Source organism: Gobio gobio, assembly GCF_949357685.1.
Source record: "Gobio gobio genome assembly, chromosome: 2".
NCBI classification, from domain to species: Eukaryota; Metazoa; Chordata; class Actinopteri; order Cypriniformes; family Gobionidae; genus Gobio; species Gobio gobio.
The window spans coordinates 23027787-23099875 of record NC_137098.1 but is presented as its reverse complement, the minus strand read 5'-3'; the positions used below and the strand labels follow the sequence as shown (position 1 = coordinate 23099875).

Here is a 72089-nt window from a genome sequence, read left to right as displayed (position 1 = left end):
AAATACTCCCATTCACACATCAATCCGATACTGGCCAGCAGTTTTTCTGATTGATTTGTGCAAGGTGTGCGTTTTGGTTTGCTACGCCAAAATTCCACCTCAAGGGGATGAGATCGCTTAGTTGAATAACACTAGCCTAGAAATCTAGACGCACCCTAGCGGCAGAACATTTATTTGCCGCGAGTGTAGTCTAGCAACTCTCGGTAGACCTCAGAGCTGGAAAAACCAAACTCTGGTCAGGCCAATCACAGCGTGTATAGAGTCGGTGGGCGGGCGTAACATAAAGACGGAGCGGAGTTGCGGAGGTTCTTGGTGCTACAGGTTAACAAAGAAGCTGACGATCAGAGTCTTTCAAATTGGTTTTGGCCGCTACTCTGGAAGACTTGAAGTTAAGCTTTTCTTTGAGGAAAGAACAAAGAATGGCACTGAAGTCATTCGTAAGAAAGGAAGATGTATTCAGAGTTTAATCTATCAACTGACGTTAGCTCCGCTTCGGTTGGTTGTGGCGCTATCCAATTGCGTGCAGAGGGAATTTGACAGACAACTGTTTATCCCACCCCTCGGATTGAGCCCTGTCAATGGTGAGTTTCCAGACCAAACATCTTGATGTGGGTCTGGCTTGTCAAGCTAGAATAACACTAGAATACGCAATGATTCAAATCTAGCAATTGATAAGGCCTTTTACAAAATGAATATGAGGAGCTTCGCTCAAATCGTTATATCATCACGCTGAAAGAAGATTTCTTCGTTCTGACAGGTGGGTTTTCATAATATCATCACGCTGAAAGAAGATTTCTTCGTTCTGACAGGTGGGTTTGATAATGTTAAAATGTTCTGCAAAAGAAGTTTCTTTCTTTTTACAGAGACAGTTTTTACATTATGAACTGCAGTTTTTATTTTTAGCAATCAACAGTGACTAAAATGTTTGACAAAATAGCAGCTGTTAACATACTATTAACTGAAATCAGCTTTGGGCTTTCCAGTTACAGATACGTGAGTTCGCGTTTGAGACTCTCTGAAGCGCGCATACAAAATATCAAAATCAATACCAATAATATACACATAAAATTGACAAAGTTGCTCACAAAACAAAGTTTAAAATGTGCGCGAAATTTCTCTACCAATATGTAGCGTTTTAGGGTTACATATATTATTAAATTAAATTAGCTCAATAAAATGAATGGGGAATTATGGGTAGGCTATTAATATTTAGGGATTTATGATTAATCATAACAGGTTATAATCGAATCATAAATCTCAAAATCACCCAAAAGGGGAATACCTAACCTAGGTATTTATGCAATATATATATATATGTGGTTAACAACAATTTATTGCAATTAACTACGGATATATATCTGTATTAAATAATCACAGAATAACCTCTAGAGTTGATTCAGAATTCCTCTGATCCGTTCTGTTTAACGAACGAGCAGTACAATCCTTATCAACTTTCACTAGGTCTTCTACCCAATTTTCGGAAAGTTTATCCCTCTGGCCACAAAGGACAAACTTTCTGAGTTATGGTATTAATTAAAGCATTCAATGATACTTATAAGAGCTCGTAGCTTAGATCTGACATTAAAGGGACTCGTGTTTTGTGAGCAACAACAATGACAATCAAAACGTGGATACAATGGTTTTAATAATGATTGATACTACGATTACATACGACTAAATAAAGGATACATGTATATACAGAACAATGGAAAGTAAAGAAGGAGGATAAGGAGAAAGGAAAGGAAAGGAAGAAGGGTATGATCGTGTCCGATCCGACACTTTCCCAAACGTAACCACTAGAGCCAGCAAGAACCATCATCACCTTAAACAGGGGTACAATCTTAAAATGCATCTAAATTTCGATAGAATTGATACTTGCATGGTTTCTTTGTGTTGTGTAAAGCAAGATGCGTGCGTTGGCGTTTCTCAGAGCGTTCATGCGCTGAAGCTCTAGCTCCGTTTGGTCCTTCCGGAGCTTGGTCGGTCCGCGGGAGATTTAAAGGTGTTTAGAAGCGAGTGTCTTGGAAGGGAAAGTTCATCTCGTCCAAGCTAAGAAGGTTCCTCATGCGCAGTGATGCGCACACTCTGATAGAGCGCGCCGCTGGCCGTGTCGCGGAGTGTGCCGCTGGCCGCGTCGCTGAGCACGTCGATCTTCAAAGGAAACAACCAGCTTGGCTGGGCCGCTGATGTGATGGGAGGAAAAGAAAATTTGTCTCGTCGGAATCCTTGCAAGTTGACTGAGCAAAGATGTGCTTGTGTTTCTGTCCTTTAAAGTCCATTAACCTACGCCCATCTTCCCTGAGATGACCAGTCGTTGATGTGAATTTCAGGCGGGAGAGAATTTCTTTGTTCAGACTTTATTACTCGATGGAATGTTCTTGCTGGAAGCCAGAATTAGTAAAGTTTCACTCCAAAAGGACTAAACATACTAACGGTACATCTCATAATCATATAATTTGCACCATTGACTAAGACAAAGAAAGAGGAACCTTTAGACATCAAACATGCCTTAGTTTAAATGCATAAAAGCAGTGTATCTTCTTTACAGAGCCATTTTGAGCATTTCAGATGGCTCTTACATCACACAAACATAAGAAATATAGGGAGCATGCATATACTTAAGAAATTATTATATATGTAATTTCTGGGATAGTTTAATTAAAGGCTAAATAAAGAGGAATGCTTGCGTATGTGTGTGTGTTAAGGTCATCCCCCGGCCATTCTCGACTGAAGGGTGAGTTAGGGGTCCTGGCTGATTAGGATCTGATTGAAGCTCTCACAGGGCCATCATCGTATCTTCTGGTCACACTCTAGCTGATAATTAACCAGTCAGTGGTGCAATCTAACTCAGACTTGTTGGAGCCATTGGAGTAGGGATTTAATTTATATGCAGAGCTGTGGAAGAGAAAAGCATCTCTGATGTTCCTCAAAACGACTCATCACTTTGATCCCATTAGAGAGAAACTACAGACGCTACATGACACATCATTTATATATATAATATATATGTACACACATATATATATATATATATATATATATATATATATAATATATATATCGTCGCTGCCCGATGAAACTCACGTATGTCCAAAACGCTTACTTTTCAGGAAGTGAAAAAAACACTGTATTTCAAAAGCAGTTGAATGTAGCGTTGTCATACTTGGTACGGCATCTTTACATGTAACCATATTCTTGCCAGTGTAATGATATAATCCACATTTGACCAAAATTGAGTTTAAATGGACATACGTGCATATTTTACAGTAACGGTGCTCGATACGCGTTCTTCCGATCATTAATTTGAATGGCAAAGTCGCGTTTCAGCAGAGGAATACGTGAGGAATACAGAGGAATACGTGCTGGATATTCTCAGCCTCTGGCATGCGGTGATAGCAGTATGAGTGAGGCATGTTCTAGTGACAATCATGACAGTAGCATTACAGGCTATAATTTGATCAGTTTGACTGAGAAAAAAAAGGCTGAATCTTATCAAAGAGACCTAGTTTATTTACATACTAGCAAGCAAACTAATCTGTGAAGAACTAGATTAGAACTAAACTGTGGAGAGCTTCAATGTCGTACTTTCGGCTATCCAGTGCTGAGCTTCGATGAAACAACTTCACGAGACCAGCGAGACCGGCGAGATGCTTCCACAGGGCGGGAGATACGTGGCGTGATTGACAGCTTTGACACCAAATGGATATACGTGAAAATCAGATGACATGATTTCACAACTTTTCATTGGCCATTTAGATATGTGACGCATACTGTATACGGAAATGAACCTGGACATTCAATCCATCGAAAAATCTAAAAATCGGCAAAATGGACATACGTGGTTTTCATCGGACAGCGACGATATATATATAAATATATATATATATATATATATATATATATATATATATATATATATATGTAAGTCTTATACTACTGGGCTCATGGAGGCCGGTAACTATAAGGAATATGTTCATCCTCAATAAACCCGTTTTCATCCTCAATAAACCCGTCTCCAGCATGTTGCCCCCGGTCCCTCGAATATTCTGATCTATTATGACCTCCGAGCTGTAAAGCTGCCAGAATAATAATAATCATACGCTGTTTGTTAATTGGCCAGAGGAGAACTGGCACCCCGACTGGTTTCTCCCAAGGTTTATTTTTCTCCATTAGGTCACCTAATGGGGTTTTGGTTTCCTTGCCACTGTTGCCTCTGGCTTGGCGTGCTCAGTTGGGGACATTATTATTTAGATTTATTTCGATGTTTAGTTGAAAAATTTTAACTAAATTAACCATTTAAACTAAATTACTGATCGAATTATTGATCTAACGCCCACACTGTCACTGTATGATACTTGAAATGTTTCCAGAATGGCTATACAGCTGATTAAAATTATGCTGCATTATTTTCCTGTTTAACACTGTAAAGCTGCTTTGAAACAATCTACATTGTTAAAAGCGCTATATAAATAAAGTTGACTTGACTTGACTTGACTAAGCATTGAAGCATATGAAGGCCCCAAATGCCAACTTATGACGGGGACAGGCTTACAAGGCAATCTAATATTCGTTAGGCCGTCTTAGTATTTTTATACAGCGAGGACTTGTGCCTGCAGTGCAGGGACATCCAGACTGTAGAATCTGGTTAAAGTAGATGGTGAGGACCAACCTGCCGATCTACAAATGTCACCCATAGAAACTCCACTAGACCACGCCCAGGAGGAGGCCATGCCTCTGGTGGAGTGGGCTTTGACACCTATGGGTAATTGGAGGCCCATAGTGTCATATGCTAACGCTATCGCGTCAACTAGCCATCTGGCTAGGCTTTGTTTGGTGACCGGAAGTCCCTTAGTTCGGTCACAAAAACTTACAAAGAGCTGCTTCGACTGTCTAAAGTGGGAGGACCGCTCAATATATCCTCTAAGCGCCCTAACAGGGCAGAGCAGGTGTAACTGTCTCTCATCCTCCGAAGTGAGAGCAGAGAGAGTGATTACCTGTGCTTTGAACAGTGTTGAAAGCACTTTAGGTACAAAACCATGCCCTGGTTTGAGGATGACTTTAGAATCTCCTGGGCCAATTCTAAACATGATGCGTTCACAGCAGGGGCGGGTCTAGACAATTTTTTCGTGGGGGGGCCAGGCTGGTGCACAGACTCAGAGAGGGGTGGCACATTTAAATACATGTAAACAGTGAACTAGTATAAATAGAGGTAATAATACTGTATATTATTGATAACAAAACTTATTATAATGAGTGAAAAGGAATTCAAAATGAGCAACTTCAAATGTGATATGAAATAACAAATAACTCAACAGTAGTAGAAGCACATGGGCTGTGTTAAATGCAATGCAAGATTTTTTCCATCATAGTTGTATTTAGTTTTAAACAAGATGGACCTACATAATTGACAACAGTAGAAAGGCTTTTAAACTCAACAAGAAGCTGTAGCAGTGTTTATTCATATTTATATTACATTATAAATATATTATTTTTGTTTCCCACAGTATTTTGTGAGACTGTGCTGGGTAGACATTGGTCTCTCTAGGCTAGGGGGTGCTCCTCAAAAGAAAATTTTGTTCATTTTAAATTTAAATGCATAAATCTGGTGCATTTTGAGAGCAAAATTAAGTGACTAGATCCATGAAGATTTTTTTTTTTTTGTAAACAATTTTGTACTTTAGTAGTAATTTATTTATTGGTTGCATAGATATGAATGGTGATGGTAAAGGGCACATAAATTATAGTTCATAAATGGTAAAACATGTAGGAGTATGCATTCAAACCATCAAAAATATGTAGCAAAAGAGGTTACCTTCGTTGAATTAACTTATTTCTACAATAATTAGTGGGGGCTTGTAATACATATTTACTATGTGAATATTTAGGCTACTAGGGGTCTAACTGTTCAAATTACTCATGGTTCAGTCTGTATGTGCTATATTCAGGGAAAAAAGAACTACTGTCAAATAAAAATAAAGAAAATAAAAACAAATAATCTAACTATGCAAAACCACAAATAAATACAATCAGAGCAAAGATACTTATAAAATAAATCAGGTTTTTCTGCTAGGTCTAACATTAGTTCTCAGGTACCTAAATTGAATATCAGTAATAAAATGTAAAATAGCATTGCATATTTGACTGTAAAAATTAAAGATTGTTATTAAAGTTACAAAAGCTAGAGCAGTGAGTGATTTCCTTGTCTTTTGTTGTTTGATTAACATTAAAAACACAGACAGCAAGAATATTAGTTTGCTAGAATACTCAAGACGATCATGTTGACAATTTTTGTGTGAACTTGTCCGTTTAAGCGCAAGACTCGAAAGAGAACTCAATATTTGCGCGCTATCTGAGACACAGGTTTGCGCGCTTCGGATGAGCGCACACACGCAATCTTCTCACAGCGCACGCAACTTCTCATTCGCGTCTTCTGGATTCTGAATTGGCTTAGTTTTAGTTCATTTTTGTGCGCAAATGATTTTTTATAAGCTTTAAAGCAGAGTAACCAACCACCGCACTTCGCCGTCCGTTTGCGCCCACTATTTACTCCGATAACAACACGTCACGGTAGAGTGGTTCCTCCCCAGTGCGGAGGCGCTCCACAACCATAACAACAACAGGGGGATGAGTACAGTGGCCACTTGCATGCATACAATTAAATATAAATAAATCAATGCACTGTATAATATTAGTTCTCTTACGAGAGGTTCTCTCGTATTGCATAAGTTCCTTACGCATCGTATTGCGTAAGTTCCTTACGCATCGGGAAAGTTTTCTTTCTTCGAGATTACTGAAAAACCCAAAATTATCCTTAATTTTGTAATATTGTCAACGCAGTGCGGCAGCCTGGCAGACCATAGCAGGCTATTCCAGCGTGCTATTGGCTGCTCTGCTGGCAACTGCAGCAGCCTATCGGTGAGCCCGCGTGACGTGGCGACCAATGAGGGCGCTTCGCGCCCACCTGGCTTCCTTTGCCTACAGGTGGGGCGTGGCCACGTGTATATAAGCGGGGCTCACGGGCTGCATATTCGATTTTCTGTTCTTCAGCGAAGCTCTTCGCATCGCTGGATCTGGGACCCGCCGCCGTTGACCGCGCAGCACAGCAAGCTTAGGACAGCGCCTGAAGAAGCCGGTTGCATTTTCGCCACCTTCAGCCTTCCGTGCCTGCTCTGCTATCCGGCAGCATTATATCCTTTTATTGCTCAAGTGTTGTCGCCGCTGCGTCACACTTTCCCAAAAAGAGCCGAGCGTTTGTTTCAAAATGTCTCGTTCCCTCTGCGGCTCGTGTCACGTGCCGCTCAGTTCCGGAGACCGCCACGTGATTTGCGCTCTCTGCCTGGGCCGCGATCACGCCGCTGCCGCACTCCTTGCCGGCGGATGCCCGGAGTGCGAGGACTTGACGATGTCGACCCTGCGGACTCGACTCGATCAGTTCGAGGATGACATCCATTCTGTCCCTGTTAAGCCGCGCAAGAAGAAGCGCCGCTCGCAGCGGACACCGGAGTTCACGGAGAAGAGCTCGCCGGAACCTTTCCCGCCAGCTTCTCTCTCGCCTTCCCCGCCCCCACCCCAGGCCGCCATGTCTGTTGCCGCCTCCGGGGATGAGGCGGATGTGGCTGAGGAACGCGCCGACAGCTGCTCCATCATGGCATCCGACAGCGAGGATTGGTCCTCCGCGGCCTCTTCAGTCCGGACCTCCGGACGCTCTCGAGCGGGTGAGGACGCGGAACTCTTGCGCCTTCTCACCCGGGCTGTCGAGCAGCTAGGCCTCGAATGGTCTCCGCCGAAGGTGGCAGCACCGAATCGGCTCGATGGATGTTTCCTCAACAGTCGCCGCCGCGCGCCCACCTCCAGGACTGCACCTTTCCTGCCTGAACTTCACGAGGAGCTCGCAAAGTCCTGGAACGCGCCACTTTCCGCGAGGGTTTCGTCTCAAGCATCTTCGACGCTCTCACAAGTTGACGGCGCTGCTGAGAAAGGCTACAGTGCTATCCCTCCGGTGGAAGAGGCGGTCGCAGCGCACCTTTGCCCGCCCTCCGGTTGGCGCTCAAAGGCTGCTCTCCCGTCCAAGGCCTGCAGAATGACGTCATCGCTGATCGGCCGCGCTTTCGCTGCCTCCGGTCAAGCTGCGTCTGCTCTGCATTCTATGGCCGTGCTGCAAATCCTCCAGGCTAATCTCCTCCGCGATTTGGACGAGAAAAGCACAGACACTGAGCTGGTTACGGATTTGAGAAGCGCGACGGATCTTGCCCTCCGCGCTACCAAGACCGCAGCACAAGCCCTCGGACGCTCTATGGCCTCCCTCACGGTAGCTGAGCGGCACCTCTGGCTCACGCTCGCGGATATGCGAGAAACGGAGCGCGCGGCTTTTCTCAATGCCCCGCTCTCCTCGTCCGGCCTATTCGGCCCAGCAGTCAAGGGGATCGTCGATCGCTTTTCTGAGGTACAGAAGACGTCTCAAGCCATGAACCTCTTTCTGCCTCGACGCCCCGGCGCTAGCAATAGCTCCGCCGCTCGCCGTCCTCGTGACCAGCCAGCGCCGAGCTCCGCGCATCGCCCAGCGCGGCCCCCTTCGTCTCAGCGAAGACCGAGCGGCCGCGCCAGATCGCGCTCTTCCAGCAGAGGCAAGCCGCCTCCCCCCAGGGGACCCCGGCCTAGGATCGCGCTGAAGCCCGAGCCTCCAAAGTCCTCCTAGCCAGAGGGGGGAAACGACGGTTAAGTCCCGCCGCGGCCGGACCACCGCCAAAACTATTTTCCCTGTCAGCCCCCACCACTGTGGCTGCTGCAGATGGTTCTCACGCAGCCAACGAGCCGGCAAAACTGCCCTCTCGCCTGTCTACAAACGCCGTTTTTACGGCGAACCAGAGAATTCACAAAAGTTGCAATTTTTCTGGCTGCACGGCTCACGCCGAGTGTGTTTCAAATGCAGTAAACGTGCCCACTTGTCTGTGTTCACCTCTGCACCCAAGCACCACAAATCCTGTGTCTCTCACTCACATAAAGCGGCCACCGGCCGCTCGAGTGCCAAAGTTAGGTCACGTGTCCGCTTATTTGCGCCCACGCCTAATCACAACACGCGCTGTCACACAGCCACCCCTAACCGGTCATGTTCCACGCATAAGAGTTGTGCCCGCTCTAACGCGCTCACACATTTTCGCGAACATTCTGCCCCCGGCGCCACGCGCCGCGCTACACACCATTTGTTCTCCGCCCAAGGTGGCAGAAACGACGAGTGTAGGGCCGCACACAAGTCACTCCCCGCTCGAAGCGGCAGAGATACAGTGTATAGGGCGGCCAGCCATCGCGAGCGATCGGCTGGCCCACAGCACAGAGAGCGCGCGCATTGCGCCCGCCCCTCCTATACAGGCCGTCAAACCCGCGAAGCGCGGCGTTTCGAGCCCGGAGGCCGTTCTATCCCGTGTGGCACACGCGAGAGCGTGGGAAGCCATTCCAGGTGTATCAGAATGGGTGCTGAGAACAGTGAAGCACGGCTACACTCTGCAGCTCGCCGCCCTCCGCGCTTCTGTGCGCGTACAGAGACGAGAGTGAGCGAGGAAGTAGCACATCTACTTCAAGCTGAGATAGCCACACTGCTGTGCAAAGGGGCTATAGAACCGGTTCCCCATTCTATGAGCGAGTCAGGCTTTTACAGCCGGTATTTTCTCGTTCCGAAAAGGGATGGGTCGCTCAGACCGATTCTGGATCTGAGGCGTCTGAACAAAGCTCTTATGAAAAGATCGTTCAAGATGCTCACGACCAAGCAGATCCTCGCGCATATTCGCCCGAGAGACTGGCTAATTTCCCTAGACTTGAAAGACGCATACTTTCAAATCAAGATAACGCCGCGTCACAGGCCATTCTTACGATTCGCCTTCGACGGTCAGGCTTATCAATACACCGTCCTGCCATTCGGCCTGTCACTAGCACCCCGTATATTTACGAAGTGCATGGACGCGGCCCTCGCTCCCCTGAGAAGACAGGGTATGCGAGTTTTGAATTATCTGGACGATTGGCTCATCCTGGCACAGTCAGAGGCCGAGCTCCTCGCCCACAGGGCAGTGCTGCTCAGCCATTTGGACAGCCTGGGGCTCACGGTCAATTGGACCAAGAGCTCATTGGTGCCCACGCAATCAACCTCATTTCTGGGCTTGAATCTGGACACCCTGGCAATGTCAGCCCGCCTGTCACCCCTACGCGCGCGTCGAGTTCGACGCATGGCCGCGTACTTTCAGCCGGGCAAAATCGCACCTCTCAAAGTTTTTCAGAGGATGCTGGGACGCATGGCCTCAGCTGCAGCAGTGCTCCAGCTGGGCCTAATGCGCATGCGCCCGCTTCAACGCTGGTTAAACGCTCGAGTGCCTCACAGGGCCTGGGCGTCCGGGGGCTTCCGGATCAGAGTGACTCAGAGCTGTGTTTCAGCTCTGGAACCCTGGTTAGTAGCCGACTGGTACCGGCAGGGAGTGACGATGGGAGCCATCTCACACCGCAAGGTTATCTCGACGGACGCCTCCACCTCGGGTTGGGGCGCCGTTTTCGAGGGCAAATCGGCTTTCGGCCTCTGGTCGAGCCGGGAAAAACTCCTACACATAAACTGTTTGGAGATGATAGCGGTAGAAAACGCACTCAAGCAGTTTCTCTCTCTTATACGAGGCCACCATGTATTGGTCCGGTCGGACAATACCACGGTGGTATCCTACGTGAACCGGCAGAGCGGTGTCAGATCCAGTTGTCTGGGCAATCTGACAGAGCGCCTGCTCACGTGGGCACACAGCTCGCTGCGCTCGCTAAGGGCCGCGCACGTACCGGGCCTACTCAACGTGGGCCCGGACAAGCTGTCCAGGGGCCTCATTCTCACAGGCGAATGGTCCTTGCACAACCAGACAGTCCGGCTGGTATGGCGCCTATTCGGCAGAGCGGAGCTCGACCTCTTTGCAACGAGAGAAAACGCCCGCTGCCCGAAGTTTCTATCCAAAAGCGAGGATGCGCTGTCCCAGCCTTGGCCCAGCCTCCCGCTGTATGCTTTCCCGCCGATTTCCCTATTGCCCCAGGTTGTAGCGAAAATCAGGGAGACGCGCCGCCCGGTGCTCCTTGTAGCGCCGCGCTGGGAGAACCAGATTTGGTACCCAGAGCTGGTGAAGCTGTCGCACTCACCCCCGTGGCCAGTTCCGCTGAGAGAAGACCTCCTCTCTCAAGCCGGAGGGTCAGTTTGGCATCCCCATCCAGAGCGATGGTCTCTGCATGTATGGGTGACCAACGGATATCCGTTGACCTGCCCGAAGGGGTTATGAACACGATCTCACACTCTAGAGCCCCCTCGACGAGGCGGTTATATAGTTCTAAGTGGTCGGTGTTTACTGAGTGGTGTGTTTCCAAGGGTTTGGATCCACAGCAATGTGGGGTCCAGCGGGTGCTCTCCTTCCTCCAGGAGCTTTTGGAACTGGGCAGGGCCCCTTCCACGCTCAAAGTGTATGTAGCGGCTATAGCAGCGTTCGCTCAGACGACGCTGGGCAGCACGCTAGGAAGGAACGAGCTCATCATCCGTTTCCTCAGAGGAGCCAGACGGATGAATCCCCCGCGGCCCCCATCGGTTCCTATATGGGATCTGGCCTTGGTCCTAGAGGCCTTGAAGGCTTATCCCTTCGAACCGCTTGAAAACGTGGAACCGAGGTTCCTTTCGCTCAAAACCGCGTTCCTGATAGCTCTGGCTTCAGTGAAACGCGTGGGGGATCTACACGCGCTCTCAGTGAGCCCGACGTGTATGGAGTTCGGTCCTAATGACTCCAAGGTCATTCTCAGGCCGAGGCATGGTTATGTCCCCAAAGCAATCGGCACTCCCTTCAGGGCGCAGATTATCTCCCTCTCGGCTCTGCCAGCATCCGACGAGGGGGACGGTGGCAATGTCCTCTGCCCTGTCAGGGCATTGAGGGTTTATGTCACACGCTCCGCCAAACACCTGCAGTACCCGCTAGGTGTCAGAGCACACTCCACTAGAGGCATGGCCTCTTCGTGGGCTTGGGCCAGAGGGATTTCCATCCACGATATCTGTATGGCGGCAGGCTGGGCCTCCCCGTCTACGTTCGTGAGATTTTACAATCTGGAAGTTCCTGCCTTACAGGCCAAAGTGTTATCAGTTCAGTGATTCTGCGCAGACATAGCTCACATACTGGTAGTAAGTTCGGTACTAGGCTTATGTGAATTTGTAGGAGACCGGCGGTGCCGTTCCCTCATTTACGAGACAAGCTGTTGTGAGTTTGAAGGTGACCGGCGGTGCCGTTACCTCACTCATATAACAAGATATTGTGAATTTGAAGGCGACCGGCGTTGCCGTTCCCTCATTCATGAGACAAGGTGTGGTGAATTTGAAGGAGTCCGGCAGGTGCCGTTCCCTCATTCATGGGACAGGGTGTTGTAACCACCCGTCGTAACCACCCGTCAGTTCAAATGAATTATCCGTATATGCGGTGGCCCGTTTCCTTACCGGCCACCCTGCCCGAGCAGTGTTTTTTCCCCGGTTCCCTGGGAAACATGTGCGGTATGCGAGGCACGCACAGCGTTGACAATATGTTCCCGATGCGTAAGGAACTTACGCAATACGAGAGAACCTCTCGTAAGAGAACGATACTCGGTTACTTAACGTAACCTCGGTTCTCTCTAGAGAGGGAACGAGTATTGCGTTCCTTGCCGTGCGCCCCGCGGGCTTTTACGCTTCAGAACTACGAAAACCGAATATGCAGCCCGTGAGCCCCGCTTATATACACGTGGCCACGCCCCACCTGTAGGCAAATGAAGCCAGGTGGTCACCACGTCACGCGGGCTCACCGATAGGCTGCTGCAGTTGCCAGCAGAGCAGCCAATAGCACGCTGGAATAGCCTGCTATGGTCTGCCAGGCTGCCGCACTGCGTTGACAATATTACAAAATTAAGGATAATTTTGGGTTTTTCAGTAATCTCGAAGAAAGAAAACTTTCCCGATGCGTAAGGAACTTACGCAATACGATGCGTAAGGAACTTATGCAATACTCGTTCCCTCTCTAGAGAGAACCGAGGTTACGTTAAGTAACCGAGTATCGTTTTAGTTAAGAAAACCGTTAGAACTACTAGTAAAGAATTAATACTGATAAGTCCAACAACATATTACCTTCCGACTCTGATGGGTGGGGGGCACTTGGGGTGGCCAATTACATTTTAGGGGTGGCCCCAGGCCCACCCCAGGCCCCCCCTCTGGCCCCGCCCCTGGTTCACAGATAACGCTTGAATGTCACGACACGCTTAACAGATGCCAGTGATAATAGCAGGGCAGTTTTCAGCGAAGGCGGCTTTAATTCAGCCGTCTGCAACGGCTCGAAGGGAGGTCTTTTTAGTGCTCTTAGGACCAATGAAGGTCCCAGGATGGCACCGTAGGAGGGCGAGGGGGGTAAGGCCTCCTGGCTCCTTTTAAGAATTTTATGACCATGTCGTGTCTGCCCACTGACTGGCCAGCTATCGGTGCATGGGATGCGGCGATAGCTGCCGTGTAGACTTTGAGTGTGAATGGAGTGTGTCCTGCATCCAACATCTCTTGTAGAAAATGAGAATCTGTGATATCTCGCATGACACTGGGTTATAGTTCCTGACTGAACACCAGTCAGAGAACACCCCATTTAAGGGCATTCTCTATGACCATTTAAGGGCATAGAGACATCTACAGAGGTGTAAAAAGTACTCAAAAATGTTACTCAAGTGAAAGTACAAGTACTGAATGAAATTTTAACTCAATTAAAAGTAAAAGTATCTGGCCAGAATCATACTTGAGTAAAAGTAAAAAAGTACCACATTAAAATTGTACTTGAGTATTAAAAAAGTAAAAGTAGCGTAAAAGTTGCAGCAAGAATGAAAACTAGAGATTCTTCTTTAAGCTTTTAATCTCTAAAAACATGAAGTGAATGAACCACATACAAGGTTTTATCCTGCTTTAGAACTGTTTGAATTTAATGGTATTTAATTATCAAACTATAAGACTACTACCTAATACCAGTATGCAACATGCTACTCAAAGTTGTAAAACCCCGGATTTAACTTAAACGGATAGTTCTCCCAAAAATGGAAATTTGATGTTTATCTGCTTATCTCCAGGGCATCCAAGATGTAGGTGTCTTTGTTTATTCAATAGAACACAAATGAAGATTTTTACAGTTGCAGTCTGTCAGTCGTATAATGCATGTCAATGGAAACAAAATCTATGAGAGTTAAAAAAAACATGCACAGACAAATTCATATTAAACCCCGCAGCTCGTGACGACACATTGATATCCTAAGACACGAAACGATCGGTTTGTGCGAGAAACCCGAACAGTATTTGTAAACATTTTTTACCTCGAATACGTTCTATGTCCGACACCCGTTCAGCATGCCATCACTTCCGGTAAGTAAGGTCAATGTACACAATCTGGCGTTGAGATACGTGCGAGAGATCACTTCCGGCATTCTGTCTGATCATTTGCCAGCAGCCATGTCACCCTTTTGCCCAAGACTTGTTTCCCACTGAAGCTAAGCAGGGCTGAGCAAGGTCAGTAGTACCCGGATGGGAGACCTCCTGGGAAAACCAGGTGTCTGCTGGTAGATGTGTTAGTGAGGCCAGTAGGGGGTGCTCACCATGTGGTCTGTATGGGTCCTAACACCCCAGTAGGGGACACTACACTGTCAAAGAGCACCGTCCTTCAGATGAGACGTTAAACCGAGGTCCTGACTCTCTGTGGTCTTAAAAAAAATCCTAGGATGTCCTTTGGAAAAAGAGTAGGGGTGTAACCCCGGCATCCTGGCCAAATTGGCCTCTGTCCATTATGGCCTCCTAATCATCCCCATATACCGATTGGCTTCATCACTCCGTCTCCTCTCCACCAATCGGCTGGTGTGTGGCGCTGGTGTGTGGCGCTCCACCAATCGCCTGGCGCAATATGGCTGCTGTAGCATCATCAGGTGGTGCTGCACATTAGTGTTGGTTAAGGAGATTTCCCCCTTCTATATGTAAAGCGATTTGAGTACCCAAAAAAACGCTATATAAATGTAACAAATTATTATTATTATTATGTACATTGACCATACTTACCGGAAGTGATGGTGCGCTGAACGGGTGTCGGACATCCTGTGGATCGTTTTTGAGGTAAAAATATTATATAAATACTGTTCGGTTTCTCGCACAAACTGATCGTTTCATGTCTTAGGACATCAATGTGTTGTCACGAGCTGCGGAGTTTAATATGGATTTGTCTTGTTTTTTTTACTCTCATAGATGATGTTAGTAGTCATGTACCATTCACAAGCATTATACGACTGGAGTTAAAAATCTTCATTTGTGTTCTACTAAAGAAACAGACACCTACATGTAAGCAGATAAACATCACATTTTCATTTTTTGGTGAACTATCCCTTTAAACAGAAGCTGATTTTCAAAATTGTGAGTGTCAAGCGTCTTTTGGGGCTGAAAAGCTATCTTGCAGTGCTGAAAAGCCTCTCACTCTAATTTCCAGGGCTGCGTTTCCCAAAACCATCGTAAGCTAAAGTTTATCGTAGGTCGATCAACTTAGGCTTACGATGGTCTTGGGAAACGCAGCCCAGGTCAAGGTGCTGCATTGTGGTAATTGATGCGACATGACGTCACTTCCAAAGGACCAATTAACATGTCTGACCAATTTCATGGAATGTGAAAATGAATCTCATTGGCAGAATAAATACATTTAAATTAAACTGGGCATCAGCGCAATTCAATTGGTTTGGTAATAGCAAGGGAAAATAGAATGAAGTGATCTCCAAATCCAAAAAAGAAGTACTTTTTGACTGTAAATAAAACTGTAAAAGTAAAAAGTACTTTTTTTCTTAAAAAATGTAATTAGGTAAAAGTAAAAGTATTGATTTTTAATTGTACTCAAGTAAAGTAAAAACCCCCAAAAATAATACTTAAGTACAGTAATCAAGTAAAATTACTCAAGTACTTTACACCTCTGGACGTCTAGTAGATGGAGCTCTAGCTTCACTGATGGTGCTCAAGACACTCACTGGGAGGTTCTCGAGCCCCCCTTGAGTTGCCAAACATGTAACGCCCACAATTTTGGGGTGGGGGTGCCAGATTATCCCGTTCACCTGATTATCTTTCCTCAGGGGAACTGGCCATGGGGCTGCTGATAGTAACTGAATCAACTCGGGAAACCTGATGTGGGTTCGCCAGAGTGGAGCCACTAGCAGGACTGTGTGGGCCATTCGTGGGCCAGCGCATCCTTGCTCTTTGAAAAATAGATTGGGCAATGACAGTTGTCTTCGGAGGCGAAGAGGTCAACCTCTGCCCTCCCAAAAACACTCCATATCATTTGAACCATTTAGGAATGGAGGGCCCATTCCCCCAGGGACACGAGGCCCCTGGAGAGCCTGTCTGCTCCCTGGTTCAGTCTGCCTGGCACATGCACTGCTTTCAGTGAATGTAATTTGCCTTTTGCCCATAGGAGGAGATGTCTGACCTGTTGGTTGAGCCATCTCGACCTGAGCCCGCCTTGGCGGTTTATGTAGGAGACCACAGTCGTGTTGTCCGTGCGGACTAGAACATGGTGACCTGAGAGACGTGGTAAAAAAATCTCGAGGGCTAGCACTACTGCCAGCATTTCTAGGCAGTTTATGTGCAACCGTGACTCCGTGCTCGACCATGAACCGAAGGCCGGTTCGCCCTCGTACAGAGCGTCCCAACCCGAGTTTGAGGCGTCGTGGTGACCACCATCCGTCTGGAAAACTGTTCCCAAGTGACCACGGGGCCAGGGCTTTGACACAGCCGCGGCCCACTTTGATTCAAAGCTGGCCTGAATGCCACGCTTGGGAAGGAACCTGTGCTTTCAGCCAGTACTGCAGGGGGCACATGTGCATCATACCCAGCGGAAGTACTGGAGAAGCTTTTGCCATTAGGCCTAGCATTCTCTGAATTTTTTTAGGGGTCTGTTGGTTCCCATTTTGAATGAACGTGCAAGCTGCTGTGTAGTCAGAGCGTGTTCGTCCAATAGCCACGCCCTCATTTGGGCTGAGTCTAAAATCGTTCCCAGGAAGGAGGTTCTCTGCCTGGGAAGCAATGAGCTCTTGGCTGTATTTATTCTGAGACCCAGGCATTCTAGATGGCTGAGTAGCACAGATTTGTGAGATTTTATTTCTTCCTCTTACTGGGCCAGTATGAGCCAGTCGTCGAGGTAGTTCAGAATGCGCATTCCCGCTTGTCTCAAGGGGGAGAGAGCTGCATCCATGCACTTCGTGAAAGTGCGGGGGAACAGGCCAAATGGCAGGACTGTGTACTGATAAGCCTTCCCGTCGAACGCGAATCTCAAAAACGGTCTGTGACGTGGGATGATTTGGATATGAAAGTAAGCATCTTTCAGATCCACTGAGAAAAACCAGTCCATCGGGCGGATTTGCGCAATGATCTATTTTAATGTCAGCATTCTGAAAGGCCGTTTGATAGAGCCTTGTTCAGGTGTCTGAGATCTAAGATGGGCCTGAGGCCGCCATCTTTTTTGGGAACAAGGAAGTAGCGACTGTAAAAACCCTGACTCGCTCTGAGCTGGAGGCACCGCCTCTATCGCTTTTATTTTATTTTTATTATCAATAGGCTCTCTACTTCGAATTTGAGGACGTGCGTCACGTTGCTCTCCATCGAAGTGTACGTTATGCCCGCGAAACGGGCTGTTTGTGAGCGAATTGGAGCAAGTATCCTTGTTGAATTGTTTTTATAAACCACTGTGACACACCGGGGATGGCTTTCCAAGCCTCTGCCCGATCGCACAGTGGTTTTATAGTGTCAGAAGGCGGCGCTTGTAGTGGCCACTTGTAGTGGGCGCGCTCTCTACATATAGAATGCTCTTGGCGCGAGCTAAAGAGCGATAATCTGTGAGAACAGTGCTTATGTGCAAGGTGCTCATATTTTAGTAAAGTCGTTGTTAAAAACAGCATTGGTGTGCAGGCGAGCGTGTTTGACAACAGGCTAGCAATATTTACATCTCCAGTCGCCTGAACCGAGGGGATTGAGAGAATGTAAAGGAAGTTTGTGGTGGTAATCCAGCCACAGCAGGACTTTTGAGTGGTTCTATAGCGCTGAATTAACAGTGCTTAAATATAGGGGTATGTTGGGGACACACTGCCTTCAGTCATAACAGAGGAAAGAACTCTTAATTGTTTATTAGGATCGCCGTTAATACAACGGTTTGTGTACAGGCGTGCATGTTTTATAACAGGCTCGTTTACTGTAATAGTGAACCTCTCCAGTCGCCTGAATAGGGGACTGAGAGAAGTGGTGGAGGGCTTGGCCGCCATTCACTAAATTGAGACTCACTGAGAAACCTGTGAGAGCGGCAACCCTGTGTGCGAAAGTCCACCGCACCAGCAGAGAGTGCGGCTATGACGTAAGTCGCGCTCTCGACAGTGGTTTTGGTGTGTAGGGCGTGCGTGCTTCATAACAGGCTTGTTTACTACACTGTCGCCTGAATAGGACTGAGAGAAGTGATAGAGAGTGAAAAAGGCGCAGGGCTTGGTTGCCATTCACGACGCCATTATGCGCTAGACAGCCAGGCAGCAATGACGTAAGTCGCGCTCTTGACAGTGAGCGCGCGCTGCCGCTGTAGAAAGCGCGAGCTGCAGTGACAACAGTCTGTAACGTAAGCCGCGCTCTCAACATCTCCAGCAGTCTGAGAGCGAGTAATGCGGGAAGCTCCGGCATTAGTTCGCTCGTCCACTCTGGCATTCTCTGTCCGCGGCGCCCGAATGAGAGAAGAGGAAGAGCGAGACGTTGGTAATCGTGCTGATTCGTCTTCCTCATTGCCGCCGAATGAGACCAGGCCCTCGGCGTCGAGCGGAGGGAGCAGGTCCGATCGAGAGAACGTCACAGGGGAAACGTCTCTCTGAGGCGAAGACGAGGCACGCGGGCACTGGGCCGACGTGAACTCGCTAGCCTTGGTATACTCGGCCCTCTGGCTCCGCCGTTTTTTCCTGCCGAGGCTCGGACGGAAAGGGGAACGGGAGAGCGCGAGGGGCGGGGTCGGGCTCTGAAAAGAAATGGGCATACCCTCGCAGTGAGAGCAGCCGGACCCGGCGAGAGCAGCGTCCGCGTGGGCCTTGCCCAGACAGATCACGCACCCGTCGTGGTTATCCTCCTAGTGCAGGTAAGTACTGCACATGCCACACAGCGATATGTTTTTCTCAAAAGAGGGCAGGGGAATGGCGTGACAGCTCGCGGGATCGCTGGCGATTGAGCGCGCTGAAATACAACAGGCCGCTGACTCTCGCAGGATGTCCAGGCTGGCTAGCTCGCTATTCCGCTGCAGGCTCGTCAATTCACGGTGAAAGATGGTGTAGTTCGAGTATATCAGCAACGACCGTAGATCGTCACTGAATGAGATTATTCTGAGTTACAGCGTATTTTATATGCCCCTTTCACGGGTTTCTGTGCTCAGCTTCATGGGCTTTGTGCCCATTGGTTCGCTCAGATTAAGCTGTTCTGCCATTGGTTCATGCAGTTCCTACTGGCCAGCCAATAGCGTGCGAGATGTCTCAACACTGTAAAATCACGCAGTGCTACTTCCCAGTCAAAACAATTACTTCAGTATATTCGAGAATAGGAGAATTCCCATATAGCGTCTTCAACGCAGTACGAACTGACCGTTCGAAAGGGAACTGAAGAATTTGCAGGACCTGAAGGATTTTTCTGAGGAACATATTGAACAGCTCAGGACAAACAAGGGACTCAAAAACAACCATCACAAAACAAAAACAAAAAACAGCCGTTGATCATCCAGGGAATGACACAGTATTAAGAAACAGTGGTTTATAAACTTTGGGGTCATTTTAAAAATTCAGCTATTTGTTTTCGTCTTGGGGACTATATGTAAACATTTTTTATGTAAAACATCTTATTCAGGACATTACTAAATAAAAAATAACATGCATTTTGTATGATCTCTCTTATTTTGTTAAAATTATTCACATTTTCACAGATTCTGCAAGCCGTTCACTTACTTTTTCTTGCAAATAAGGTGGTGTCATTAGCCCTCTACTGTTTATAATCATGATTAATTGTGTATTTGCATCAGTCAGTGGGATATTGAAAGTCATTATTTGCAGATGATGGCTCTCTATGGTGCAAACAGCTCTAGATCAAGTTTAGAAATTGTCTTAGAGTGGGGATAAAATTCTCAGTTGAAAAGAAAATAAGAGAAGGCTTGTATTTGAAGTTAATAATAATTTAAATCAAGTTCCAGTAGTGGAATTTGCAGAATTATGGTTTAATAACAGACCAACATGGAAACTAGCCTAAATGTTGTTATGGGAAATGTAAAATATACCTATATATAAACATTATGAGGTGTGTGGTTAAAGGATACATTTGCTAAATATTAGGCATTAAACAAAATTATGCACTTATTGCTCTGACTCAAAATCAGCCTTAAAGAAATCATTAGTATATATGTTGCATCTCTCCTTTGTCTGACACACCCAGTATATCAACATGCCACTTTACAAAAAAAAAACAAAAAAAAACATGCCACTTTACAAGCTTCTTTTGTAGGCTGAACTAATCTAGACAAACAGTAATATCTAATACGCTGAGAACATCTAGTGGATTTAAACAGCACTGCAGTCTCGGCCCTGTATTTGGAAGAATGTTACCAATTTGCCTAGTCCTCACCCTGCTGCTAAACAATATTCCGACATACTTTCTAATTATATCTGGCCTATAATGAGAACAAAACGTGATACAGAATGAGAACCTGTCGGTTGTCCTGTGCGTGGCCTTTGTACTTTGTAACTTTGCAGATTGGTTGCATGTACAAATAGGGTAAGATAAAGGAAAGATCAAATAAAAAGGCACCCCTTTAAAAAAAAAAAAAAAAAAAAAAAAAAAAAAAAAAAAAAAAAAAAAAATATATATATATATATATATATATATATATATATATATATATATATATATATATATATATATATATATATATATATATATATATAAAGGGATATATATATATCCCTTCTTGTTTTCGTTTATTTTTGTTTCAATTTATAGTTTGACAAACAAACAAAATTTTGTCAAATGTAACTAGCGGTTAGCCGCTGAACTAACTTACACGGAACAGATATTATTGACTCTCTTCCTGTACACGTCGCTCTACGGCCATTGACGTATGCATTAGCCGGGCAGCCACAGGAACACTGCATTGAATTAAACCATGGAGACTCTCGTCAGCCTACCGTTTGCTGTACTGGAATGCCCGAATATCAAACTTAAAAAACCATCATGGTTACATATGCCCTCTGCAATGACAGTATATGCCGTCGTGATTGTTTCATATTTTCTCATCACCGGGGGTAAGTTAAGAGTCTTAAAGCCATCTCAGGCTAAATTAGCATTTAGCTAAGTTACTAACCCTTATCCTGTTTTCTGTGCACACATAGCAGCACAACCGTTTATTTACAAGTTATATTTTGCAGTAGAGACTTTGTGTATTACAGTTTATTTGAATATGCATGCTTCCGTGCTTTGTAAAATAATCTTACGAGTTAGTTTGATTTCTCTGACAATGCTGTTGGCATTCATAAATCTCAAATTATACTGTACACGTCTGCTCCTTACTAACGTTACATCACATGAACAAGAATACAACGGAAGTTTATTGTTATTTTGCTTATGTAGCTTTTAAGTGCGACTCTGTCTCAGACTAAATTACTGAACAAAAGTGTGATCATATTGCTGTCATACTATTCTGATCCCTTCAGGCATCATATACGATGTGATCGTTGAACCTCCGAGTGTCGGATCAATGACAGATGAACACGGACATCAGCGGCCAGTGGCCTTTTTGGCGTACAGGTGATGGTTTTCATTTGATACAGCCTGTCATCATACAATCAGTTTATAAAAAACGGTTGCACTTAAGATGTAGGTTACTGGAGCCGCGTCACTTTTGCCAGAGACCGCTGGGAAGATGGATGTGTTTTTAAACTGTCATTTATGTTGTAGCAATGTGAAATTATTTTTGAATTTGGTGCCTTCTAGACTGAGAAAAGACAGAAAATGTATTTTTGTCTCATGTGGATGAAAAACAACAACTCCCGGAATGCACTTGCTTCGCTGCCCTACGAGGCCACTCCCTACACCGCCCCCAGGGGGCACGGGTAACCCATGAGTCCCCCTTAACCTCAAAAGCAAAATTTGAAGGGGGTCTCAAATTTTGTCAAAAAAATAAATAATAATAATTATTGTCATTAATGGTCACTAAAATGTTTTAAGCTCACCATGTATACAGAATTCAAAACATTTATTAGGGATATTACAAATATTAGGGATGCACCGATTGTTTGGCAACCGAAGTGAAAAGACAGAATAAAATTTACCGAACAATGAGGTTTTTGATGACGTGATCAAATAAAGCAACCAGAGCGTGTGAGAGAGGCGTGCGCCTCGTCCGCTTAGCACTCTGCGTTGACGTAATTTTTGCTGCACGCACCCGATCACGCTCGTGCGGACGTGTCGAGTATAAACAAGGCTTTAGGATGGCTTTAAAGTGTCAGAGAAAGACGCTGAAATGGCCGTTTGCAGACACTGTCTAAGCACCCTCAAATGCAAGCAAGAGTTGATACTGTAATAATATATTGGCAAATGCTCCAGTTCATATTTGTGTCTGTAGAACGTCAAATGTATCCGTTTACAACGTGACATAGTTGTACACAATGGCCAATACGGTTTAAGTTAGTCAGACTCCACTCACTGCTCAAACCGCCAGAGTTTTTATTCAGTGCTGAGTTATACAGGCTTGCAAAACCTCTGTTGAACAAACAAACAAAATTTGATTATGATACCTTTATGCATAATAAGCCTAAGATAAGATGGCCAAATAAAAATATTTTTATTTTACTTTTTTTTTTGTTTTGTTATATTGTGCTTTGTTTGTATAATGTCTGCTGGAATGCTAAAAATGTTCAGTGTTAAATAAATATTTTTAAATTGTAGTTTTGTAAAAAAAATACAAATAAATCGGTATTGCGCAACAATAGGGAGATGGAGACCCCCCCGAATATTGACGGGTATTTCGCACACTGTACATGTGTCTTCCTCTTATTTCATTATCCCATAACCTCTGCCACCTCTTTTTCACTTCAGTCCCGATCACTTCAGTCCCTTAATTTCCGCTTTACTCATCTGAACTCTGATGTTGATCTCATGATCTTTCAACGACTCCCAGCAGGAGTCAGATTCAGCACGAGAGGGAAGTAACGCCGGTTTCACACCGCACGCGTTAGCAGGGCGTAAGCAGCGCAGGAGCGGAGCGTATGGAGTGCGGGAGCCGCGCACACCCTTTGTGCTTTCACACTGGCAGCGTTTGTCGTGCGCAGCTGAACTGCGGCTTGTATATTGCAAATGCAGACGAATATCGTCCATTGTCACCTTTCCCGGTGTTCTCCCCCGACCCCTGTCTGTCTCGTGCTTTGATTTATGAAGGGCAGCATGCTTCCTCCACGTCTAAAAAAAAAAATATATATATATATATATATATATATATAAATAATATATTATAATATTTATTTTATATATATGTAGTTTAAAGGTTATGTAAAGTTAAGATAAGCCTCTAGTTTTAATCATTTAAACGGACCTTTCAAGTTTGGGCATAAACTTCTGGCAATGTTGTGTTTTCGTGTATTTTATAAATTTTTTCACAGCGCTGGATGTGATATGGTGATTGTGAAACACACGGTGGAATGGTGGAATGTGTTATTTTGCATGTTAATCAGGTCAATTTTAATCAAAACAATATACTGTGGCTTTAAATCAGCGTGAGCAGCGCGGCAAAAATAGACTAGGCGCCGAAACGATCGCGGCACTGCTGCTTCTGCTCTGCTCCTGCTACGCGCTGCCACGCCGCCTCTGCGTGCGGTGTGAATGCTCTAATCTGTTAACATGGGCGCCGAAAAAAATACGCCCTGCCTACGCCCTGCTAACGCGTGCAGTGTGAAACCGGCGTAAGAACTGAGCAGAGCTGAGGTAAGCGCGGCTGTCATTCTCAGCACGTGTCCAGTCTGGCGCGTTTTCTGATCGCATAAGCTAAACTTTCATAGGAATTCATTGAAAAGTTGAAACACTCACTTTGCTCTGCTGTGCTCCGTTATGAATACCGAGGCCGAGCCGAGCGCATTTACATTCTGTGCGTGAGATCTCTCCCCTGTGGGCGGGTTGAAAACATGCGAAACAGCTCCTTCTACTGTCTGTAGTTTTTAGCCTCAGGCCAAAAAATCCTCCGATGACGCAAATATCGTCATTTTGCGTCATCGGAGGATTTTTTTCCAGAAATAAAATGCATAATTCTTGCTTGCTTGCATTTTGGGTTCATTAGCCTATTATTCGTAATGAAAAACACAGCAAGAAAACAGTACAATGACACACGCCCTTAAATATGCGCTTTTACATTTCGCTTTGAAACCAGATCTTTCGCGATCATCTTCTGTCAGCTGTTTGCCCGTTCGGCTCGTGCTGTATTGAGCAGACACTTGGGTTGGGTACCGAAATCCGGTTCCAATATGGCACCGGTACTTATATAACCGGTATGTACCGGACCGAATCAGAACGCAGATTTCGGTTCCCCATTTCGGTGCCAAAATTTAAACATGCTTTCGCGCTTTGGCTGGCACCGAGCCAGAGACAGACGCTCAGCACTGGTCACATCACAACTCATGACAACTATTCAATGTTTTCAACCACATCAAGTTTATTTCAGGTTTCAGACATTTAAATGCTCATAAGTACTAGCAAAAAACACACACTGATGTCTATGGAAGCGGCAATGACAATCCTTTCAGACGGTTATAATTTGACTAACGTTACATGTTTTATTCACATCAGATACATGCACATTATATAGTAACTATATCGTTTACTCTATTCTTCTTCCAGTTCACTGGTCACTTACTTTCATGTATTTCGTGAGACGAGAATGAACTCAAGTGTTGTAAATCCGACAGATCCGATTCTGAGACGCAAACTAACATGGCGCCGCCCATTGCGCTTTATAGATCAACTAACACACATTCACTCACACATTTGAGCACCAGATAGTTCGTGACACAGTTAAGAAGTTTGTGAATATTTTGAATAAAAAGAAAAAACGAAATAAACCTGATACAGCTGAGCTGTCAGCACTATTGCGGCTGCTGTGTGTCATGTGAGAAACATGACGCGTCGTCATGGAAACATTAAGACCGTTCAAAAATATTTAGACAGAGAATATGATCATATTTCAAGATAAAGCTGAAGCTCGAAGCTGGTTAGTAGCATACCAAGAATACAGACTAGGCCTACTGCTGTTATTACTGTAACTGTTATTTAGAGTTATACGCTTGTTGTAGTTGGGTTAGGTGGCTTAGGTTTTACTGTGAATTTGTAAATAAGTCAATTATAATTTGTAAATAAGTAAATTGTGTTTTGTATTTATTTATATTCATACATTTAAGTATACATTAAACTTTTAATAAATGGTTCAATTTAAATAAAAAAAAATAAAATAAAAAGCCATTTAATGTCATCCACCTCGTTTTGTGGCCTTTAACCTCTTAACAAGCGCCCCATTTTTTAGGAATTCTTTGAAAACGATATACCCAAATGAAAATGTCTGCAGCTCTTAAACCCTATGGTCTATATTCATAAACCTGGTCTTATTTTAAACTAGACACTTGAAATACTGCTACCCAAGAGTCATAATAACTCAAAGTAATATGGGAACAGAGTAATATACATGTAAATATACATGTAAGTGACTCACGTTTTTTGTTTTCACTTAGGGAAAAAAATATTATAATTTAATGTTAAGAGCCTGAAAATAACTTAAATATAAAACTGAATGTCTAATCATGTCATGATTCAAATATGAGGATGATTCTCTCAGTAATGTAGCTTCTGTGAGCTTTTATGTCAAGAAAAGTCTAGGCGTCATTTCAAAAAGGCCATTTATTTCAGAACATTTGCTATTGTAAAGAGTAGCTTTTCATTCAAATAAATCTGCTATAAACTGCAATATACTACTAATTATAATGGATAAACAGTTACTGAAAAACTAAAGCAACTATTTACAGAGATTACAAAGTGTAAAAAACCCATTTAGCTGATGGGAAGCGTCAGTGAGAGACTGCGCGCTCCACTGCAGTTGCGCCATGGAGAACGCGCAGCCAGCGCACAAACAGTATTCACCAAAGCCTACTTACGCAAACTGCGCAAGATAATGCCTTTTGATTGGTTACTAAGTCCATCAATCAAACCTTTGTTGGAAAGGCATTGGCTGGGCACCGAGTGCCTTTATCCAACGAAAACCATGGGCGCAATGATTGACAGCTCACCAAGCCTGTAAGGCACTTCCTCTATATGATGCATCCCAGAAGAGTCTCTGATTGAAGGAGAGAGACGAGGGTTGAACCATTGCACGTGGGAGAAGCTATTCTAGCAGGGGGAGTTTGCCAGACACGGAATAGAATCGATATTTCATTGAAAATGGACATGATTGATCACGCTAACTCAAAACTCTCTTGCAAACAACGGAGGATTTTTAGTTTTTTCCCTATTTTTTTGTTGTTTTGGATTAAAAAGTGGGATGCATTTTGAAGAATGGACTCTTACACAGAGATGTATGCGGGTGTTTATTGGATTCGTCCGATCTGATCTGAACGACAGGAGATGAAAGATGAGTAACGCTGATATTATGCTAATGTTTACATGGACGGTCCTTTAGCATTTCATTTAACCCTTTCCTCTCTGGTGTATTTATTGCAAAAACAAGTTCAGAACATGAATCTTGAGTGTTTTAGCTTTCAAATGATGCATAGTTTGTGATAGTTGATTGAATATTTTGTATAAAACAAAAGTAAATAAAAGTACACACCCCCCCACTTCCGTCAACCCCCCCGCCCACGAACTGGTGCGGGTTAAGAAGTTAAAAAAAAAAAGTATCGGTTCAGGCACCGTTTAGGCACCGGAACCGTTTTAAAAGTATCGGTTTGGCACCGTAATCGAAAAAAACCCAAACGATACCCAACCCTAGCAGACACATTCAGTTTTTAATAGTTGTGTCTGTTCTCTAACTGAACCAAATGATTTTATTACTATAAAAATGAAATAGACGGTAGCCCGGGCCGGTGATGTTAACAGTGTTTTGCCTAATCTGTATTAAAGAGAAAAGAGTCACTTCACCCCAAACTTGTGTGGTAGTTTTTTTCAGTTCTATGGATAACGTTAGTTGAGGTGCACGGTGGATCAAACCACTGTTTCTAAACTTAAAATGAATTTTTTTTTTTCCCGTTTGCGTTTGTATTGTTTTACTACTTACACATTTATTTTAAGTATATATCCTTATATTATTTACAATACTCATCATGGTTTACAGGGGGGAGAGCCCTCAGATTGGGGGGGTCCTGTCCCCCCGCGATTTATGCCCCTGCGTCGAACGTAATGATGCCGCCTTTGAAAGTGAAAATGAAACTCGTGAACAGAAAATGTGGCAGTATGCTAAAGAAGGCGATTCAAGTCGAGCCACATGTTCAATTTGCAATGCCGATTTGTCTCGTGATGACAAGGACCCTAAACAACAGCCGCTGTTAAAAAAAATTGTGTATGAAACATCCGAGAGAATACGAGCTGTGCATGAAGGAATCTACAGACAGCAGCCAAAATGTATTTTATTTTACCGTGCAAACAGCCACATATAGACCAGATAAAATATAAATAAAAAGAATAAAATACATAGACCTACACTAAATATTTTTCACTTAAATAATTATCAAATTAAGATGACAAAACGAAAATGCACTGAATCCGTAAGCTTTGAAGAACCGGAAGTTTTTTTTTTTTTTTTTGGTCAAATAAAAATAGAAGGCCTAGGCTACCTCTTTCCACACCTTGTATGTTTTTTGTTTGTTTTTTAAGCAACATGTCTAAGTAATGTGGGTTAGTCTGGAGCGCAGCCTGTTGACAGTTAAACCCGCGGCAGAAAACAACCTCAATCCTTCTGTCTCTGCAGCATGCGAGCCTCGGCTGACAGTGCGCATGCGCGCACGCGCCTCCTGCGCTCTCAGTTGTGTTGTTCTTTGAAACGACAGAGGACGACTCGGGGTAATTTTTCTATAAACCATCAGGAAACAGCGGTGAGAAGAACATACGCGACAATGTTTACTTTAGTTTACTTTACTTAATCTTGACCAAAACCTCTCTATTAAAAGCCTTAAACAAGGCTTCAGATGGCACTGGTGTCCCGGGAATACAGAGATAACGCCTCGCTAGAGTGGCCAGCCTCGGGAAGCGCCATTCATTTGCGTTCCACCAGTCAGGAGCTTGTACTACTGCTGTATTTTCCTGTCGAAATGGTCCCACACAGTAAGCTTTTCCATTGCTTCCTTTTGCGAGATATTTCTGGTTTGTGGTTGCACATGTCGACGCGCTCTGTGAGTGTACAAATACCGCTATACAGCATATTTTTCTAAACCATGCATCAAAAAACAAACAAAAAAGCGTTAAAAACATTTAAACGCTTTAACTGATAGTATTAATCGGTCAAAGTTCTTACTTTCGATTAACGGTTAAATGGACCATAAAAAATGGTCTTCTTTTTCTATGGGTGTACGTGCATTAGTTTAACCAAATTTGTGTTTTCATTTTACCAAAATAATTTAAAAGCTTTCAACAGAAGTGAATGAGGAATTCATACTCAAAAGTAGCCTGGTCCTACCAGACTCTCGTACATTTAATTTGTACAGAGAGTCTGCCCACTCTCCATTGACAAGCGTTAACTTCCTTGAAGGCGGGTACTCTGTTGAAGTTTAAAACTATTGGATCTGCCCATAGCCACTCGCTAACGTTTGGTCGTGACGTATGTCATCTCAAACTAGCGCACGACATTAACGTCATCGTTCTCAGCCACTCCCTCTGTTCGTTGATTGGACCGGTTAAAATTTGATTGGAGAAAACCAGAGAATATACCGCAATCTCAGACGGAGTACTGAAGGAAAATGAAATTTGAGCGGAAGTACTGAGGAGGGCGGAGCTAGGCTAACTCAAAAGTAATTCAGTTCTTTTATTTACAAAAAACCCCCCACAAAATTTTAAAAGATTAACCAACACAATTAACAAAAAATTTAAATAAACAATTATATTAAAATACATACAGTAAAAACATTAGAGTGGTGCAAGTATCACATATTTTTGTAAGCCAACCCTGAAGTTAGCATCACCCTGCTTCCCTCAGCAAAAACCCTATATGAATTTTCCATTTGCTTTTATATTATTGTGACTAACAAAAGCTTAACATGTTTTGTTCATCTTGATAATGTGCACAAATGAACGTAACTTTTATGAATTTTGAAGTATAAATTAGTGCTGTCAAATTTATGGGATCAGTTTCCCGCCAAATTTAATGCAGTCACGCATAAAAAAATAATAAGCCTGAATCAAAATTTTAAAAGCACATGTGAAAATATAACGCACAAAACTGAAAAATCAATGCAAAATTAACCAGAATCACAAACAACGCAGTCACGGAAATAAAAATAATAAGCGCAAATTAAATATTTAAACAAGTTTAAAATTATATTGCTCAAAACTGAATCATGAATTCAAAATTATCCAAATTGCTCACAAAATCATGTTTTCTGCTCTAAATTTAAGTTTTTTGCATGTCAGTGCTCTTTTCTCCTTTGCTCTTGTTTCCACATTCTGTGCTTGCGGTTTCAAATGTTGCAGTTCAAGTTTCATGTAAATTAGGGGCGGGTCTTAGCATCACCATTGGTCCACTAGTTCTAGATTGACAGCTCATCCTCAAGCCAATCAATTGAAGAGAGAAGTTTACTCCAATGCGACTCATGCAGCAGTTCAGCCAGCCGCTGTTGAGCTACGAGTATAACGTGTTCTATATCTGCAAGGAAATACATTATTGTATTGTTATAAATATAATCTTAGGACTCTCTTCTTTTGTATGATAGAGGTTTTAGGGGGGTTTCCTCACAATTAAAGCAGTAAAATGAACATGATCACGACTGGGTGCTTACTGCTTGGCTGTGAGCGAAACGCGTTCACTATAGGCCCAGAGATGCACGGATGGGATTTTATTTTATCCGCAACCGCATCACAAAATCTGTCGGCCCCAACGTTTTTTGACCAATGTTCAAAGCCACACCCGCCCGCCATCCGCTGATTGTAGCTAAAGCCTTGTTGGGCGATGCAAGGCGATGCTGACGCCAGCAATCGTAATGCAAGGGACTGGCCTACATTAAACCTTTAACTAAAATAGTTATTGAGCTGTTTACACTGTCATATACAATAAAAGAACCTGCACAGCGACAGGAAATGAAAATTAACGCAAAAAACCTGCCTACCATAACATGACATTTCTCTGTAGGTAGCCTACTGTAGCCTACTTTACTTGTTTTAGTTTCATATGTTTAAATATTATAATGTTATTTTTTTCATTTCATTTAGACTACGTTGATTATGAAATATTATTATAAGAAAACATGGGGGACAGAAATGATTTCGTTTTGTATAAATTGTATCTTCATTTTAATCAACGTTTTGTCAACCAATTTCGAGGATTTAATAAATAATAAGCAAATATAGCAGACAATGGCATGGAGGCGCCAGCGCAGCACAAACGGCTTAAATGAACAACTAGGAAAAAAAACTTTAACTGGGGGCAGCCCTAGCTATTTATTTCATATATATATATAATATTCGAACCAGCATGACACAAGGCGTGAGCTTTAGAAATGAACGGAATCTTCAGAAAGGCGCTCTCACTCTGGAAGAAATATTACTGCTCTAGGCATTCTGTATATGCACACCGCAACGGTCACAATATGACCTCATGTATGTTTTAAAAACATAATTCAACATATAAATATTAAGCCTTTTTTTAATGGCCACTTAAAGTGCAGGGGAGCAGAACCTAATGCGGGGTTAGTTGTAACGCGCATGTTTTAACCCTTTCCACACATGCCAGAACGACGAAACTTAGTGTATTTACTAGTTGCCATATCAACATTATTTAGAGAAAAAATAGCGCCAAAATTAAAAAATCTCTGGAAGATATTACTGAACATGTTTTTAACCATAGCAAAAGTACATTTCTTACTTAAGTTTAGTTTTCATCTCTGTTTTTTGTGTTTATTTAAAATAAGACAAATCCGATATTATTTTAATCTTATATCTGTTATTTAACAGTTGAGATCATTCTTTAATGCTGATCTAACAGCAGAAGACACGAGCCGCGGTTTACATCCCAGTTGTGCAGGTGGGGTGTGTGTTAACACTGCGATACAATGAGCCCCTATTAGAAATATGTCATTAGCTATATTATGAATTCTTTTGAGAAACCATGAGAAAAGGGTGAATAATATCTGAGAGTTAATGTTCAGAAATTATTCATTATTATTATGTTTTGAATTATGCTGTATAGCTGTATTTAGCGATGTGTTTGTAGTCAAACTCAAAAATTCTTATATTTTTAATGATTAAAAAATTACATTATTTTATTTTAAAAAGTTAATAATTGTATTTTGTTGACAAAATATTTTAGTTTGTCTTGTATATTTGTTTGATTAAATCAGGTAACATTTGAAGCTGTTATTTGATCATGTTACAATGTACCCCACCTATGGGGCATGTTGTCACATTTCACTTCCATTCTTTCGGGGTAAATCAAGAAAAAAGTAAACACTGTATTAATGAAACAAAACCACATAATTGTACTAGACATGTGTGCAATTAATGTGGGAAACAATAAATACTCTGAACCCCAAGTGGATTTACACAAACTGAGAAAGTCAAAAAGCGTTAGGTTGTGCCCCGCTCTCCCCAACAAATAAATTACTAAATGCTAAAAATAAATACATGTAAATTAATTCAAATTTGCAGCACCTCCACTTCCTGTGCTGCTAGCCTATATTGGCTATGAATAGCCTATATTGTACCCCAGAATATCAGCAGGGAACCGATCGGCGCACAGGGACAAAATTAAATAAACACCATAAATAAAACGCACATCGGCAAACCTGACGTTACTTGAATAGGCTACTGTACAATTTTATCATTGTAATAATAAACCGAATTTGGCACATAATTTCAACATGCTGCTATTTATCCTACTACCAATTAATGCCTATTCCAAAAAGAATAAAATAACAAGTCATTCACATTATAGGCTAATTAACTCTACGCACTGTCATGTCAGGGTGACGACTATAGGACGAGCCTGAAGAAATTAAACCGTTATTTTGACTGCATGGGAAGAGAGCGCGTCTTGGCTACTTGGCTATGCATGTTCACATTTTTAATTGTCCATAACAACTCCAAAACTTGCCTGCTTGCCTTGGACGTCTAATTAATGGGCAAAGTTTTCCGACTATTTTTTCGTTTTCTGCTGTGGATGTTATTGAATTTGTATAAGTTTAGCTCTTGCGTTCTCTCTTTTAATTGCCTATTCCCTGGGTGACTACAATGACTGTTTTAAGATATAACTAATATCGAAACAAAACCCATGCAGTATGTACGAGTTGTTTAGGCCTCCATACTGACAGCTGGGCTCCCTTGCAGGTTTGCTTAGTGGCCTACCAGGCGCTGCAACAATATTTAACAATGTAGGCCTATATGTTTTTTTTATTATTCATTTGAATGGTTGAACCAACCGCCCGAATTTAAAATATTAAAATATTATTTTTCGTCACGTCATCCGCCCGATCCGCGGAGTCCGCGGCTGTAACCACCCAACGCGCATCTCTAAGGCCCACTGTTTGTGCAAGGAAATATATTTGTATACAATCATGAATATATTATTAAATATATCAATTTACACAATCAACATTTTAGAGGGGTTAATCATGACCCCAAATAGTTGGTTAGTGCCACTCTCATTCCAAAGAAATATTTTTCACAGCCAGTGGTGGAATGTAACCACATATGAATAAGAAACATTATCGCATCTATAAAACACGTCAAAACTCGATGAAACACAACGAGAACACATATGTTCAAATATTATAATGTTTTTTTATTTATTTAATCTACCTTGATTATGAAAGTGAACAGGATAAGATGCGCAATGTGTCAGAAGACATGGGGGACAGAACTGATTTCTGAGATATTTTTTGACAAAACAAGTTTTGTTTTGTTGAAAGCCTTTCTTTTCAGTGAATTTCGTTTTAAATAAATTGTATCTTAATTTTAACCAATGTTTTATCAACCATTTGCCTGGATTTAATAAACAATAAGCAAATATAGCAGAGTAAGCCGACAATGACAGGCGCCAGCGCTGTGTGAACGGCTTAAATGAACGAATAGGCTACTAGAATTTATTTATTTTTTTTAGTTGGGGGCAGTCCTAGCTACTTATTTCAGATAGCCTATATTCGAACCAGCGCATGTCACAAAGGGCTTTCTGGGTTGAGGGTGCTGTGAGCGGAATGAGCTTCAGAAATTAAATAAATCTTCAGAAAGTCGCTCTGGAGGAAAATGACCGCTCTTTCTACGCAAACTGGGCCACAGATGGTGAGCACAATTACATTAACCCAAAACTAAATTAATTAAACTTTTTTAAATTATTAGAATAAACATTAATATAATAAATTGTCATGCAAGAAAGCTACTTTTCAAATCAGGTACTCTTTTACTTAAGTAGGGTTGTCATTGTGGTACTTCTACTTTTACTAAAGTCAATATGTCTCTGGTTATTTGTAGCCTATTACTTCCACCACTGGTGATAGCGAACACATTATACTCGTAGCTCAACAGGCTGCAGTAAGTGTAAGTCAAGCGTCAGTAAGTGATAATGTTAATTTTACTGCTTTAATTTTTCCTAGTTGTTCATTTAAGCCGTTTGTGCTGCGCTGGCGCCTCCATGCCATTGTCTGCTATATTTGCTTATTATTTATTAAATCCTCGAAATTGGTTGACAAAACGTTGATTAAAATGAAGATACAATTTATACAAAACGAAATCATTTCTGTCCCCCATGTTTTCTTATAATAATATTTCATAATCAACGTAGTCTAAATGAAATGAAAAAAATAACATTATAATATTTAAACATATGAAACTAAAACAAGTAAAGTAGGCTACAGTAGGCTACCTACAGAGAAATGTCATGTTATGGTAGGCAGGTTTTTTGCGTTAATTTTCATTTCCTGTCGCTGTGCAGGTTCTTTTATTGTATATGACAGTGTAAACAGCTCAATAACTATTTTAGTTAAAGGTTTAATGTAGGCCAGTCCCTTGCATTACGATTGCTGGCGTCAGCATCGCCTTGCATCGCCCAACAAGGCTTTAGCTACAATCAGCGGATGGCGGGCGGGTGCGGCTTTGAACATTGGTCAAAAAACGTTGGGGCCAACAGATTTTGTGATGCGTTTGCGGATAAAATAAAATCCCATCCGTGCATCTCTGGGCCTATAGTGAACGCGTTTCGCTCACAGCCAAGCAGTAAGCACCCAGTCGTGATCATGTTCATTTTACTGCTTTAATTGTGAGGAAACCCCCCTAAAACCTCTATCATACAAAAGAAGAGAGTCCTAAGATTATATTTATAACAATACAATAATGTATTTCCTTGCAGATATAGAACACGTTATACTCGTAGCTCAACAGCGGCTGGCTGAACTGCTGCATGAGTCGCATTGGAGTAAACTTCTCTCTTCAATTGATTGGCTTGAGGATGAGCTGTCAATCTAGAACTAGTGGACCAATGGTGATGCTAAGACCCGCCCCTAATTTACATGAAACTTGAACTGCAACATTTGAAACCGCAAGCACAGAACAAGAGCAAAGGAGAAAAGAGCACTGACATGCAAAAAAATAAAATAAGAGCAGAAAACATGATTTTGTGAGCGATTTGGATAATTTTGAATTCATGATTCAGTTTTGAGCAATATAATTTTAAACTTGTTTAAATATTTGATTTGCGCTTATTAGGGCCCAAGCCCTGAAAGGGCGCAGAGCCCTATTGTTCTTCCTCAGATTATTCTTTGTTTTTTTTTTTTTTTTTTTTGTTTTTTTTTTTCGACTTCTCGGGTACTTTTGGGGCACTTAACATGCTCGAAAACTCTTGAAACTTCGCACAGGCATCGGAATGCGCGGCCATCAGAGCCGGGCTGAAGCTGGTACCCGGGCGTGGCAGGGGGGCTCGACAGCGCCCCCTTAAGTGGGGTCTGAAAACTTGGTCCATATATCAAACACACTTGCACGTACATGTATGAAACTCGGTACACATATAGACCTCATCGGGCCAAACAACTTTCGTGCTCATAGTTATGCGTCAGCCCAACAGGAAGTGAGCTATAATCGGTTGTTCGGAAAACCCATGCTCTGGAATTTAATATACTCCTCCGAGGCCATTGTTTCGATCATCGCCAAACTCGGTCAGCATGAGGAGAACATATCCAGGATGCTAAATTGCGAGCGGATTTTTGATATCTCAAACGGTTTGGCCGTGGCGAAGCAACGAATTTATGGCGAGAAAAGGGAAACAGGAAGTGTGTAATAACTTGTGCAAACATTGACTGATTTGGATGAAACTTCAGCTGTGTGTTCGTTGTAAGAGGCCGATCACATGGATATGACTTTTGTGAGTCAAAGTTATAGCGCCACCAACTGGCAGCAGGAAGTGTGTCACTTTCAAAAATGCTTTGAATCACCATCTTATTTTCACACGATTGACTTCAAACTTCATCAGTATAATGTGAAAACATGACAGATAGAGACATATGAATGAATTCCTGATATTTCAAATAATGCTGCCATGGCAACATGTCAAAGTTTAATAATGTTTTTGACTGTTTGTGTGCCCTCCCCTCTATCACCAAAAGGGGGCAGTGTTGTATTATTTTTGAAACTCCCTTTCTCTCTCTCTCTCTCTCTCTCTGTGCTTGCTTATGTGATTTATGAGGACACAAATGTGTATGATGACATGGCTATTGGTATTACAACGTAGTGGTTAATGTGGACATGAACTATGACACTATATCACTACAGAACTCATTTTCTAAATCACATTTGAGTTACAATTCTTATCATCTGACAGCCGTGATTTCATGTACTCATTCAGACAGAACTCTTTTTTTAAAACAGAGGAGTGTGAGTGTGTTTTCTATACATGTGCTTTACAGAAGGTCATGTGCTGTGTTTGCAAAGATCACTTTTGACACATTTGTCTTTAAATTCATTATTTACTGACATAGTTCAAATTTATTTTTTAAAAAAATTCACATTATTTTCTACAAGTGTCTGTTTATAAGTGTCTTTTTTTCACAGAAAGTTTTTGTTTGAACGTGAATATTTGTATAATTCAGGGTCTGAGTTTTTACGTTCTCCTCGTAGGTGATTTATTCAATCTCCACCAAACTCGGTCAACGTGAAACGGAAGCTTAACGCATTAAAAATATTTAACGCAAATAACACAGCGTCCGTTTTTATATCCATTTTTGCTTAGCGTTACATGATCACGCTCCTATTCATGTAAATGCTTCCAAGCGCGACAAGACACAAGAGAGCGCGCTGTATGCCAGTGTCCTGTCTGTGTGTGTGTTAGTGTCCTGTCTGTGTGTGTGTGTGTGTGTGTCCTGTCTGTGTGTGTGTGTGTGTGTGTCCTGTCTGTGTGTGTGTGTATGTGTATGTGTGTGTGTCAGTGTCCTATCTGTGTGGATGCGTCTCATGTCAGCTATTCAAGGGACACTGACACACACACACACACACACACACACACACACACACACACACACACACACACACTCGATGCATAGATAGACTCGCGTCAGTTTCCTGCTCACATCGAGTTCTCTTTTGCCTAGGGTTGCCAACTCTCACGCATTTGGCGTGACACTCACGCTTTCAGGCTCTGTCTCACGCTCTCACGCTGCCCAACTTAATCTCACGCCAAATTGCCAAACCTGCTTTTGATATTAAACAATGTCTAAGCTTTTACATTTTTTAAAGTTTTAATGCGAAATTCAAACAATAAATAGCGTTTTGGCGCTAATATGGCATAACAGTTAAAGCCAGAGTGTTGAAAAACCATACGGAGTTGCGACATGCTCTATCATCTCCCGGCGGCGCGCGCAGTCGTGCTTCACAGAAATCTCAATACTTCTAGCGCTGTGTCAATACATTTGAATGGCTTGATACACAACAGCTCCACTTTACAGGGGTTTGCAGCAAGTTTTGGTAAACAGTACAGCATAGTGTGCATTGATTATTACATCAACCATACAGGATCGTTTTATAATGGAGAGTAATGCAACAATGTTAACATTAATGTTAATGTTTTTTATTGTACTTAGCCTTCAGGTATTCCATACTAATTGGTCATACTCATACTAATTGATGGTCAAATGTGACCATACACCTTAACTATTTTTCAATTAAATAAATGTTCTATATTTTAGTTCAATAATATTTATTGAATATTTTGAGGAGATCTTTTGGTACTAAATACTAGTTGTGCAATATTTATTGTCAATAATGACCACTTAAAATATTTTTCTTCTAATATTTGTATTATTTATATTACAATTAGTATAGTAATAAGGTTAAATTAGAGAATTATTTTTCAAAGAGGCAAATTAGAGTCATTTTGTGGAGTCAGCCTGTCATTAATGTTCATCAAAGAACAACGGGAACAGAGAAAATTGTAGCTTTAATGATGATTCATCTATATTTCATTTATTATTTATACAGTTAAGGAAGGTTTGATAACTATTACATTTCTGTATAACAGGGAAGGCCATGGGTAAATATAACATTTATTATTTTCATTTATTATTTATTTATTCCATTTATTATCATTTATTATTACTATACTCTCCTTGAAGTTTACTTCCCGCTACTTTTTCCCTCTTCCTCCCAACCGCGGCTGCAACTGTCTTCTTCTTCTTCGATAGTAGCCTAAGCCAGTGTTTCCCAACCTTTTATCAGTAATTTTATCATACGTTACGCTAGGGGTGTAACGGTACAGATTGCTCACGGTTCGGTTTGTATCACGGTTTAAGGTTCACCGTTTCGGTACGGTTCAGTATTTGCTATGTTCAGGGAAAAAAGGACTACTGTCAAATAAAACAAAAGAAAATAATAAGAACAAATCATTTAAATACAAGCAGCAGCACAAATAAATACTATTGAGCAAAGATACTAATAAAATAAACTATGCTTTTCAGGTTTTTCAGGTACGTCTAACATTAGTTTTCAGGTAGGCCTACAGAAATTGATCAAATGTAAAATAACATTGCATATATGACTGTATAAATTAAAGATTAATCCTATTAAACTTACAAAAGTTATTCAATCAAGAGCAGTGAGTGATGCCCTTGTCTTTTGTTTGACATTAAACAGACAGCAGTAAAGGCTACTGCCCCTTTAAGACCTCGGATATGCGTCGTCTTTATCGACTGTATAAAGCTTACTTAAGCCATATACAGACTATGTCTGCTAGAATACTCATCAATATGTTGACATACTTTTTGCGTGAGTTTGTCCATTCAAGAGCAAGACTTGAAAGAGAACTCAATATTTGCGCGCTGAGAGACGTGTGCGCGCTCTCGGATGAGTGCACGGAAAATTTTCTCACAGTGCGCGCGACTTCTCATTCGCGTCTTCTGGCACTAAACCAGATAGTTGCGTGTTCTGAGTTAACACAATCAGAACGTAAAAATACGGGATATTTTACGGGAAAATACTAAAACGGGAAGACAGCGGGAAAAGAGCTAAAATACGTGAGAAACCCGGAAAAAACGGGAGGGTTGACAGCTATGGTGTGTGTGTGTGTGTGTGTGCGATATGTAGGCTTAGGGGTAGTGTAGGGGGATAGAATGTACAGTTTGTACAGTATACAAACCATTAAGTCTATGGAATGCCATCTGCCTGTCTTTCCCCTTCCCCCTCTCTATCTGTGTGTGTGTGTGTGTGTGTGTGTGTGGGGGGGGGTCTCTCTCTCACCCTGTGAGTTTGTGTGTGTGCCTTTCTCTCAGTCCTTCCCCTCCCCCTCACTCTCACTCTATCATTGTGTGTGTGTGTGTGTGTGTGTGTGTGTGTGTGTGTGTGTGACTTTCTCTCTTGATCATAATTTAACCCTTTCATATAGGCTATCACAAATAACTATCACTTGAAATAAAAACATCATGTGATGTGTTTGCCAAGATCACGTATGATGCACATGTCTTTAAATTAATTATTTACTGATATAATATAAATGTATTAAAACATAAATTTCACATGATTTTATAAAAGTGGCTATTTATAATAAACTTCCATAAAATGTAGACACGCATCTTACTCTTACCTGACACTGATATTAAAATCATCTTTGCAGTTTCTGTGATTTGGCTCCATTTATACATTTTTTATTAAAAAATTTTTATTGGACCACCCATATTGAAATTAAAGCATGTTTTATGGTGCATAAGATTGGTGCACAAATGGTAGCTAAGGTAGCTCAAAAACACATGAAGAGAAGTGTTAGAATAAAACAACATCAGCATTCGAATGGTATTCTGAACTCATTCCAATTTGACCTTTGACATAATCTGACATGAAATTCATATAAATTTAATTGATCTCATAGATGTGGCTGTTGTGGTTTGTGCGTGGTCATAGCAGCACCAACTGCTGCAGTTAATGTGGTGAATTCAGATGACTTTGACATAGTCCTTTTATGTTTTCCCATTTTAAATGCCTATTGCCTGCCGTGCACAGTTAAACTGATGCCACCGGGGTGGCGGTGCCACCGGCTTGGGCCCGTCATCGCTGCTCGCAGCTTTAATTATTTTTATTTCCGTGACTGCGTTGTTTGTGATTCTGGTTAATTTTGCATTGATTTTTCAGTTTTGTGCGTTATATTTTCACATGTGCTTTTAAAATTTTGATTCATGCTTATAATTTTTTTTATGCGTGACTGCAATAAATTTGGCGGGAAACTGATCCCATACAAATTGATTAATTGCAATTAATCACATTCAAAATAAAAGTTCATGTTTGCATAATATGCAGCCATGTGCAATAATATTGCAATGCATTGTGATATCGAATCGAACTGATACGTTGACATGATAATTGTAATCAAATTGAATCCTGAGACCAGTGACGATTCACACCCCTACTAGAGAGTAGATTAGTTTACTTGTTCAGCTGATGTCGTTTCATGTCCCAGAAGTAAAAGCTTTAACAAACCACAAGAGGATATTACTGATGTATTTTATTTTTAAAAAAATTGAAAATAGCTTGAGCTTGTGTTCACCACAGACCTTATTTCAAGAATTTAACAAAAGATTTGAGCTGCATGATTAATCGTCATAAGATCGCAATCTCGATTCAAACTCCCATGCGATCTTATTCCTAAATGACAATGATTCACCTTTGTCTATTAAAACTTTGACAAAATCATACTGGAATATTCAAAACCGTTTGCGCTGCCGCTGATCCAGAGAGGGCAGTTGTTACAATGATTCAAATTATCACAGAGATACTGGGAAAAAGTTTATAGTGTACTATAAACACTGATTTTTATGTTAGCAATCAAAATAGAGTAAATCACCTTGTGAAAGTAGCTTGAAGCTTCAAATAACGATTGTATAATTTACATCATTACACCACCAGGTGTAATAGTGACAGTTAAAAAAAATTGATTTGTGATTGAATCATTCATTCAAGAGACTCGTTCAAAAACGCTGATTCATCTAGTAGTTACACAAGTGAAATCTTTGTGTGAGTCATTTAATCATTTATTTGAACCATTTTTTTTTAAATCAATTTAAATTTAAAAAAAAATTACATATTTTTAAATAGCACTAATTCTGACTGCTGCTGTCAATCGATAAAAAAAACTAGATTAAACCTCTGGGGTTCTTCGTTTTCCAGTCACACTCAGGACCTTCGAGTCAAAAATGACCCGACCCCTGAAATCAATTATTATTATTTTTTCAGTAAAATCAATTGAATGTATTTTTGTTCAATAATATATATTTTTGTATATATATTCTTGTATATATTTTCTGATCATAATGAATATTTATGCAATAATTATGATCCATTTTTTCCCATTGAATATAATAGAACATTTATATACTGTATATACAGTATACACACATATACATATATACATTTTTCTTTTTTTAAATGTTTGAATGATTCAAAGATTTCACTTAATTTCATTACTGGATTCATCAGCATTTCAAATGTTTTAGTCACTTCACAAAAATGTAAAATTGTAGACTAGTGTATTGTTTTTTCGAATTGGTACAATGAGTAGATTTGTTTCCTAAAACATCTATTGTTTTATAGCTAATTTTGCTCTGCACTGGATTCATACATGCGGAAATTATTTGTTTAATGTCAGAGAATGGGGCGTGACACTGCATGGCTCGCTACCTAGTGTGAATGCTGTTATCTGTTAGTGTATGGGCACCACTGCTCACACAGTAGGTTACTATGGTACCATACTGTTAATTGGCCTGTGATTTTCAGTAAGTACATAATACTGTAATGAAGATTTTGTTTTTGGAAAATTTGATTTTTGACATGTGCAGAACAGAATAACAGTGCTTCTGTGATCCCTGTAGCTAGTCTGTCTCTGAATGGTTGTGTTCTTTCTTAAAGGGTGAATGGGCAGTACATCATGGAGGGGTTGGCATCCAGTTTTCTCTTCACCATGGGGGGCCTTGGCTTCATAATTCTGGATCGCTCTAATGCACCCAACATTCCCAAGCTCAACCGTTTCCTCCTGCTCTTCATCGGCTTTGTCAGTGTGCTACTGAGCTTTTTCATGGCCAGAGTCTTCATGAGAATGAAACTGCCGTAAGTCACTACACTTTATAGCTTTTTAAACATTGTGCATCTGTTTATATTGTATTACACTGGACACACTTACTCATTATTTAATATTATAAGGGGACTAGCACCCAAAGTGCGTTGGCACCTGCTGTTATTGTTAGTGTTCTTTTTGGGGCCAAGCACCGTTTGTATCCTTTAATTTTCTTCTTTTTCCACATTTGAGTCTATGACAATCCATAGAACCAAATGTTAAAAATTGTGAAATTTGGCACACAGATAGAGGACAGTCCCAACATTAACCACAGTAAATTTGCAGTCTCTATATCAAAGCCTTTAGCTCCACCAACTGTCCAAATTTTCACTCACGTTGTGATGTGCTAATAACTTTTGAACTGATAGGTCTAAAAAAATAATAATAATAATTTATCTGATTCATTGACTCAAGATAATTCATAATTCAAGATATGTCCACCAATTTTTCCATCATTTTTAATTTTCTGAAGAAAAAAAACTTTCAAACTCCTCCTAGACCATTGCTCAGATCATCTTCAACCCTTATATACTCTGCAAGTGTCTGTGGTGCTTTACAGCTGCGTCACCTTTCAGAAGTGTCCCAGAAGTGGCTCGTCGTGGCGCTTCGCTAAAGATTGGCGCCTCGCCTTGTATGTTTTTTGTTGCCGCAGTAAATACAAAAATAAAATTCAAACATCCTGTCAATTTCAAAATAAACACAGTATTTATTACAGTTTATCAGTTCACTATAATTAATACAACAATATGCTGTAGCATTCATTAACAAAGTGTTGTAAATACTATAATACAGGGTATCCGCGGGGCATTAAAAAGCATTAAAAGTCATTAAATGGATTTTGCGAAAATTAAGGCCTTAAATGGCATTAAAAAGCATTAAATTGTATTTTTACAGGCATTATTTTTTTTTAGATAGCCAGTTTATATTGAATATAGCCTTCATAAGAAAGCGCAATGTGATGAATATACTTATTAACCTGATCTAGCTTCCGAAACCCCCGCTACTGCCGCACGAGCGCGAGATCTTGCTTTCCTGCCACTGCGCAGGCGCACCTCTCTCTGCGTCTGCTGAGTGGCTGAGAGGAGCAGCGCATTCAGTTGAGGCTGTGCGCTCTGCCAGAGAACAAAAAAACTAGAGCTGCGTCCGAAATCGAATAGTTCTCTACTATATAGTGTGCGAAAAACAGTACGCCAACAGAGTAGTACGTCCGAATTCATAGTAAGATTCTTACGAGATTCGGCGAGATTCTGAAGTGCGCATGCGATGGACACTTTACTCTCCTCCCATGAGGCCATGGAAGACGATTTATGAATGGAGGTGAAGGGACGCAACTGACGCTGGTAGGTCACATGATCATGACAACATGGCGGATGTAGTACGTCCGGATTACATTCATACTACATTAATTCATACTATATAGAACATATTTTTTTAACGGTCGCGAAGTTCGTTCAAATTCAAATGTAGTACCTACTCACCCAGTACGTGATTTCTGACGCAGCCTAGTGGTGTGGGTTGTGCCAGAATCAAGTTCTCTTTCGCTCTTTAACAAACAATAACACACAGAATTATGCCTAAATGTACGTTTTATGAAGTATCCTCATAAGAACAATGAGTTTTAAATGAGTTAAATAACGTCTAAAATTAACTTTGAACAAATATTTAATATATACTGTCTTTATTTTTTCTACATTGGTGATTTACTGTGGAATTATTACATCATACAATATATTAAAAACATGTTTTAGACAGAAAAATGTGTGAATAATCTAGAAAAAAATTTCAATTGACAGAAAGTTTACATTAAAATATATTATGCATACCCACTATCTATCAACCTTTTGTATTTATTGCTTTGCATATTGTATGTTCAGGGATGACTGATAAGCAGACATGCTATTTATGACTGGATGTAACTTTTGATAACTTTGCAGTAAAAGTGGCTATTGATTTGGCCCTATCAGTGTGGCTCTCCTAAAAAAATAGCTGTTTAGGCTTGTGCACCATCTCGAGGGGAAATGGACACATGAGTGACGCACACACATAAGGAAACTCAGTTAAACATACTGCGGTAAAAATTCAAAATGTGGAGTTTTTTTAACTTGATACAGTTATCAGATACAAAATCACACGACCTAGAATGCTGTTTTCCTAAGCAGGCTAGCATCACGATTAAAAACGTGACACTGATTTCATACAACAGTCAAGTTAACAAATAGTTAATATTAAGTCAATTACATTTTAGAAGGAACATTGTTTGAAATTATTTTCACTGCTAAAATAGAACAAAAACAGTCAAAGATCACAGCAGAACCATATAGCAACCCTGAATCCCAATGTGCATACTATCCGCCCTATATAGTATTGAATATTACTAATGTCTTTAGGATGGATAGAATGCACATTGAGACGCAGGCTCAGTCTTGATTTCGTTACTGAATGATTCAGCGTTTTGACCAATCGGTTGAGTCAAAGATTCAATGACTCATTTATAAACACCTGCCTCATTCTTGAATGAATCAGCCATTGGAATGAATCGTTTGAATGAATGACTCACTTAAGACAGTTACTTGACGCCATCTACAGGTGGTTTACTTTTAATTTCTTAACATTTCTTACAATCCCATAAAATTATTTAATGCAGTTGTAATTTTTTTATTGTAAATTTGTAAATGATTTAGTTTGATTGGTAACAGACCCAAATCTATCACACATGTAGATTCAAGTATGTTAAAGCTCCAATATTCTAAAAGGATATTGCTTCAGAAATTTTACACTACAAAAAATCTCTTTTTTTCGGACAAGCAACTGTTTTACTCGTACAAGTGAATGACAAGGCTTAATGTCGAGCCCTGTATGTAGTCTTAATGGGCCGCGTTTCAGTCACCATTTTATATTGTCTGACAACAAAAACTGAAAAATATATAGATGAAACAATTTTATTGGGGATTTGGCTGTATTAAAATATATAATGGGAGCATAAAGGGTAGCAGCAGAGAAGCAAACAAATATAAAGGGCTGACACTTGGCAGAATGTGAATGCAAATATTCGAATTGCCGTATGACGTCATCTATCGACATTTAGCGACATATATATGGCATTAAAAATAAAACAAATCGGCATTAAAAAGCATTAAATTAGATTTGATGAAACCTGCAGAAACCCTGTAATATATACTGTATACATTTATATACAATTTACTAGTTTACTACAGTAAATACTATAGTATAGTATATTTTCATGTGGAATAGCAAAAAACACAACAATAAAAAGAATTACACGGGATAAAACAAACATTTTACTTACCAATGTTAGAACACAAAAAAAGAGCAAAACAACATAGGATAGGCAAATCACGTGGTCTAGCGATTCCTGTCGCTTCGCTCCTGAAATGCTCCTGGTGTGAGTTTGGCACTGTGGAAGACGGAACAACCTTGTCGCAGACGTAACGTGTCGTGGATGCGTGCAGTGTAAATAAGGGGTCAGACCATGCCGACAAAAAGTTAAGGAATTCAAGTCAATTGATTCTCAAAAAACAAATTTGACGAAGAGCAAGTTCTGGAACTTACTGTTCTTAGAACCGTTTGGCCCGACAGTGGAAAATTTGGTGACACAAGTCATAAGTAATTAAATCATTAATAGTGATTCTATTAATGATTTGTACCTGTTTTGGCTAAAATAATCTAAAAATGTCTTTCATTACTTATTGAAGCAGTTGTTGTGCTTGGCCCTGTTATAATTGTTGCTTGCAGCTTATGACGTTATGTTGTAATTATTCTCTTTGAATGGAAGTGAGATAGCAGCAATGTTTCAGCATTTTCTTTAAAGCTGTATACATGCATCATATTGTGGTTTTTGATTATTCTCTGTTCTTGCCTTTGATGAACTTTGTGTTTCTGATGATCTGAATGTGTTTGTCTTGCAGTGGTTACCTTATGGGTTAAAGCTGCGAAAGAACATACAGAAAACCATTTCAGTGCCAAGGACTCAATCAAACACCAATCAACTATTGCCACTGGCAGAAAACTCCTCCCTTATCGTTTTTTGTTTGTTGGTTTTGTTTTTTTTTACACATGCAACTTGTCTAGTAGGACTCAAAATGTGCTAAATGTCCTTATCAACATTGCTGATAAAACATCTCATGACATGTGTATAAAGTTCAGAGGGTGGTCATATACTAATGCCCTTACAAATGACTGTTGTGGTTAAACAAAATCCATTTTGTATATCTCCTTATACTGTTATTTTGTAGACAGCCTGCTCTTTGAAAAACTTAAATGTGGCTGTTTGATGTGCAGTTTTTTTTTCTATAATAAACAAATGCACTTCCGACAACTTTTCAAAGTTTGAATTATTTGATGATTAAAAGCATTCATTCTACGTTCAGCATTCAAACTCAAGTGTATCCGATAGAGACAGAGCGTATTTAGGCCACGCCCACACCGGGGGGGGAAACAATCCAATGCTCTCCATTGACTTTGCATTGCGGGAGGCTGCCTCATTGTCATTTCGGACTTATAACAAAAAACAGAACAATGTATAAAAGCTGATATGTGACAAGGTGTACAGCAAACAAGCTAAAAAACACAGAAATAAGTTTTTATAAGCTGTCGACCCAAAAAAACGAGCGTTTAAGAAGATAAAAGTGGATACAGGCAATACGAAGTGACGCTTCAGCAGGAAGAATGGGTAAATTTTGGGATCCTGACACTCAGTATGTCTCAGTATGTGTATGTGTGCAGTAAACATTTTGTCACTGTTAAGTCAAATCTCCAAATGTCCTTTTTATAAATGATATTTCCTGTCGTTGATTACATTCCCCTCTAGTCGCCGTAGTTATCACTGTAATATGACCTGTAGCGCTCTGTCTCAGTGGCCTGAATCCACTTTTTTGTCCTTAAACGCTCGTTTTTTGGGTCAACAGCTTATAAAAACGTCTGGGTTTTAATATGGGCCGTTAAATTTCCACAAGACTAATTATAGCTGGAGACGCCACAGAGACATCAGAGCCAGCGGCAGACGGCAGAAGGACTAGCCGAGGAAAGTCTACTCTCGCCGGCTAAACAAGCGCTGACCGCCGCTGACTCACTGGAGCTCACAACTCCGAAAACACCAGATAAAATGTTTAAATAGGCACTCTTCTTATAAATAAACCACAGATTTGAGCTTTAAACAACGACATTATCGACTGAAAAAGTCTTAAAACTACGTTTTGTCACACATTAACAGTAGATTTTAACACAAAAAGACGTGTAAACACAGCCCATGTCAGCCATTTCTCAACGAGATGAACATGTGAAGAGAGTAAACTCCAAATGTTCAAGCATCCAACTTTGCACGAATAGCGCGATTTATTCACGCCACATAAGTTCTTCATAAGTGAGGCTGAAACGCGGGCTAGTGAGAGATTGCCTGTTTGTCACGATGACGTCTAAAGTCCCCGCCAAAGGATGTAGTCCCTTTTAGCAACTTGTTAGCAACCATAGTTTTTAAGACACAATAAAGTTTAAAAAAATCACAAGCAGGTTTTAACTAATGTGTTTTATGTCATAGATCAAAACGTGAAAATATTTAGAGGCTTTGTTAACCACAGACCTTATTTCAGGCGATTTAGCAAAAACCGATTAAAAAAACCCATAGACTTAGGGCGAGGGAACCGGTAGGGCTAAAATGCTAACTCACTTCCGCGTTTTTGCCTACAAAGTGACGTCATTACTTCGGCACTCTATTGCGTCCCGCAGTACTACAAGCCACGCCCCTTCCAGTTACGACCCTAACTTCAAGTAACGCCCCTACAACGAAAACAGCCAATTAGGGAACAGCTAATCTCGTCATTTGAACCGCTCTTCTTCTACTTCATTTTCCTCGCTTTTTTTTCCTTCTCACTTTCACCACCTAACGATAAGGCGGTATGATTGAAAACACTTGAATCAGAATCACACTGCTTATAATTTATCTTGCTACATTATTACTACTGTCTTACCTTAGTCGGTACCATCATATGTCGGCGTGATGTATTTCAATTTTCAAGCAGGAGATGGATGAAATATTCTGAATTGTGACGCCGCTTGGGACAATAACCACATCTTGTTCAATGATGACATCACTGACATGGTTTTCTCCATAATTTATTAACTTTACAGCTATTGAACTGAACTGGGTAGAAACACTTAACTGACTTAAGCTGAACAATGACATTGTCTTTTTAAAAGCTGTTTTACAGCAGAATTGAATTTTGTTTGCATTCTTTAATAACTTAATAAGGTGACTTGACTATAAAATTCAACAAAACTATGTATTTAACCTGCCATATGCAACAATAGATGAAAATCGATTAAGAAAACTTTCCTTCCTTCTAAAAGAACATGTCTGAAGCAATAACATGCTTACAACTTAAACTAAGCTTATATTAAATAAAATTAAGCTACTTTTGAGCAAGTATTTATGAATGTATTTGTCAACGTGCAGATGCACACACTCATACAACATGTCTCTTTTTTAAAAACATAAAACATATCAACAGTTAGCCAAAAAAGTTGAAAAGGTACAAGCATATAAAAGTAAAGGTAAGTATATAAAAGTAGTAACAGTAGAAGTAAAAGGTATTCCATTTAATTTTTATTCAAAATCAAGTATTTCATATTTGTTATCAAAAGTCACAGCCAGTGGCGCCTCCAGAAATTTTTCATAGGGGTGGCCAGATGGGGCCACTTAAAATCTTGGGGTGGCACACCAAAACTAGAAACCATAATTTCAGAATTTTATTCTACTGGTGTAGTAAACCGGCCTGTAGAAAACTATCAGAAAGACTTAAGGAAACTCCTACTAATATACTTTGGTTTATTGTGTTATATTTAATGTTACTAATTATATAATGTGCATAGACTAATAACAGTACAGTTAACATTTTGAGTTGCACAACAATTCTGTTTTATTTTTCAATTATATTTGGCATAAGGTGTACATTTATTGCAAACAAAACAGTTACTGGGGAAAAGCAGATACTGGCAGATACAAATAAAAGCAAGGACAGAAACAATCACATATTTGCTTTATGTAACAGGACTTTCCCAACAGGGATCAATAGCCTGATTCTGATTACCAGGCTATACAGTATGTGTAAGAAACATTTATATCTTTGCTTAATTTAAAACCAAAAATAATTATTACTGTTACAAAAAGAACTTCCCAACAGGGATCAATAGTCTCTGATTCTGATTACCAGGCTTCAGAATAGCTTTATTCGCCTGTTGCTATGTTTTTTGGCAAACACATCCACAAAGTCATCAAGATTTATGGCCCTAGCCCTTCTTGATTCTACACTCAGCACACCCAAATTGCTTAAAAGCTCATCAGTCATAATACCTCTCAAGGCAGTTTTGATTAACTTTAGCTTAGAAAAACTGCTCTCACAGGATTCAGTGCTCACGGGTAGTGCAAGTGCAATTTTGCACAGTTTAAACATTTGGTGGAAGACCTCCTTAAATGGCTCCAGAAGACAGTGAGCTCTATTAATGTCTTTGGTGTTTCCTGACCACTACTTTGCTTCCTCTCAAGAATGCGCTTAAGCTGAGGGATCTCATATTGTAGATCCTCAGTACTGCAGTTGTATTGTGAGGCAAATGGAAACACTACATCTTTCTCACAAAATATGGCACTGCACGGATTCAAGGCCTGTATCCCTTTCATTATGACACAATTTTCTTTAGAAAATCTTCTCTTCACCTCAGAGAGAAGCACATCAATAACTGGAATGAATGAACCTGTCCGAAAGGACTCTTTCTCTGTTCTCTCTTGTCTTTGAACTATTGGAGTGAACAAGTAATGCCCTTCAAGCAAAGAGCTTGGTCTGACCTGACGACCTGAAGGTGTGGCACTGATGTTGCATTGCTCAGTAAGAGTTAAAGTATTGTCCCAGATGTCATTAAAGAGAGAGCCCTCTCTGTAACTCTCCAATGTGTCAACAAGAGAGTCAACAAGTGTGACAGCTGTGCCCAAATCAAGTTGTGGGGACTGTAAAATATCTGACAGATATTTTATCTCACCAAGAACACTGGAGGAATGTTACAAGGAGGTTAACAAACTTGAGATCTATTTGGGCTAATAAACCTCTTGCCTCTACAGCTCTGTCACCATTTTGCTCTTCTGATATTTCTTTTAGTAGATGTATGATGGCTGGCAGTCTGTCTCTCACTGTCTTGCAAGCATTATACCTACATGCCCACCGTGTCTCTATCAGTCTTTGTAACTCTATTGGGGCCCCCTGAAACATCTCACTCTGTACCTCAAGCCATCTTTGGTGCACATATGACCCTGACACAAAAACATACAGTTTCTGCAAAAGAGAAAAGAAGCAATTAGCTTCAGGGATGCATTTCACACTGTCAACTAATACTAAATTTAAACAATGTGCATTGCAGTGCACATAAAAAGCTAATGGGGCCTCTGATTTTATGCGTGCTTGCACACCTGTGTGTTTTCCGCTCATGACTGAGGCTCCGTCATATGCTTGCCCTACAAGGTGGTTTTTGTAGTGAAGACCATGCTTCTGCAAAATTTGAATTATTTTTTGTGAAAGTGCTGCAGCATCAAGGCGCTGTGCTGCCTCAAAGGCAAGGAAGCTCTCACATACTGACCCATTGTAATAGTATCTTATTACAAAGGACATCTGTTCTTTTTTGCTTAGGTCTTTAGTCTCATCAACCAAAATGCTGAAAGCCTCACTTTGGGAAACTTCACTAGTTACTGAAGTGCAGACCATTTCAGATAGACAATCAATTATTTCATTTTGTGTGTCATGCCCAAGATATGTTGCATTTCTTTGACTTGTCATTTTTCTTTTGACTGTGGGATTGTGTTTGGCTAGCAGTTCCATAATAGCGAGAAAGTTTCCTTTATTCTCACCTTCTGATTCTTTATGTGCTCTCTGTGCTATGTTCTGTGTAGCTGTGAGAAGCAGGGTTTCTCCAACAACTTTAATGTACTCCCTATTTTCCTTCACTAATTTATTGTATTCCGCATTTAAGGAGGCTGAGAGAGAGGATGTGCTTGCAGTGGATTTTTCATACTCTGCCCATGCTAACATTGCATTAGTATGTGCTTCAGATTTGGCATGACCTAAAAGTCCCCCATCTTTGAAGGTTGCCTTTTTCCAATGTTTGAACCCCTCTTCAGATGTAAATACTGAATCACCTGAGGAGGGGAGACTGAAGTGCCGGCAGGCATAACAGTAGGCAGAGTCTTTACTCTGAGAGTATTCCAGCCATTTATGTGTGTTGTACCAGTCTTTAGAGAAGCATCGTCTTCTGTCTCCTTGATAAGTACGAGGGAAAATTTTCAGATGTGACTGCTTGGGCTGCTCTGCTCTTGACTGGGAGATAACTCTTGAAACAAGAGGCAATCAGTTATTCTGATATTAAAATAATAATGATGATGATAATAATAATAATAATAAGCCCCTCTCGTGATTATCATTCATAGCTGTAATAATGACCTATAGGCATTTCTATTCTGACTAATAAAACTCAACTACTAATAAACATGAATCAAAACGCTTTAAGTGATTTTGTCATGATTTGTATTTTAATGGAAACACACTAAACAAAACATACATTTTTCCAGATGATGTTACTATTTAGGCTAGCCATCAATTTCATTATTAGGGCCACGTGATCGTTACTTCACCTGTTGGTCCAGGAACACGTCTAACACCTGCTTTTGCCGTGTCCTGCCACGCTTCTGTGACCAATGGTGCTGACTGTCCCTGGGCTGCTGCTGTCTGTTTTTCCTCGTCATTGTGTTCTGTCACTAATGCTGGCTGTGTATCCTTGTCATGCTGCTCTGTCTGTTCCTCTCCTCCATCCACCTCCTCCTCCTCCTCCTCCTCATCCTCACTATTACTAAGCCTCTCTTGCTCCCCTGCCATCTCTTTCACTCCTCCTTCTGTACTTTTCTTCTTAAAATAAGAAGAGATGTCTGTGGACTTTCTCTTCATTGTCTGAAAATTGACATAACATGCACCAGCTAACGACGTTAGCTAGGTAACGTTAACTCTTGTCAAAACGTGTCAAAGACACATCAAAAAGCTGCTGTAACAGTATACTGTAACCATTTGGCACTTAAAAAGCACATCACGACACATAATTCCCCGTCTTCTTTTACTAAAGAATATTTTTTTACTTATTTACTTACCGGTAGTCTTCTTCGTCTTCTAACTTTTTTTGAAACTGTTGACTGACGGGCACACGCTGACCTGTACTATTGCTGTCTGAGCGCGCAACAGCGGCATCGGGGGAGGGGCAGGCTGTGTGTGATCGAAGGTCTAGAGCGGCTTGCCTGCCTGGCTGTGCATTAGGGATGAAATGCATAACTGATGCTACTAAAATTTATACTGGCCAGTGGGGTGGCCAGGAGTCGGCCAGGGGCGGCCACCCCTGGCCACCCCCTGGTGGCGCCACTGGATGCATGTTGCAGATATAATGGAAGATCCAGAGGTTCTGGGTGAAGTCAAAGCTGGTGGTTTGGTGGTTTAGGGTTAGGAATACACGTGGCAGATACTGTTGAGATGTTGTGGGACGATTGAAAGTTAGTTGGTACTCGTTCTGTAGATGGAATGTGGACTGTGGCTGATGCACACTTCTGCACATGGTTAATAAATAATTTTTTTCTGATTATAATTCGAGGGAGGTTGAAGCAGTGATAGTGTCCACTTCCTGCACATCCCAGGTGGCATTTATACATTTTATACCCTGTGAAAAGAAAGAAAAAATGACAGAGAGACAACATGATTTTGTGCGTGTGACGTGTGTTTTGATAACATTTGATAACATTTCACAAAACATACCTTCATGCTTGACTTCTCATGAGTCTGTACCATAGACCGTAAAAAAATATGGACGACGCGACTTCATTGACTTCCGCTGACCATAGTTGAAGCTTTCGTAGGCCTGCTCACGGCGCTGACATCTTGGGACCGAGTCTGCGCAGTAGCGATCTCGGGACCGTAGTTGCGCAGTAGAGAACAGGAAGTAGAGGCGCGATTATCAAAAGCCCGCCCACACTCTCACAGATGAAGAACAATTAATTATGTTGGTGTGAAATATACAGTTATAGAAATGTAGAAATTAAAGCTAAAGCTCCAATCTCCTCCCTAAAATCCCGTAAAAAAGTCCGTTAGTGCCTCAGTGACAACTTCACTCAGAGAAGCCGTCAATCATGACGTCACACCCCCCGTTTTTTATAGCATCAAAAAACTAACTAAAACTAAGCTTATTTAAAAAACAAACACTTGAAATGAAATTATCGTAATAAAAACTGCCTACAATGACAGAAACCATCTTTAGGAAACAATTATTTGAAGTGTAATTGAATTGTTTAGTGTCTCGCTCTCCATTCAAATACATGGAGAGGCGGGGTTTAGGAGCTATACTGGGACCGGCCACCGGGGGGCGATCGAGGCTCGGAAGCTTCAGTTTCTCACAGGAGCGCTGCAGGCTTGGTCTGTACATGTGCCACCACAGAGTGCCGAAGTTATGACGTCACTTTGTAGGCCAACCCGGAAGTTAGCGGCGCATGGGTTCCCTCGATCGAAAAGCCATGCATTTTCCCCATAGACTTTTGGAAAATCGCAAAAAATAAGATCTGTGTTCAACAAAGAGTTATGACCCTTACACGTTTTGTCTATCAAGATAATCTTTACAAATTAATCCAAAATGTATAAATTTTGAAGCTTAAATAAAGCCGTCAGATATAAAATGCTAACGGTAGGCTATAAACGGACTACAGCACACCATGGTTGCGGATCAACGTCATCATCAAGCTTCCTCAAACTTTATTTAAAAAACACACGCTCGCTCATTATGATCTGCGCTGTGTATGAACACTTATCCACTTTTTCATGAGAAATATTGCCCATTCGTTTTTTCCAAAAATGTTAGAAACTAATTTTGTTTATGCGTGCCTCTCTGAGATTTATCTTTTGTTAATGTTTTTTCAGACAATATGATTATCACTGTGATAACATTAAATGACATGAAACACAACCCAGTCTCTATTTGTTAAGTGCAAGTTTATGTATGATCAATAATACAAAACGTATAATAAGCTACACATGAAATAAAGCAAACAATTCAGTCAAACATTCAATGTCAGTGCTAGTCGGCTAACTTACAACGGTAACGTACAGTTATAGCCTAAAAATAAACAAGTAATGAAACTTCGCTTTGCCCTCAGCCTAAACGATTTGCCAGGGAACAAATTATAGATCCATGAGAGCAAATATGGGCCGTTAAATCTCCACAAGACGAATTATAGCTGGAGACGCCACAGAGACATCAGAGCCAGCGGCAGAGGGCAGAAGGACTGGCCGAGGAAAGTCTACTCTCGCCGGGTAAACAAGCACGGAGCGCCGCGGACCCACTGGAGCTCACAACTCCGAAAACACCAGATAAAATGTTAAAATAGGCACTCTTCTTATAAATAAACCACAGATTTGAGCTTTAAACAACTACATTATCAACTGAAAAAGTCTTAAAACTACGTTTTGTCACACATTAACAGTAGATTTTAACACAAAAAGACGTGTAAACACAGCCCATGTCAGCCATTTCTCAACAAGACGAACATGTGAAGAGAGTAAACTCCAAATGTTCAAGCATCCAACTTTGCGCGAATAGCGCGATTTATTCACGCCACATAAGTTCTTCATTCGGCTGAAACGCGGGCTAGTGAGAGATTGCCTGTTTGTCACGATGACGTCTAAAGTCCCCGCCAAAGGATGTAGTCCCTTTTAGCAACTTGTTAGCAACCACCGTTTTTAAGACACAATAAAGTTTAAAAAAATCACAAGCAGGTTTTAACTAATGTGTTTTATGTCATAGATCAAAACGTGAAAATATTTAGAGGCTTTGTTAACCACAGACCTTATTTCAGGCGATTTAGCAAAAACCCATTAAAAAAAACCCATAGACTTTAGGGCAAGGGAACCGGAAGGGCTAAAATGCTAACTCACTTCCGCGTTTTGGCCTACAAAGTGACGTCATAACTTCGGCACTCTATAGCAGGATACCCTCCAGTCTTTTTACAAAACTGGCATTTGTACTCATTTTCAGCAAACGAAATAGGTCCTGGATAACTTCCCTCATTCAAAACCGTAACATGAAGCTAGAAGTAAATAAAATACTTTTAAATTTACTGGAACTCATTAAAGACACACATCACTTTAAATGTTCACAACCAAAAGGTAAACATTAAACATTTAATTTATATAAAAGTATGTGTGAAGATTTTATAAGACATGTCTGGACACAAACAGAGAAAACTAAAAACAGGAAAATACAAAACCACAAGTGATGTCCGAAGTGGATATATGAGTTTGTTGACCCTACAAATGTGATTAATCATTCAAAAATTTGAGGGAAATATTTTATATACACTACCAGTCACAAGTTTGGAAACTGTACTATTTGATTGTTTTTGAAAAAAGTCTCTTCTGCTCACCAAGGCAACATTTATTTGATCCTAAATACAGCAAAAACAGTATTATTGTGAAATATTTTTACAATTTAACTTTTTTTTATTTGAATACATTTTAAAAATGCAATTTATTTCTGTGATTCAAAGCTGCATTTTCAGCATCATTACTCCAGTCTTCAGTGTCACATGATCTTTCAGAAATCATTCTGATATGATGATTTGCTGCTCAAGAAACATTTATGATTTTTTTCAATGTTGAAAACAGTTGTGTAAAACATTTTTTTTCAGGGTTATTTAATGAATAGAAAGTTCAAATGAACAGTATTTATCTGAAACATAAAGCTTCTGCAACATTAATGTCTATACTGTCACTTGGTCAATTGAATGCATCCTTGCTAAATGAATGTATTCATTTCCTTAAGTTCTTTCCCAAAAAATACATAAATACTATCATATATTTGTTGTCCCTTTACAGAGCTGCACATTACGTTTACAATAATCTATAAATCTTGTAATTTTATATTATTTGTGTAGACCCATATAATTATTTACATTCAATATAAATATGAATTAAAAATGAAATATAAATTGTTTTTCATAAATGTATTTAATAAGAACACAAAGTAATTTGTACCTTTTCATTAACATGTTTAGATTTATAAAAGTAGTCCAAAGATTTTTTTTCAAGAATTATTTTTGTAATTGTCATTTTTTTTAAACATTCCACTCACCTTATTTAATATATATTTTTGTCATAGCTTATGATTATATATATTTTTATTAATCTATTGTTTTTTCTATAATGAGTGTGTACTTAGTGGATTCTGGATTATGAGTGACCATTAGTTCCACAAACACAGATGTAGATATTCTATCGTGATGTAGAAATATATGAATCATACATTTATAACCCTTTTATTTTGCCAGTTTGTTGTACTTGTTTCAGTTATTTACTGAATTGAATATATATTTAAATATTTAAAGGTGTTAGCTGTAATCTTACACTGCAAAGTGATAATTTAAAAGGGATTAAATTCATAATTATTTAATGATCGAAGCACACAAAAAATTTATAACAAAGCCCTAAAACTGACAATTAATTGGCAAAATCGCGAGCCGTGGGTCGGCTGGGCCAAGCAAGATTTGACCACCTCCGCCCAGGAAAAACCCTGCTCAGGGAGAGTATTTATGTTAAGTGAAGTCAAGAAAGACTGTCTTTATTACATTTTTTATTAAAACATGTTTTAATTTTTCAGGAAGTATTTTTTAATTTCAACTTAAAATGTCAGGAGATACATTGTTGACGTTAATGTTAAAAATGCACTTCCAATAAAGTGAGTGTTGGCAAAAACGGTTGTCATTTTTATGTTGAGGCGGCAGGGGTTACTAATAAAGTAACTTGTAATCTAACTTAGTTACTTTACAGATTACTTTATTTTAAAAGTAACCAAGTTACTTTTTAAAGGAGAAATCAGTAATCAGATTACTTTTTCAAAGTAACTGTGGCAACACTGAGGCTTATTGTCACCTGAGATGTTTTGATAACTTTCAAACACTAGAGAGCAGCACTGAATAGGCTGAACTGAAATAAACAGCACTGCAGAGATGACATATTTTTGTAGACCAAAACCCAGAAATGAGTTTGAGATGGAAGGTTTTTTGGTTAAATGCCTGAAAAAAAGGATTTATTTCTTTAAAGGGGACCTTTTATACTAAATTTACTTTTACAGTCAAACAGTCCAGACTCCAGATATAATGTTTTACTAGTGGGTGCAGGACTCTAGTTAATTTGTGTAAGTGAGGATAGCAAAATAAAGTAAATGGTGACATATTATACCCAAAAAATTTTCGTACAGTGGACTACCAGTAAAATTGATTAAAATTTGGGACCAAAATTATTCAGACACTTTGACCTGACCATGTTTTTCTTAAGTGTTTTTTCTTTAATTGCTAACGCGATATTTTATCTGAACAAAATTAAGCATTGCTTGGTAATTGGTTGACCAAAATTGGTTTTATCTAATTGTGTACTAAAAGGGATAGTTCACCCAAAAATGAAAATTCTGTCATCATTTACTCACCCTCAAGTTGTTCCGAACCTGTATGAAGGAAGATATTTGAAAGAATGTTTGTTACCAAGCAGATCTCGGCAGCCATTGACTACCATACTAGTCCCCACTATGGTAGTCAATGGCTGCCGAGATATGCTTGGTAGCAAACATTCTTCCAAATATCTTCCTTTGTGTTCAGCAGAACAAAGAAATTTATACAGGTTTGGAAAAACTTAAGAGTGACTAAATGATGAAAGAATTTAAATTTTTGGGTGAACTACCTTTAAATTTAACAGCTGACAGCTGATTGGTTAATTGTATTCCGTTACATACCTTTCTATCAAAGTTATTTGACATTATCAAGATTAATTTGTTCTTACCATTCATGTTATAACCATTTTCTAAACTATAGCGAATAAACTGTGATAATGTGAGGAAATGTTGAAGGTGTCTGAATACATTTTGGTTTGACTGTATAAGGTGAATGTGTATAAACAACAAGCCTATAATGGTAAAAATCCATCCACTCCTTTTGTTTATAATCCCCATAAATTATAAACAGTCTCTAAACGAGCGATTACAAATTTAGGGAAAAAGTTTTTTTTTAATAAAGTGTTGTTGATGCTAGTAATGCAACCGGTGTAGTTTGTTTATGGCCTACATTTAGCTTTTAACTTTTAAACCAATTGTGTTTAGGCTTCAAAATTCATAAAGGTTGTTTATTTGTGAAGATAAGCATGATGAACAAAATGTGTAAGAATCATAAACATTTGTTGGTCACACTAATTCAATGCCAATTGAAAAATCCTATTGGGTTTTTGTCAAGGGAACCAGGGTGATGCTAACTTCTGGGTTGGCCTACAAAAAGATGTCAACACTGCAGAACTTTGAGTGCAAGCATCCTGAATGAAGACTTACTTCAATTGTACTTCAAAACAATGAATATTTTAACAATATACCTAAGCTGTACCCCGATTTCAACTATAAACTGATTATTATTTTTCTAGATGCCATTTTAAATATTGTAAAAAGGATCTTTCATTCTACATCAGTTTTTTCCCATGTTGCCTTTTATTTAGAGGAAGTTTTCCTCTCCATTACTATCAGACAGGAGTGATTCTCCAGCTGTTTTACTGTGGCAGACATCAGAAGAACCTGCTGAGTGTGCAGTTGCTCAGGTATGCATGTACAGTTGAACAGGCTGTTGCAAAACAAGCAGTGTTGAAGGTGCACTTGCATTGCCTTATTAGGTATATTTAAACTATTATCTACAGTCTCCCCCACAAAACTAACCAGCTCCAGCAGGTGTCCCTAAATTCGCTGGTCACAACCGTCACAACAGATAACCATAATCCCATGTAAATACAATTACTTATTCGATTCTTATTACTCTTTTGTTCCTTTATAGTTGTCTATGTGTGAAAGACAATACCATTCTAACATTATCATATTGGATAGTTTTATTTAGAGGTAACATTTCAAAGCTCATTGTTAATCAGAAACAATAATACAGTTCTTACTGGCATCACTAAAATATATGGCAATGTAATGTTCATCCAGTTTAATTGTAGATCCATTAAAACATGGAAAATGTTACAGACATAATTAAATAATAATCTAAAGTGGTTGTGTCCCCTGTTGTTTCATTAGGTTCTTAGTCTCTTTTTGTTTTTCTTGCTGTGAGGTATTGTGCTGGTGTGCTTTTGGCTGCTGTCATCTGAAGCATGAACAAGGCCATTTTCATCACTGGGTTCCTTGGGACCAAAAGATACAGAACAAAAAAAGATCTTGGTTGTTTGATTCCATTTTGATTCTGCTCTAAGTAGTTTATTACATAACCTGCAAGTTTACCTTTCTCTTACTGTGTCCATTCTCTGAGATTACAGCTTCATGCATGTGTAGGCCCAAAGCCTTTTCTAAGTCTAGAACAAAAGAATAAAGAACAAATTACCATGAGGAGTGTGAACCAAAATTCTAGAAAGTTACTAGAAAGTACCTGTAAGAATTTGGTCAATCTTCTCCACAGCAAGTTCAGCATCTTCTCTGGTGAAGCACATGGGAGGCTTGAACTTCAGAACGTTGCGGTGTGGGCCATCAGCACTGAGCAGAATCCGCTGCTCTTTTAGTCTTAAAAAAATGAGATATATATATATATATATATATATATATATATATATATATATATATATATATATATATAAACATACAGTTTGTAAAGTTTTAAATATGGATTTTTTTTAACACAAACACTTCAGAAGGCCTTTATTAACCCCCCGGAGCCGTGTGGAGCACTTTTATGATGGATAGATGCACTTTTATGGACTTAAAAACAGACGCACCAATTCACTGCCATTTTAAACCTTGAAGAGCCAGGACATTTTTTTTTATATAACTCTGATTGTATTTGTCTGAAAGAAGAATGTCATATACACCTAGGATGATTTGAGGGTGAGTAAATCATGGGCTAATTTTCATTTTTGGGTGAACTATCCTTTTAAGAGATGGCACCTCATGACGTTCTACTCGGAGCTGTTCGTGTCCAAAATGACGCCAAAATGATCTGCAGCAGTCAGGTGGTACAAGTCAGAGTTCTCCAATTTGTTTATGTTCATTATTATTGTAAAGTTATGTGCTTTGAGACATGGTAATTTAATTCCATCTCTCATGACGCTTTTTGCAGGCTGTGCTTGTTCATGTGTTTTGAAGGAGGCATTGCTTTGGAGAGCGCTATGAAGGGAGTTTGGGATCTTATGCTTTCAAAGCTAGCTTGCTATTGCTAGCCTCTGAAATTGCCTACCCTACCTTTTAAGTTATGTATCTAAGCTATGCATCTTATGCATGGTATGCTAACAAACCTGTTAAACTTTCAAAAATTCCTGTTTTTAAATGCATGACTTTTTCTCACCTGTAAATAACATCCTGAGCTTCAGCTGTGGCAGGTGTTCTCTTATCCTGGTTTCTTACCAGCTCCAACCCAACAAACAGGCCACGGCCCCTAGAAAACAAAATGTTCGACCTGCAACTTTAAACCTCCTGTCAATGTGTGTTCCAGACATACTTTCATCAGCACTATTACAAGTGTACCTCCGTCACAAACAACCCCAGGGAAATGATTTACTCAAGACTTGCAACATAAAGAGGCCATGTAACTTCAATAATCTTATGCAAACATGGTCAAGGTTCCACATTCACACTGCCTTTGTTCACATTGCAGAATTTTTTGGTAAATGAATAAAGATGGCATTATGGATCTGATCATATCTATCAATTACTGATTTTGTGATATTTAGAAGTTAGGAGGGAGTTAACAAACCTCACGTCACCCACTAAGGGGTGTCTTTTCTTCAGATCATCCAAAAGCTGAGTCAGGTAACCGCCGACATGCAGGGCATTGCCTTGGAGATCTTCCTTCTCAATTACATCTAGCACCGCCAATCCAATAGCACATGATACTGGGTTACCGCCAAACTAGAGAACACCAAAACAAACATTCTTCAGTTTTTTGTGTTTCATAAGAATTTCTGGTCTATGTCCTATATCTGCTGCTCACACATCTGGGGCCTCATTTATAAAATGTTGCATAAAAACTAGGGGTGTAACGATTCGTTTTAACAACGATTCGATTCGTATCACGATTTGAGGTTGTCGATACGATTCAAGGACGATATTGGTTCATTTAGAACGATACGATCCGAAACGATTCAGTGACTTGAAATCGATTCAGTAACTTTTTAGCCAAAAATTGTGTGACTGAAATAAATATCTGGATACTGCTCAATGCAGGTGAAGTTTCCTAGATTCCTGTTGTTTCTTGTAAGGGAATCAGGTATCAATTAATTATGGATATAAACAAACAAGTAAACAACAATTAATGGCAAATGCATTCAAATTTTATTAAGTGCAACCAACAGTTTAGGTTGAATTAAAAGGAAGTTAACCTTTTCTGCTCTCATTTTCAATTTTCAATACATTTTCAATAAAAGCACAGTAAGTGCAACCAACATTTCAACAGTAGGTTAACCTGCTACTTCTGCTTTTGTTTTCCAACATAAAAATATTACAATATTAGTATAAAAAATAAAGTGCAACTAACTACTCTTCAGGTTTAATTAATAGTAGGTTTACCTGCTACTTTTGCTGTTGTTTTACAACATTAAAATAATACAAATACAATATTAATATCAAAAATAAAGTGCAACCAACATTTCTTCAGGTTGAATAAACTGGCTGAACCTGCTACTACTCTCAGTTTAATAAACAAACAATATTTAACAAAGATAAAATGTAACCAACTACTCTTCAATGACTCTACAGATTTCTTTTTCAAAAATATCAACATGATCTGACAGCAGAACACTTCTCTGTGCGTTCACTATGTCGCCAGCTGTACTAAAACTCGGTCTGCTGGCACACTGGTGTCAGGAATTCACAGGTAACATTTAGCAAGGGTTGAAAGTACAGGTAAAACGTTACTAACTTAGCTCTTTCTCCTGGTGGCTTGATAATTTCTCGCACGTTGGCTTCTCTGTCATCCGCCATGCTGTTTTGTTTTCTTAGCGCTGCTGCTGGTGCGTGCGTTGCGATGATGTCACAGATAGGCAGACTTAATCGAGTAACGTTTAACGGCTTTATCATTAAAAGTGCTAAGAAAAAATATCCATATAAAGTCTGACGTGCTTAAATCCAATGCGGTATTTCCCATGATCGATACAATCGATTGATTACCCTTTAAAACGATGTTAGATCGATATATGTCGTCCGGAAGGCCATCTTGCCGAGCACAGATCGATGTAGTTAGATCATAGGAAAATAAATCGATACATCGATGTAGTAGATGAATCGTTACACCCCTAATAAAAACTGTCCTACATTTGATTGTACAATCATTTCTCAAATGTGCGTACGTGTGATGCAGAGAACAAACAAATGTGTGTACGCCTCTCTTCCAGATGTAAAATTTGTAAATCGCAATTGATCTTGAAATTGTGCGCATCAGTCAAGTTTCAAATCCTTTACTTTGGAATGGCGAGCAGCAAGAATTGCTTAGACTTCCAAATACATGCAGTACTCCAACTCTCTGCCCATAGACCCTGATGTGGTGCTAAGCACTTTTCCACCTCAAAGACCGTTTTTACAAAGATTATAGGAATGTTGCAGTGGATCTGTGTGTATGCACGTGTTATAAATAAGGCCCCTGTTAACAATGCAAATAGTTTTATTTTTAAAATATGTTGTTGTTTCAGTCTTAATCCATATTTAAGCCTTGAAAATAAATTGTCAAAATATTTTTCTTTTTGTCCTCACTGTGTTGAAGTACTCCATTCCAGATGACATGAAGCTTAAGGCAACCTCTCTAGTGGTGATCACACATGACATTGGATGACCATTTCCAATTGGTTTGCCCATTGTAACAATATCTGGTACAAAATCTTCTCCCTGTAGCTGGAAGCCCCAAAAGTGGGTGCCCACCCTTCCAAAGCCCACCTGGACCTCATCAGCAATGAAAAGGCCTCCTGCATTTCTCACATGCCTGTGGAAAAGCAAGAGTTGTGGTACACACAAATAGAACTGTATGCATATAATTTCATATGATACATGCGTCATAAGACATATCCGTAGTTTGTCAAATGCACACTTGGAATACAAAGTGATTCATAAATGGGCACAGAATAAAACGGTATAATTGTATTAACCAAAAATTGTAAGACTATATACTGCAATGTTTTTTTTCTCTCCAGAAAACAAAAGAAAAAACCCTGCACCAGTTTAAATTAACTTGTCAAATTTAGGTAATCAAACAAAGAAAATTAATAAACAAGCTAATTTAAAATGAATGTTTGCTGAATTTACAGACACAATTGACAGAATCGAATGTGTCACTTATTGAGTGAAGCAGAAGAGCTGTAATCATGTAACTAAAATGCTTCAATCAGAGCCAGTTAAGCACTTGGTAGTACATACTGTGCCACTTTCTGGAAGTAGCCCACAGGAGGAATGACCTGCCCTCCGCAACTCTGCAGTGACTCAGCGATAAAAGCGGCAATCTACACAGGAAAAGATCACATGAGTCCCTTGAACCCTAGTGGTAATACGTGCAAGGTCCTACTGATGGAAGCCAACTTTTTAAAAGCTCCTTGAGATGACTATAACAGCCACTGCCAGAGCTGAAGAAAGCACAGAACATTCACAAAGAAATTCAGGAGGAAAACGGGCACATACGAGGACTTCATGCCATTTTGACACAGTTGCCATGATGTTTGGGCAATTCATTCACTGATCCTCACAGATTCACGTCAGTTCTCACTTCTGAAATGGGACTGTGTAATAACCCCTGCAACAGAAGGTTAAGGGGCTTTTTGAAGACGCACATGCATTTCTGCAAATCATTGAGCCTTTAGGCATCGAGGAGGCAGGAATAATTCCCATCTTTGCTCAACCTGGAGAGAAGGAAAACAGCAACAGGTGGAGAGCAGAGGGAATGTGGGGTGGGAAAAGGAAAGGGTATGGAGGAAATCAGTCAGTAATGGAGAATTTAAAAGATCACACAGGAAAGCATTGACTGGAAAGATCATGTCAATGAATTTAAGGCAAGACACTACAGGCAAAAACATTTTTTATGTACTGGTCAATTTTGAGATTTTGGGCCATTTGGCTTTTCATAATGTGTTTCAGAATAGTGGAAAGAAAACGTCCAGAATACACTTGTAAGTATTTAATTTATTGCACTTATTGTAATTGCAGTATATATTTTGAAGGCCTCAAAATGAGTTCTTTGCACTGAGCAAGAAATCTCTACTTCAGAAGTATTTAAAGTATTTACATGTACCAGACTTTACAGTTTTATTCCTATTTTTGTTTTTCCTATTTTATTTGAAATTTTTGTTTTTTAAATTTCCAGAGGGGTTTGTTCATATATTATTTGTCTGGTTTTATACAACATTTTATTATTTATCCAAAAACATCTGGCTAGTGATAGTATTTTCTGATTTATGGTGTGATAAAAAGAAATATCCAAAATTCCCTCTATAAAAACAACTGACTCTAATATGCCAAACAAATTAAACAATTTTGAGCCAGGTTTTTGTTCAGATATCTGTTCCGGAATATCCAATGTTTAGATATCTGTTCTGGAAATGTGTGCAAATTAGTGCATTATAAAGCATAATTTGCATATTTAAACATAACATTTTAGAAGACAAATACAAAGAAAAGTTTGCAATACCCAAAATAATCAGATAACTGGGGAGGTAGGGTGGTATCTAAGAGTTATTTTTTAACAGGGTCTTGCCTTAAAACAGAGAGATGCCAATTGACTACATTCGTAATCCAGTAATCCACACGATTATCACCACAAATTATGAATTGTAATTTTAAAAATAAAGGTATTCAGTAATGGACCAAAGTTAAAAGGTACAGTCAGAAAAGAATGCTGATTTCTGTGGATGTTAAATAACTTTGATGGGCATTCACTCACCTTACGTCCCTTTTCATGGGCCTGTTCGATTACATTTTTGACATTTTCAGCATAGGCAGTGGCAGGGTCTGGGTGGTCCTCACGATATTTGCCTCTATAAATGTCTGGACTGAGAGCCTAAGGAATTATCACATTTATAAATGTTTAGTCAAAGTTTACAGTGCAGAAATCTCTTCAAATTTAAATACAACCTGTACATTTATACTTTTATTCTGCAGTTTTTATGTAATGTACATATTTTTTATTATTGGTATCATTTAAAAAAATTTTTTTTTATAATTTATAAATTGAATTTCAAAAGATTTTGTGCCAATTTGCAAATTCAATTTTCTAGCTGCGTAGATTCAGTCTACATAACATGAAAAACAAAAGAAGGAATCCCCACACCTAGTAAATTCAAAGATCCGTTGAGAAAAATATTTTACATAAGATACCATAAGTAACAACAAAATAAAAACGTGCACAACAAAAATTGACTGCACAAAAAGAAAAAAACAAACAAACAAACAAACAAACAAAAAAGTCCAGTCCATCTTAGACTATCTTTAGTGCTTATATCTTTACAACATAAATCAACTGCATTTATACAGTTCATTTTTTTCTTTTTAGTTTTCTCAAACACTCCCCCATTTACCATTTGTTCATCAAACAGGCAGTCCTGCCTAAAACTCATGCCACTGGTTGAGCCAATGTTACTATAGATGCTCTAACACAGAGCAATGCATTGATACACTTCAAAGTGTTTACACTTCATATTATGAAAAGCTTACTATTTCTCTGCATATTAAGTTGGGATAGGATAAAGTTATTGACACTGAAAACATGGCACATCAAATTCATTATTTCTTTTTTTTCTGGATAATTAAAAATAAATTAATAATTTTCTCAGTGTGAACTCTAAAAAAAACAACAGAGCTGGTATTCTGTATCCAATTAAGGTAGTGTAAGGACAGGGCATTAAGATGAAACTGAGCTTAATCCTTTCTACAACATGCTGGCTGTAAACAAAATAATGTTATCGGTTGTCTTATCACTATTTGTAGAAAGGTATTTCAATGCCATAGCAAGGACTACATTCAAGTCACAAGCCCCCTGGATTTACTGTACTCCACTTTAAGCTTGCCCATTATAGATTCCTGAAAAGAAATACCAAGCGTCTTTAAAGAGACTTTCCATAAAAAATACATGCTGTTGTTTCGTATCCTGATGTGGCTCAGTAACTCGTAACACGATACTGATCACCACAGTCATTAGTTCCTTACAATAAGGTGATGACTGAGATGTGATGACTCACACACACATACCGCACAATCATCCACAGCAATTTGGCAGTTGTGTATGATGAAAATATCTGATATTTTTAGGCATTTATTGAACTGGACACACATGAAGGTCTACTGGGGGCTGCTCTATGATACCATTGCCTATTTTTTGTTCTGCATGTACTTTGCACCATATGACTTTGTTAGTCATGCGACATTAATCTGATTGGGTGGACAAACGTTTTTCACATATTAATAAACAGAGAAAATATTTGTCTAAGAAAAAATTATAAAGGATTATATATACACATATATATATATATATATATATATATATATGAATGAACTAATGTATTAGAAAAATAGAGAGAGACATTAGAAGTTTGTCTACACATTATTAGTTTGGCCTTCTCTGAAATGCTTTGACTTCAAGAATAGTGTCTGAGCACTATGTGCATGTGACCTTATGTCAAATCCAAAATGTCAAACGTCTCATGTTGCAACACTCACCACATGCACATATTGGCTCGTCTCTGCACCAGTCATCTGATGAAACTTATATGGACTGATATCAATGAGTGATGACACATGACCATGGTAGGCACTGCAGGAGAAACACACTGAATGCAAAAACTCACAAGAATCAACTTAACAATGTCCCACCATGTTTAAGAGGGCTTAGGTTATCTTATCTTCTAATGATTATTTTGCTTATGTGAGTGAAAAATTGGCCCAGAAACAAACCAAAGCAGCAATAAATCACATGCTATATATCTGAACCAATGTGGCTTTCATGCTTTCTTTTTGCACAGTATTTGCTAGGGATACCAACAATGCTGACTATGTATAGCCATAGGCAAAACAATGTCAATGTTCTCCACAGTATGTCCAGATTAAAGACTTAAGATAAAGTTAATATTTAAGCTATGAGCTTCACGCTTCTAAGAACTTGGTTACAGTTTAGATCCCAGTGCAGAGGAAGAGGAGACACAGCCAGTGTGCTGTTGACTTACTTCTCCAGTGTGATGATGTCTTTGTGTCCGGTGTACTGCCAAGCCAACCTCAGGGCGAGATCATTTGCCTCAGACCTATATGTCAAAACAGAAAAGTTGCTCATGGGTTTGAGTCACCATGCATTAAACTGACGAGATTATCAAGCCTTCAACACTGAAAACAAAAAGTGCTACCTACTAGTACCTACAACATAAAAGCTGTCTACCCACCAATCAGTAATTACAACATTAAAATGCAATTTTAAAAAAGCCAATTTAGCAATTTGCTAGAATACCTTTGCTTAAAGGATTAGTTCACTTCAAAATGAAAATGTCCTGACAATTTACTGATAATTTATCCAACCCCATGTTCATGTCTTTCTTTCTTCAGTCGAAAATAAATTAAGTTTTTTGAGACTTTTTTCTCAAAGATTTTTCTCCATATAATGGATTTCATTGGCAACCATCGGGTTGAAGGTCCAAATCAATGCAGTTTCAAAGGGCTTCGAAGGGCTTCAAAGGGCACTACACGATCCCAGCCGAGGAATAGGGTCTTATCTAGCGAAACGATCTGTCATTTTCTTAAAATATAAATATACTTTTTAACCACAAATGTTCAATTTGGTGTAGTGCTTCTTCACGACGGATGACCATAGGCGTCGATTTCTGGGGGGACGGGGGGGACGCGTACCCACCAGATTTCGTCATGAGTCCTTTTGTACCCACCACTTTTTTTTTTTTTTAAACCTCGAGTTCAATTTTGCGGTGAAGCATTGCTGACACACACATATTATTTTTTTCACTCAATTGTGTCGTAATAACGATTTGTTTAACGACATCTTTTGTTTTAAAAACGTTTGAAAAGCAGAAGCAAGCTCCGTAAAATAGGCTCTTCCGCTGCCTGTATCAGTGGCAGTGCCCATAACACGAAATTGTTGTAATGGATTGATGTAGCCTATACAGTTCTTAACAGCCATGGGTAGCAGGTGCCATGGACCGCTCATGATTTAGCGTAATGACGGACCCCGGTGCAGCCACAAATATCATAATTATCTATAGGCTAGGCCTACTGTAATTGAGACATTCAAGAAATGTATTAAAAAGAAAGACGCTTTCAGCCTTACTCAAAGTAGAGCCCTACATTTCTGCCCGAGCCCGACGGGCCCCGACTTTTTTACGCCCTAGGGCCGGGCTTCGGGCCAATTTTCCAGTCATAGCCTACCTCAGACGCGGGCCGGGCTTCGGGCTTTTTTAGGCTATAGGACGGCGCTCTGCAACACGCATCGCCGCAAATGAGTAAAGCAAGCCAACACGCAAACTGCCACAAGTGAAACTGAAAATAAGCTAAGTTTTAGATGCTCAAAAGCACAATCATCTTCATTAAAATTAATGAGACTAAATGCTCTTACCAGTGTTTAGGTCGCTCGTTCTCATAATGCGGTCTTTGATGTTGAAAAGAGCTGATGAATAAAATACTCATATCGGTTGATTTCGTTGACATGAACTCCGTTAAATGTGCATATAGCACGGGAATTGAAGATCGGATATATATTCATTTCGCGGAGAGGTGTAGCCTAAGGTAAGACAACCAGCATGTTTTTTATTTTTAATTATTTGTTTAGATTGTGTAGCCCGTTTTGTTTGCGCGCGCCGTTGCGATCTGCCTGCCTCATCTGGTCAAAAATGCCTTTTTACTGTGATGGTGGTGATAATAGGCTAAACGTTTAAACGATGCTTTAAGTGTTTTTTATGGATTTAATAAGCAAGACAAATCAAGTGTTGATTTCAGAGGCTAAAGTGTTGGGTTAACCCACTGTCGGCCGCTGGCCGCTTGGTCGTCACTTTAAAAAGCAAAAACTTTAGTTTAACAAACATTAAATGCTTTAAACATTTTTCTAAATTAACTTAATAAAGAAACAAAACGAAATATATCTACTTTGACATTAAAAACAAAACTGAACTAATTTAATGGCTGTAACTAATGTGTAATAGGGAGGATAAAAAAAACACGGGCTCCAGTGGGACTCTGATAATGAAGTGGTAAAAAAAATTGCAAAAATGAAAAATATTAAAGAATTCGCGGGGCGCTTTCGTCGGCATGAGTAAGATAGGCTATAAGACCCGCAATATGTCTCTCATCTGACATTTTTATTTATTTACATTAGTAAGCTGCAGGACATAGTCTTTCAAAACATGACCTGCGCGAAAGAGAAAAAAAAATTTACCCAGCACTTCTGAAAATGCACTTCTGAATGCGTCTCTGTCCCCAGCACATTTCAAACCAAACTGACGCCCATGCGTATGACATCATCATGTCGGAAAGGTCACAGCCGTGACGTAGGAGGAAGTACCGTCCCAGTGTTAAAACGAATGTTCAAAGGTAAAACATTGATGTCAGACAATTTTTAAGTTGGAGGAGAACATGAGATGGAGTTTTTCGGCACTGGTCGGTACTTCCACCTACGTGGACGTGACCTTTCCGACGTGATGACGTAATACGTTGTGAACAAGCACAACACCGAAGTTGAGCATTTGTGGTTAAAAAGTATATACATTTAAAAAAATTTTTAGAAAATGACCGATCATTTAGCTAAAAAAGTCCCTATTCAGAGCCCTTTGAAGTCATTCGAAGCCCTTCGAAACTGCATTGATTTGGACCTTCAACCCGTTGGTTGCAATTGAAGTCCATTATGTGGAGAAAAACCCTGGAATGTTTTCCTCAAAAAAAAAAATCTTTTTGACTGAAGAAAGAAAGACATGAACATCTTGGATGAGATGGGGGGGTGAGTAAATTATCAGGACATTTTAATTTTGAAGTGAACTAATCCTTTAAGTGCAGATGAAACTTGGTAAATGCTGCTGCGTGATGTAATGAAATTCTGTAATGAAACTTTCCCACCAGCAGCAAACTGCATGATTGATAACCTGTTGTTTAGTGCCCTGCCCACACCTTAAACATCAGTCATTACAAAACTTTCACCCACAGTACTTTAAGCACACTCCTGATTAGACCATTGACGATTGGCTCTCAGCCAGTAACCATATGTGTTAGTGGTTATTAATATGCAAATGATCCTGGCTAGATTTGAAGATTTGTGATCTTATAATTTTCATAAGAGTACTAGTCTGGTTGGTAATGATATCTCTATGCATGTGTAGGTATTATTTAAGACTTGTCTGTTAAACCTGTTTCATGCTGGGAGTGTTTTGAAGCAAGCAGAAAACTCTATGTGCATGTACAGTGTACACTAAACAGAGAAGCATACAAAATATATGGTTCTTCTGTTTATAAAAACTCAGTAACTTCCTATCTGCTCAACAAGGGGATGAGTTTTCATTACTGCATTTCCCTAGTGCAAAAAGGTCTGAGGACTGTCTGAGAAAAGACCTACCCTGAGTTGACAAAGTAGCACACAGAGAGCTTTTCAGGAAGGGTGGCTTGGAGACGCTGAGCATACAGGACCAAATTGTCATGTAGGAAGCGAGAGTTGGTGTTGAGAATCTCCATTTGCTTTGTCCCTGCTTCAACCACATCTGGATGGCAATGACCCACTGGAGAACAACACAGCAGCTGAATAATTACTTCAGGGATGAATGTATTAGCACAGATAATTGCACTCAGGGTGATGTATTCATGTAATAATGGTAATGAACTTACAAGTACCGTATTAAACCAGATGTTTAATACGGTACTTTAAAATGTTTAAATATATAGTATATATAGTGAGCCCTTAAAAGAAATAAGTATACTTCAAGTTAATTTTACTTAAGTAAAGTTAAAGTATATTATAAGTATATTTTAGTATACTTTATGTAGTAAGTATACTAATATCAATGTACTAGTAGTATACTTGTAAGTTTACTATTTTAATACTTGGGACTAAATTGCCCCACTTTTTAGTGTATAAAAGTGCACTTCTAAGTTTAAGTTATGCAACTAGTTTACAATACGTTTTTAATTTGTACTGCAACTATACTACAAGTGAACTTATAGGCGTACTGATAGTTTTCTAGTTAAATACTGAAAGCACGTTATTTCGTTTATAAAAGTACACTTTGAAGTAAACTCAGTAAACGGCTAGTTTAGTTTTATAGTGCAATACTTGTAAGTTCCCTTTAAGTGAAATTAACATCATAATATTTTTGCACTTTGTACCCCAAAGATGATTTGTTACTATATAAACTTGAGCATGTACGTTTTTTAAGACAGTATGTAAATCTATGTGGAAAAAAGTATTTAATAGTCTACTCAATCAAAAGAGTTACAACTACAAGCCCAGTATACTTAGAATACTTAAGTATATCTTGATCAAAACACTAATTACAAGTATAGGCCAAATATACTTTTCTGTCAGTATAAGTCAAGAATTCTTAAGAGTAATTTTAAGTATATTTCTGAGAAGAATGAGAAGTACATAAATAGTAGAAAGTACTTTTTTTAGTTTAAAAGAAGTATACTAATAGCACACTTTGTGAATTAGAGTGAAATAAATTATAAAGATAAATAAAATATTTTCCTTTAACTTATCTTCTGACAAATTCTTTATTGATGCATCTTGCATGGGAATCTTTATTCCATACATCATCAAACCAGCAATGACACTGAAAAAACACTCAAATAGCTGTACTTGTACTTGAGTTAATGTACTTCATTTTGGTACAATGAAGTGCACTTCAATATTGTATAATCAAGTATTATATTGGAAATTGGTACTTTACTCAAGTTATAATTGAAACAGAATACTTGATCTTTTACTCAATTACATTTCGAAAGAAACAAAATGGCACTCTTTCTCACAATTTCACTCACAATTTCATTCAGGCATTACAAAAAGTACATATTTAGCAGGTCATGATGATTTATTCTGAATTAAATACAAGAGGACAACATTTCCAATATTGTCTGTAAAACAAAATGGAGTACATCTGTACATCTCTAAATGGAGGAATTCCAGTTGTGCAATTCCTGTGGGGCGAGTTT

General features: G+C 39.8%; 2 protein-coding genes across 3 annotated transcripts in view; one reads left to right on the top strand and one right to left on the bottom strand.

The window, feature by feature from the left end:
- The first annotated feature begins 21157 nt into the window (after nucleotides 1-21157).
- ostc (oligosaccharyltransferase complex subunit) lies at nucleotides 21158-46191 on the top strand. 2 transcript variants are annotated; one of them, XM_079810965.1, is made up of 4 exons: nucleotides 21158-21360; nucleotides 21769-21862; nucleotides 41651-41848; nucleotides 45782-46191. In XM_079810965.1, exons 1-4 carry the CDS (start codon nucleotides 21222-21224, stop codon nucleotides 45798-45800), a joined length of 450 nt encoding a protein of 149 aa, XP_079667091.1. In that variant the 5' UTR covers nucleotides 21158-21221; the 3' UTR covers nucleotides 45801-46191. The 2 variants fall into 2 exon arrangements, 1 of the variants encoding a protein (XP_079667091.1); XR_013816093.1 differs by having other exon boundaries at nucleotides 21163-21360; nucleotides 41651-42629; nucleotides 45016-46191.
- Nucleotides 46192-57274: 11083 nt separating this feature from the next.
- The window catches only part of etnppl (ethanolamine-phosphate phospho-lyase), a 16769-nt gene continuing 1954 nt past the window's right edge, over nucleotides 57275-72089 (bottom strand). Inside the window, exons 3-13 of the mRNA XM_079810962.1 lie at nucleotides 70501-70660; nucleotides 67130-67204; nucleotides 66627-66720; nucleotides 64855-64971; nucleotides 63342-63424; nucleotides 62685-62910; nucleotides 60694-60848; nucleotides 60286-60375; nucleotides 59377-59507; nucleotides 59232-59302; nucleotides 57275-59134 (exon numbers count right to left, since the gene is read on the bottom strand). Coding sequence (XP_079667088.1) covers nucleotides 59027-59134; nucleotides 59232-59302; nucleotides 59377-59507; nucleotides 60286-60375; nucleotides 60694-60848; nucleotides 62685-62910; nucleotides 63342-63424; nucleotides 64855-64971; nucleotides 66627-66720; nucleotides 67130-67204; nucleotides 70501-70660 — 1310 coding nt within the window. The 3' untranslated portion in view covers nucleotides 57275-59026. The remainder of the gene's footprint in view (nucleotides 59135-59231; nucleotides 59303-59376; nucleotides 59508-60285; nucleotides 60376-60693; nucleotides 60849-62684; nucleotides 62911-63341; nucleotides 63425-64854; nucleotides 64972-66626; nucleotides 66721-67129; nucleotides 67205-70500; nucleotides 70661-72089) is intronic.

Coding starts and splice junctions, on each gene's coding strand:
- ostc (XM_079810965.1), top strand. CDS start 21,222: ATGGAGACTCTCGTCAGCCTACCGTTTGCTGTACTGGAATGCCCGAAT. Junction 21,361..21,768: donor ATATTTTCTCATCACCGGGG/GTAAGTTAAGAG, acceptor TGATCCCTTCAG/GCATCATATACGATGTGATC. Junction 21,863..41,650: donor GTGGCCTTTTTGGCGTACAG/GTGATGGTTTTC, acceptor TCTTTCTTAAAG/GGTGAATGGGCAGTACATCA.